At 37.3% G+C, this 72,089-nt stretch overlaps 3 protein-coding genes and 1 long non-coding RNA gene across 4 annotated transcripts; 2 read left to right on the top strand and 2 right to left on the bottom strand.

Moving 5' to 3' along the window:
- The first annotated feature begins 12,794 nt into the window (after nt 1-12,794).
- On the top strand, nt 12,795-13,522 carry LOC147524180 (uncharacterized). Its single transcript, XM_086573783.1, has 3 exons — nt 12,795-12,931; nt 13,082-13,343; nt 13,427-13,522. The coding sequence occupies exons 1-3, from the start codon at nt 12,795-12,797 to the stop codon at nt 13,520-13,522; spliced, it is 495 nt and encodes a 164-aa protein (XP_086429909.1).
- Nucleotides 13,523-22,137: 8,615 nt separating this feature from the next.
- LOC147524179 (uncharacterized) lies at nt 22,138-22,617 on the top strand. Its single transcript, XR_015196897.1, has 3 exons — nt 22,138-22,241; nt 22,328-22,433; nt 22,516-22,617. It is a non-coding gene; the product is annotated as an uncharacterized LOC147524179 (long non-coding RNA).
- Nucleotides 22,618-52,075: 29,458 nt separating this feature from the next.
- LOC147524177 (flavonoid 3'-monooxygenase CYP75B137-like) lies at nt 52,076-54,054 on the bottom strand. Its single transcript, XM_086563055.1, has 2 exons — nt 53,097-54,054; nt 52,076-52,811 (listed from the first exon to the last, which is right to left on the bottom strand). Exons 1-2 carry the CDS (start codon nt 53,280-53,282, stop codon nt 52,185-52,187), a joined length of 813 nt encoding a protein of 270 aa, XP_086419181.1. The 5' UTR covers nt 53,283-54,054; the 3' UTR covers nt 52,076-52,184.
- Nucleotides 53,341-54,000, bottom strand: LOC147524178 (ibogamine 10-hydroxylase-like). Its single transcript, XM_086573775.1, has one exon. The coding sequence runs from the start codon at nt 53,998-54,000 to the stop codon at nt 53,341-53,343; it is 660 nt and encodes a 219-aa protein (XP_086429901.1).
- Nucleotides 54,055-72,089: the final 18,035 nt, after the last annotated feature.

The raw sequence follows: 72,089 nt of genomic DNA, 5'->3' as shown, positions 1-72,089 counted from the left end.
TTCAGGACCTTACGTAATTTACTATTGCGTGCTATATTTTTTATCGAATTGGTATACGCTATCAGAGTAGCCATAGATAATATGATGCATGTGACATTTCTTACATTTTATGTTGATTGCCCATATATGTTCTAAATTCCAATTGAGGTAACTAAATATGTAGCAAAACATTATGACAGTTTAGTCATTTATGCGTGGCTCAGTTTGGGTTAAGGTGTTTGTGAGATATGTTAAGCACTGCTGCCGATATCTATAATGGTAACCAATACCATTTGTAAATGCTAACACACATTGAGGTTTTCATGGTAGTTTTCATATCTTGCAGTATGTTTAGTGTTGCGATACGTTTAGGTTTTCATGGTACTTTAATATATTTTTGAGTTGTACCACAAGACGTCGAAATAAAACTGAAGAACCAAAATGCATCCATCAGAAAGGGAACACAAGACGTCAAAATAAAACTGAAGAACCAAAATGCATCCATCAGAAATGGAAAGAAGTAAAAGTAATACAAAAATCAGATGTTGGCGTCTTTATTATACAGTTTGTAGAGGGTGTACAGTGTATAGTTCTCCAAAATAAAACTGTAGAACCAAAATGTAGCCATCAAAAAGGGAAAGAAGTAAAAGTAATACAAAAATAAGATGTTGGCGTCTTTATTATACAGTTTGTGGAGGGTGTACAGTGTACAGTTTCATTAACGGCGACTTCGATTTTGCACTCGGGTTTACTTGCTTTCTGCGGAAAATGGTTGCCTATTTTTTAGAATGTTTAAACTTGCCACAATTACTCTGTTTCGATCAGCTGGTCAGCTGGTCTTGTGTAATTCAGTTGGTTCAGTTAAAGAATTCACGGCTCGATTAGTTTAGCCCTGTTTTTTAGAATGTTTAAACTTGCCACAATTACTCTGTTTCGATCGGCTGGTCAGTTGGTCTTGGGTAATTCAGTTGGTTCAGTTAAAGAATTCAGGGATCGATTAGTTTAGCCCTGTCTCGAGTCTTGAACAGTAGCTAGCACTAAATTTCACCATTTTTTTTTTTTTTTTTTTTTTTTTTTTTGTATTCTAAAATGTTTTCCTCTTCTAATCTTAGCGTTACAGTATTAATATATTTCCAATCTTGGGTATTTGGGATTCGAGATTGGTCATTGGTTAAAGGAAAGAAGTAAAAGTAATACAAAAAATCAGATGTTGGCGTCTTTATTATACAGTTTGTAGAGGGTGTACAGTGTATAGTTCTCCAAAATAAAACTGAAGAACCAAAATGTAGCCATTAGAAAGGGAAAGAAGTAAAGGTAATACAAAAAATCAGATGTTGACGTCTTTATTATACAGTTTGTAGAGGGGTACACGATTAATGCGATTCGGAGGATACATCATTTGAGGTTTTGAACGTTGGAAAAATCTTTTCGTTAACGGCGACTTCAATTTCGCACTCGGGTTTACTTGCTTTCTGCGGAAAATGGTTGCCTATTTTTTAGAATGTTTAAACTTGCCATAATTACTCTGTTTCGATCCGCTGGTCAGTTGGTCTTGGGTAATTCAGTTGGTTCAGTTAAAGAATTCACGGCTCGATTAGTTTAGCCCTGTCTCGAGTCTTGAACAGAAGCTAGCACTAAATTTCACCATTTTTTTTTTATTCTAAAATGTTTTCCTCTTCTAATCTTAGCGTCACAGTATTAATATATTTCTAATCTTGGGTATTTGGGATTCGAGATTGGTCATTGGACATTTTTGCATGTGTTATTTGTTTTCTTCACTACGTTACCAAAAATATTATGCACCTTAGTAAAAAGAGTCGTGGTTTTTTGTTTGAATGTGGCAACCTAAACTTTTTTAATGCGGGTAGTCGAATCTTGAAATGCTAAATTCTGAATTCCAAATGAGGTAATTAAATATGTAGCAAAACATTTTGACATTTTAGGAGTTTATGTGTGGCTCAATTTGGGTTAAGGTGTTTGTGAGATATGTTAAGCGCTGCTGCCGATAGCTATAATGGTAACCAATACCATTTGTAAATGCTAACACACAGTGAGGTTTTCATGGTAGTTTTCATATCTTGAGGTATGTTTAGTGCTGCGATATGTTGAGGTTTTCATGGTAGTTTCATATATTTTTGAGTTGTATCACTAGGCGTCAAAATAAAACTGAAGAACCGAAATGCAGCCATCAGACAGAGAAAGAAGTATAAGTAATGCAAAAATCAGCTGCTGGCTTCTTTATTAACAGTTTGTAAAGGGTGTATAGTGTATAGTTCAGAGGATATACACCATTTGAGGTTTTGAACGTTGGAAAAACCAGTTACTACTATCTAATATTAAATTGTTAAGTAAGCGTGTTTTGCACATGCTGCCCCTGATCTAAAACGTATACCCCTACGTATGCACACTTAGTGATATTGGAATATTGGTGTCGCACCTGTTGCCCTGGTCTTTCTATGTGTCTTAGCCATTACGGTCTTTTTAGTGTTTCTTTCAATTTGCACGAGAGTGAATTAGGAGATACTCCTGGAGCATGGTCTAAAAACTAAATTGATCCAACACGTACTGAGCATGTTGTAAGACATAGCTGCTTAATTAATGTTTGGTATTTACGTTGTGACTCTTGACCATGTTTACGTCGTATGTATTTCATTTATGCTTGATCAATTTGCCAAATAGTTACGAGTTTTTTATTGTGCATTGTGCTAATCATTTATGAAGCCGAGACGGGTCTTTTTTCCTATTGCCTTTAAGGCATTTTGACATGTTTACCATTTTCCTGGTTTAACATATTTAATTTTCCAAATGATAGCTTTTGGAGAAAATGTCGAATTAGCAATTCACCGATCTCGACAAACTTCACACTCGAACGGACCGATGGAAGATTAGGGTTCGAGTCACCCGGATGTGGAAACCCATTAATTCGAAGAAGAATTGCGCTATTAGCATTGAATTTGTAATGCTCGATTCTAAGGTAATGATTATCCGTTAGATTTGGGTGGAAACAAAAAAGATTGTCAACCTACACGAGTCATTGTACAAAACGTTTTATCAAATAAAATATCTGTATAGTTTTGTCATATAGACTTAGTGGGATAGTGTAAGATATGATGTAATAGTCCAAAAACCACTATATCATATCCTCCATAATTGCCATAGTATGCTTTTTTCCAATGATAAATGGTATGTCCTTTAATGAGCATGTTGTATATACATTTTCCTAAATTTTTTTTTTCTTCTCATTATAACTATTTGAATGATGCCTATTATTTCAACTGATTGTTCTTATTATGTACCGGCCTTTGGTGTTTATTTTTCCATATCAATCCTACCCTGTTGGATCGCTATGATTTTTTAAATTTTATCCGTGTCCATTAGAATCATTCGTTCCATTTTTTTTTGGACTTTTTTTTTTTTTTTTACTTTATCTTATTCCTTTCTATGTCGTCATCGATTGCACTAATTAACATGGGAGGCTGTCGCCCATTGGTTTAGGCATGCTTGACACATATATGATTTGTGCGGGATTTGGGTTGTTGTCGAATAGAGTATTCAATGTGTTGTTAAATATATTAGTATATCCGTTTTGTTATTCATGCTGGTTACATGTCATAATGGGGAGATTGCACCTTGATTAATTTTCATCTTGCGGTCAGGGTTATCAAATCCATGCCGTTTTGTTCGAAAAGGATTTTCAGTATTTCGATAGCGTTGTCAAGGAAGACTTCGTCCAGGAGGGCATCATCTACACCTTGGAGAAGTTTGACGTTGTGTTTGCGAAGGACTACCGCCCCATCGAGAATGCTTACAAGATCCATTTCAAAGAGGGGGCATTGGTCAAGATCGCAACTGAAGAAGCTAATGACATCTCAAAGCACATGTTCAAGTTCATCGAATTTGACAATATTCCCACTAAAGCAAGCCAGCTAACTTTTCTCACAGACGTGATTGGTGTATTGACAAAGGTTGGCAAAGCTAGAAAAGCTGCTGGGAAATTTTAAAAGAAGTCGTTATCATGAATAAAAGGTAATGATCCCATTTTTTTTACCCCGTCGGCTTTATTTGTTCCCTCTCCCTGTATCATGTTAGCCTCTGGTGATGATTTTTCTGTTTTTCAGTGGGCTGGAGTTGCCAATTACTTTGTGGGAAGGTATGACAGCAATAATTCCTGAAGACACGATGAAACAACCCAACGTAGTGATCATTGCGACGTCCCTAAAGGCAGGCTACTACCGAGGTGATTTTGCTTTGGCATTTTCGTTATTTATTTCGTTTTGTTTTGTTTACCTACCTATGTTGTTATTTAAAATGATTGTCTGAATTTGAATTGAATAATTTTGTGTTATAGGCAAGCTTGGGCTGTCAACTCTTAGTGGCACCAAGATTTATATAAACATGGATATCCAGGATGTGAAGGACTTTAAAGTTTAAACAGAGGTAAAGAAATTGCGTATCTCATCCATGTAATGTAACGTTCCTTTTGTTTGTACCTAGCATTTACCTTAGCCAACTTATATAGATAAGTAAAGAGAAGGACCAGTAAATTAGAAACTGAACAGAAATACATGTACAACTATATACCCCCGCCAAACGTAAGTTACACAAAGCAGTTGGCTCTTCCCCTCAATCTTTGGATCAGACCAATTTCCTTTATCTTTTGCATCGTGTGAGTCACTACCATCTCAGCCACATCCAGCCCAAACTCCTCAGCTTTAAATACCCCCTTAAAAGTTCAATTGATATCTTCTCTGGAAAGCCTCATTTGCTTTAATAGCTGCTTAAACCTTAAACTTCTCTGGAAAGCCCCCCGAGTTTTAATGCTCACAGAAAGTATAGAAGCCTTATAAGACATCGAGTTCTCAGATCGTTGTCTTGTAAATTAGAAATTGAACAGAAATACATGTACAACTATATACCCCCTCCAAACCTAAGTTACCACAAAGCAGTTGGCTCTTCCCCTCAATCTTTGGATTAGACCAATTTCCTCTATTTCTTCCATTGTGAGTCACTACCATCTCAGCCACATCCAGCCCAAACTCCTCAGCTTTAAATACCCCCTTAAAAGTTCAACTGATATCTTCTCTGGAAAGCCTCCTTTGCTTTAATAGCTGCTTAAACCTTAAACTTCTCTGGAAATCCCCCTGAGTTTTAATGCTCACAGTAAGTATAGAAGCCTTATAAGACATCGAGTTCTCAGATCGTTGTTCATTCCTCCAATTTTCTCTACAACTAAGTATACTTATGGTCTATGAAAAATCAAGTTTATATCATCACATGAAGGAAAATTACTCTTACAGAATACTACAGACAAGAAGATAGTGTATGATAGCACAAAACTACATTATAAGGAGACGTGCAAGAACTTACAAGCATGTATGGTTACCATCTACACATCTTCTATTTGTATCAAAGATGGAGTAGGCGGTGTTAAAACGCTGTTGTTACCTCTCACAGAAGACTCTTCCATCACTATGGGTAATTGCATGTCAAGACTGTCATAGCCTTTTGAAAACCGGCTAGGACTGGGAGAGTTTATCATGCCTGGCTTCGATGGGCTAGAACCCGAGCGTTTAACACCAACAACAAAAAGCCACGCGGCACAATCGATCCACGGCCGGGCTACCACAAACAAAGGTTATTCGAGGTAAATTGTATCTCTTTCTCATACGGATCCTCCGTAAGCCCCCATAGAGTAAAACCAAAGACGATAGCACTACTCCTATCAATCCCGAGCCTCCCCGACAACCTCATTGTCGATATTGACAGCAGCCAAGTTGAAGATCCGTAAAAGGAGCCAAACAAAACTGAAGAAAAGTCGCAATGTGAACGTACATATTCCCAAAACCAAGTCTTTCCATATTCCAACCAATGACACATAAACTACAAAAAAGCGATAGATATGACAGACAAATATCATCCCATATATCAAACAACCCCCCCTTCCATCCGGGTCTCTCCTCAATGACTTTTTGATCATTTCGTAATGAAAACGAGAATCTCTTCTCTAGGGACCTCAGCTCCCTCTCTCAGCCATGTTTGTGTGATAGTGAAACCATAATTGTTTGTTTGCTTTTCTTTTTCCTTGCCATTTAATTGATTCCTAGGGAATACTCTATTTTTTTTTTGTCCTGCTGGTTGCGTCCCATCCTTAAGGGTGGAACAATCCTCAATGCAGTCCACTGCTCATTACAATAAGTTTAAAGCATGGTTCACAGTGGCGGAGCCAGGAATCACTGTCATGTAAGGAGCCAAAGAAAAAATCAGATTGAAAGCACAAAGAAAATTATAGTAATCAAGAAAACCTTGCAATATATGGTTCATTCAATGCAAAGAGAATTATGAGAGTTCAATCTTAAAAGCAACAGTCTTGTAGGAGTATCAATCTCAAAAGAAAGCAGAACTTGACTAAAAGCTCCATGCTAGAAATAATGCATTACAACATTTGCATTTTTTTTTCTTATGTATTTCTAAAGTCCGATATAAAGTGAGATGCTCATAAGGACCGTAGTAGGGTTCTAGCTACAACTGATCCCTGACTTTAAGGGAATTTGCCAGTAAGAGGTGGAGTCAAGTAGTCGTTACCCCCTGAATGCTTCTCTAAGCTGAGGCCAGTCGATTGAATTCAAAACTGCTTGCAAATCATCAATTCCTATGATGGGGTAGGTCATAGGAACTCCAAAGAACTCCAAGTCATATGAATATCATCAAGCTGGGAACTGTTTTTAATTGTATGAATGCAGAGCATAAGTTAAGGCATGACATATTACCTTTCCATTATAATCTCTAACCTATAAACCACACAAGGCGTGACATGATGCTGTAACGGACATTATACTCATTACAATTAAGTGTTCTCTTGAAACTGAACTTCTTTGATTTTTGCCATAGTATAACTACACATTTACTATCTAGATTCGCCCATGCTTTCACCAGGTACGACCCCTTCAACTACTTAATCACTTTTTAGTTTTCCATTTTACCTCCATTTCAAAAGCTAACTTGAACCTTTCCTTTCATTGCATCAGGTGTTGGATGCTTATTATTACCTCCTTCTCTATTACGTTCTTGCGGAATCATACCTTAATGCAAGCTCAATAAAATCAAGGTTAGTTCATTTCTATCGTCAGAAGGGATTATAGTCTTTTTAAGCATTCGGTAATCCAATTCTATTTCCAACTAATATTGTACTTTAAACTGTTAGTTTGAGATGTTGTCTCATAATTTTGCTTTTCATGAAGCTTATCATCACATTGTATCTGCGCCAACATTAATATTTCTTAAAAAAAAGGGGAGTAAGGCAGTAGAATAGATGCTGCAATTGAGGCTTTGGAGTTATGGGAGGAACTCACAATGATACACCATATCACAGTGGAGGAGCTAATTGAAAATTATATCGCATATCGGCATCAAAAAGATTAAGGAAATCAAAGGGGTATCTATGGAGTATTGAAAGCAAATAATATGTTCTACTTATGAAAAGCAACTAAACAGAAATAGAAAAAGTCTTCCAGGACACAAAATGCACTCTAACAAATAAGTTAATAGTGAGTCCTAATATCTGAATCATAAGATATCAAGATCTATACAGTTAGGTAAGTACATATCAATTTCATTTCAAACCACAGTGAAGACCATGATATGAAAAATATCAACGTATCATCCCATATTACATAACTAGCAATACATATGAGAAAGAGGTAAAGTACTCCTAAGGACCATGATTATCTTTGCTACTTAGCTGTTTCACCATATAGATAAAAGGAATGCTAGCAGGCAACTCAAGTTGGGAGTGGCATAGAAGGTGTGAAGTATATGTTAATATTGAAACATTAAAGACACAGAGTAAGACATAATCAAACCAAACTGATAAATAACTTGGATAAATAATTAACTAGACTGATATATATGTCATTTATGGACTCCATTAAAGAAAGTCATAGGGATGAGGTTGGTCATAGGAACTCCAAAGAACTCCAAGTCATAGGAATATCATCACGCTGGGAACTGATTTTAATGATAACATATTTTGTCGTTATTGATTTCCCTAATGGTACAATCTTTCTCAGAGGCACAAATTTTCATATTCTTACATCCAACACCCTATTCCTTTTTCTTTCTCCATATATACAGTTCGTAGGTACGTTACGTATGCACAAGCCATTGAAATGGGCTAAACTGCTCAAGTTAAAGGGAAGAACATACCAGAATATCCAAGTGTGGAAGTGTTTTTTCTTTGTTAAATCTAAACGACATTATCTAAAGTTGGTATTCACCTTTTTGTTTAATTCTACTACATCAACATACAAAATTCTATCAGATGAAGGTGAAGAATAAACAGGACTGGGTGCAGTAGAACCTCATTGAGTGGAATTATAAGGAAACTGCATGCATCTCATAACATCTCATAAAGCGTGACATGTATAAAAGCGTTGAGTGAAACTTACCTGACCGTTATAATCTCTAACCAATAAATCACATAAGGCGTGACATGATGTTGTAACTGACATTATACTTATTACAATTAAGTGTGCTCTTGAAATTGAACTTCTTTGCTTTTTGCCATAGTATAATTACACAGCTGCTATCCAGATTCGCCCATGTTTTCACCAGGTATGACCCCTTCAACTACTTAATCACTTTTTAATTTTCCATTTTACCTCCATTTCCAAAACTTACTTGAACCCTTACTTTCATTGCATCAGGTGTTGGATGCTAATCATTACGTCCTTCTCTATTACGTTCCAGCGGAATCATACCTTAATGCAAGGTCAATAAAATCAAGGTTAGTTCATTGCTATTTTCAGAAGGGATTATAGTCTTTTTAAGCATTCGGTAATCCAATGCTGGTTCCCATTATTACTATACTTTAAACTGTTAGTTTGAGATGTTGTCTCATAATTTGGCTTTTCGTGGAGCTTATCATCAAATTGTATATACGCTAACATTAGTATTTTGTGTACTTATTTACCTAATACCCCAATCTTATCAGGCTGTTTTATAGAAACCATGGACACCCAAGCATCATCATACATACACAATGAAACTGTACAAGAGTTCATTCATAACCAACGAGCAGCCCAACTTGAGGTTAGATGTCCTTTAAAACAATTTTTTCATGTTCTGGCTTTCTTACTTATTCCCACGTTATTGGTTTTCTAATCTATACTCATACTTTTAACTTGAATGAATCTGTCTAAGGCCCTACGGATAGCTGTTTTTGGCACTGCTCCACTACACCAACAACGTGCACTATCCTACACAATGGATTCTGATGTAACTATGGGAGACTCATAAACACAACACCGGTTATCTCATGAGGCTACAGTCCGCAGTGAATCAAATAGCCAGTCAACTGTCAATCAAGTAGCGCATTCTATGTCCACACGGAACATACATTCGCTCCTTCAGTTAGGACCCTCTCGGCATTCAATCGCTTAACGTGCACGTCAACAGCGGGAGGAAGCCCTAAGAGTTTCAGCCACCCAAAGGGATCGCATATATCCTCCTTCCCTAACTAACGACCTCACAGTGGAAACAACACTACATTCTATGGATGCAACAAGTTTCACTATAACCACCCAACGAGCAGATAAAGGAAAGCATATTGTAATTGCTGACAATCTTTCACCCCAGCCGTACATCAACTCAGAACATGCTGGACCGTCATATGCTGGATGTTCTTCTGGCGCAACTCAGCATGAGCACTTTCCACTACCAACACGTAACTTCAGCCCCGGTTTTCATCTTGGGTCATCTTCCTTGAGGAGCAACATGTAAGTACTATGTCCAAACTTAAATATTTCCATAATGAACAATTATAAATTACTAAACTAATTGAATACTAACTGTTTTTTCCCTAATGAAATTAGCCCCACAAACAATTTGCCTCCAAATAGTACTGAGCCGGATGTTCCCGCTCAGGTCGCTATTAGGCCCGAGGAAATTTCTGAAGAAGCATCCGAATATTCTGACGAAGAATACTATGACATTGACGAACTTGAAAATCCAACCGAAACAATGCCTTTTATCCCGGGCGAGCGTCATTACCTTGGGGTAGATGTTCAATGTCAGTCTTGCTTCGCTTTACATTGGAGCGCAGAGCAACTCTCCAGTTCAACTAAAAAAAAACATTTATTCGGATCATGCTGTCTCCAAGGAAAAATAAAATTGCCCTGACTTGATCCACTACCCCCTCCACTTGAATCACTCTTCGAAGGTAACGATTGGCTTGCACGTGATTTTCGAAAGAACATTCGGGGATATAATGCTTGCAATGCATTCACCAGCCTTGGCATTAAAGCAAATGACTGAATCCTGAAAGGACGTGGACCAAAGTCGTTCACTATACATGGAGAGCTTTACCATAAGATTGGATCACTTTTACCTGATGAACATGTCGACCCAAAATACACCCAGTTATACATTTATGATGCTGGCGCGGCTTTGGATTATCGACAACAACGCAATAAGCATTTACTCAGGGAGGTGCTAAGTATTATACAAGGTGTTTTGGTACAGGCAAACGCGTGGTCAAAGTTTTTCAAAAATGCAAATGAGGTCTTAAGTTCAAGTGCATCGGCGGACAACAATATACTAGCCTTCATACAATACACCCCAGGAACGGATCACCGCCGATATAATCTCCCGACCACTTCTGAAATCGCTGTGGTATTACCCGGTGATGAGACAAAGTATGATATGTTACGAGACATCGTTATTCACTACAAAGAAGGTGGACTAGAGAGGATAAGTGAATGCCATCCTGCTTATACACCTCTTCATTATGTACTTCTTTTCCCTAGAGGAGACCTTGGTTGGGCACCGGATTTGCGACAATGGGATGTCAAGATCAATTGCCCAAGTGATGCCAGACTAACGCAAGCACAATATTATTCATACCGTTTATTTGACCATCCAACTGAATACTCTTCCATACTCAGGGGAGGCTCCCTCTACTAACAATGGATAGTTGATGCTTGGGCTGCAACTGAATAGAATCGCCTCCGCTATATTCACCTGAATCAAGACAACATTCGTGTGGAAGTGTACAACGGTTTGACGGACATTGCAGCAGACGGCCTGCCTCTTGATCAAGTTGGCCAGCGTTACATTCTCCCATCGTCTCACACAGGTAGCCCGAGACATATGTATGAGATCTACCAAGACTAAATGGCCATTACGCGATACAACAAACACCCAGATGTATTCCTAATAGCAATAGCAAATCCGAATTGGCCAGAAATCATAAAAGCTCTCAAGCCACACCAAACTGCGTCTGACAGACCTGAGGTGGTTGCCCGTGTATTCGAAATGAAAAGGAAAGAAATAATGGAAGAGATAAAAAATAACGGCGTGTTTGGCAAACAAGTTGCATCCGTCTACACTATCGAGTTCCAAAAACGAGGACTGCCACATATGCACGCATTCATCTTCCTCAAGCAACCCAATAAGATCCGTAACGCCAATCAAGTCAATAAGATTGTTTCCGCGGAGTTCCCAAACCCTATCTCGGAACCTAATCTTTTCGAGACAGTGAAGAGGTGTATGGTACACGGGCCATGTGGACCTAAAAACCCAAAGGCCCCCTGCATGGAGAATGGTCGGTGTACAAAACATTACCCGCGTGCTTTTACAGATGAAACTACAATGGATCAAGTTGGATATCCAGTTTACCAACGACGCAATACTGGGAACGAGTATGAGGTGCGCGACTGCAAAGTTGATAACCGAGATGTCGTCCCCTACAACCCCCACTTATCAGAGATGTTCAACTGCCATATAAATGTTGAAGTTTGTGCATCGGTTCGTGCAGTTAAATACATTTACAAAGGGAATGATAGGGCAACTATGGTTATTGTTGGTACTGATTATGAGATCAAACAGTACATTGATGCACGGTATGTCGGGCCACCCGAAGCTGCATGGCGTCTTCTCGAGTTCCCTCTGCACAAAGAGTTACCACACGTTGAAAGGCTGGCAATTCATTTAGAAGGGATGCATCGAGTTGTTTACAATGCAAAGGAGTCAAGGGCTATAGTTCTCGCAAGAGCAAGAAATCAGAGATCAACTCTAACGGCTTTCTTCAAATGTTGTGCCGAAGATCCGAGTGCCCGTAGATATACTTACCAGGAGTTCCCACAGTATTATGTCTGGAAACGAGATAAAAAGATTTGGAAACTAAGGGACCACGGTTATTCTATTGGGAGAATGTACTTTGCAAATCCAAATGTCGGAGAGCTTCTACCTTCGGGCTTTGCCCATTTGTTGTTAGAGGACCAACATCATTTGAAGATCTTCATACGGTTGACGGCTTTGAGCATGACACGTTCAAAGCAGCATGCGTTGCACATGGCCTTCTCGAATCCGACGACGAGTGGAGAGAATGTCTACAAGAGGCGTCGGTGATGAAGACCGGCTACCAACTGCGCAGATTGTTTAGCACAATCCTTTTGGAATGTTCCCCAACCAGCCCTGCAACACTGTGGAATGAATTTTCTACGCATATTTGTGACGATCTGGCTCACATGATACGTACCAAGTTTAACAACCAGAGTCTGACTACAGAGGAAATAGCTGATTATGGTTTGTTCCTAATTAACAAGTTGTTTTTCGAAGCAGGTAAGACTTTATCTAATTTCCCAGACATGCCAAAACCAAAAAAAGATTGGGACCAACTAGGTGGGAACAGACTTATTTGGGAGCAAAGGGAATTGTAGTACGAAGGTCTTGAACAAGAGGCAAATGCAAATGTGGAACACCTAAATGCTGAACAACTTCATGCCCACACTGAGATAACAGATTCAGTGCAAAACAATATGGGAAAGACTTTCTTCCTAAATGGTGCAGTGGGGACAGGAAAAATGTTCGTCTACAACACAATTGCTGCTACTTGCCGCAGTCAAGGCCATATTGTCATCAATGTTGCATCGTCGGGAATAGCATCGTTGTTGCTGTCTGGTGGCAGGACCGCACACTCTACTTTTTGCCTCCCATTGGATATTATGGACAACACCTTCTGTGGGTTTTAAAAAAACTCCATACATGCTGAACTTTTCAAGGAAGTTAGCTTAATTATTTGGGATGAAGTCCCCATGCAGCACAGACACTGCGTCGAAGCTGTTGAAAGAACACTAAGGGATATTCGAGAAAATTCAAAGCCTTTCGGAGGAATTACTATGGTTCTAGGCGGAGATTTCAGGCAAACGTTGCCTATTGTACCAAAAGGCAGCAGAGAGCAATTCGTCGGAGCATCAGTAAGAAGATCCCAGCTATGGACACACGTACAAGTCTTGCACTTGGTACATAACATGAGATTGGAGATGTCAGAGCCTAATAATGCCAGCTTCGCAGATTACTTGATCAAGGTACTTTACAAATCAAAAACATCATAAAAATTAAAGATTAAAAAAGCATGTTACTGACTCAAATTTCTCTGAATTTTTTTTAGGTTGGCACGAATCCTTTATATACTGTTGAGTTGCCAAGAGGGATACGAAACTGTGCTGACATAGGGGATCTTATTTCAATTCGTCAGTTTATCTAGATTTGAATGTGAGTGGGATGGCAACACCAATTTACTTGACTGAAAGAACCATCCTAGCTGCTCGAAATGACGATGTCAGCGTCGTTAACCGAGCTGCCCTGAATTTGTTCCCCGGGTAAGAGATTTCTTACTTAGCTGTAGAGAAAGTTGTCGATGATATTACAAGCCTTCAAAACAACGGATCCACATACCCTAGCGAGTTTTTAAATTCCCTAGATCCCTCAAGCTTGCCACAGTTTAATCTCCAATTGAAAACAGGATGCCCTATAATGTTGCTTAGGAATATTGCCCCAAGAGATGGGCTTTGCAATGGAACCCGTTTGATTGTAATGATCATAACTGGACACAAGGCTGGAAATACTGTATTTATTCCGAGGATATCCCTAACGCCATCAACAACTGAAATGCTGTTTCAAATGTCGAGACGACAATTTCCCGTTAGACTGGCCTTTGCAATGACAATCAACAAGTCTCAAGGACAGTCAGTCAAGTATGTCGGCATCAATTTAAAGACCCCAGCATTTAGTCATGTCCAGCTCTATGTCGCACTATCTAGGTGCACGTCTTCAAAAAGAATTATTGTCCTACTACCACCCGATTCATCCAATTGCACCACCAACATTGTATACCCTGAAGTGCTTTTGTAGCATCATTAAAGGTAAGCCGGCTTATGTCTATGCCTTTCTTACATTGCCTATTATTAGATATACATAACTATACCCTCCTCTTGATTGTACTGTACATCTTGGATTCTTAGTCGTTGTGATGTATTACGTGGGTTTATAAGAGCACTTAGGCATTATCAGCAACTTAATAATGGCACTACTACTTTATTAAAACAAATGTTTATAATTGATGACTGTATTGTGGCACATTAATCACTCATGGACGGGTGAGTCAGATCAATTTTTGAACATGATCTTAGTATTATGGGTATTAAGCGGCATGCATTTATTTGCCGTCCTTCTGTTTTTCGTCTTATTCGCTAAGCACTTGGATTAGGGTGTTAGTTCTATTAGGGAGGAAATGTTAAATGCAAATAAAATATGGCACGATTGGAGAATTGTTTTTATTTTGCCTTTTTAGAGAGTGTTAGGTCATGATTTATAAAAATCTGAAGAACAACTTCCTCATGTTGAATGATTTCTTTAACTTCCACACCCAGAATATGTTGTACTTTTTTTCCCCTTTTTTTCTCATTTGTACATTTCTTTTTTCCATTGCTTTCTAACAAGGAGCCTAATTCTCAAGTGGTGCAGGCCAGTATCGGTAGGCTCAATATAGGTGGCAGCAGAAGCAACCAATTCTACTCCTATGCTACCATACCAGTTCAACCTAAGATTTGCTAAATACAATGTCCACGGCGAGCAGCAAAACATGACATTCAATTAGGTTGCATCATATTAATGTGAGTCACTTTGAAAAGAAGTCTATGCAGTTCACTATTTTGCTTCTTCTATGTTATGCGCCTGATGCGTGGTTTAAAAAATACCGTTTCCACTCATAATTTTTTACCCCTCTCAAGAAGTAATCTGATTTGGTCAGCCTGGTCATATAATAAAAAATAAGGTAACAAAATCCAAATAGCATGTCTTCATTTGGTCATATAATAAAAAGTAAGGTAATAGAATCCAATAACAGAGATATTAGGATCTGCTTCATGTACAAGTAGTCCATTCTATATTTGAGCATAATAACTTACCATATACATTTTATTTCTTTTCCCCATGGATGGTAGAATTACCAACGGCAAATATGGACATACAAAATTCACTCCCATAAAGAAATAATCTAAAGAAAAAATACTTACCCAACAAATACTTCAAATCTAGGTAACTTACTATATACATTAATTTTCTTTACATTGATAAACTTGGTAATTGATACAAATGGGGTCAGCAAATAGTTTTATTATGAATATATAGAAACTATACATATACATAAGCTTGGTATTTTTAGCATTAAACGATCACATTACCAAGCACCTCCTTTATAAAGACTAAGTAATCGTCTGTACAATGTTATTCACAATCAACTCCTTCCACTCAAAGGTTTGTTATTTATTTACAACGAATATACTTAGTTAAATAATGCATTCTTTCCTCTAATTGACATATAATGTTGTGTTTTTAGAATGGATAATCTTTGCAAAGTACCCAGTGACTCCAGCAAAAAAGTTCTTGCTACGGGCGAAGCAACACCTCCCAGGGGCTCCTCGGGTGGCCATGCAGCCTTAACAATGTACGACTACAATAACAAAGCACATCTAAAGCTCACTATCAAAATTAGAAATAACAATGGAAATAGTGTCTCGACAGAACCATAATGTTTGTGTGGTTTTCCTAATAGTTCACAATGCATGGAGAGTATTGATTAATTGACCTTTGAAATTTAACAGCTTACAAAGAGCTTAATAAAGGTTTAAACGAAATATATTTATTCACCGTTACATGTGTTAATGTATGTTGATTGCCATTTTTATGTATTGACCATTAAAAAAAAAAATCTCCTAATGGGCTTCGACGTGGGCTTAACGCGTTGCCCTTTCTCCCTCTCCCTTAAACACCCTTTTCGAACCGTTACTTAATAACAATCGCAATCAACATAATAACTCTATTTATCAGGCCTTCCTCTTTGTCCAAATTTTCTGCCCAATAAATTCATAACCATAAAAGTAGTCGGTTACAAAGTTATGGATTAAGTAACGTTCCCGATTTGTTCTCTCAACTCTACCAGTATAAAACCTGCGAGTTTGCAACCTTTTTCCTCAACACTTTGAAGAAAGCTACTTGGTGTAGACATCCACCAGATAACTGAGTGTTTGGCACCATTTTGGTTACTACCTCCTAAACTTCAAGACGACCTCAAGTTTTTTTAAGAGGTGAGTCATGGTTTATTCACTCTTCTCTCTCTTTACTAAACTTTGACTTTTTCCTTTATTTCCCTTCCCTTATTATTGTTGCTGTAAAATAAAACTTATGCTTCTGTAATAGAAAAACTAAATTGGTTTATTGTATATATTTTGGGAATTCATGTACCTGTTTCCAATTTAAAAAAAGAAACAACAACCTAACAATCAGAGCTTTTTGGCTTCAGTGGTGTGTTTTAAAATTATTACTCTCTCCCTCTCTCTCAGTGGTGTGTCTTTAGATTGTATTCAACACTAAAAAAGAGATTCACAGAAAGCAAGCAACACTTAATCCACAAGCTTTAAATTATGCTAAAATTTCTATACTAAAATTTTGTCTCCATTTCTATGCTAAAATACCTTCCCCATCCATTCTGATTGTTTTTTTTTGGCCTATTCAATTTTCCTGCTATTTCGTTTCTAAATCCCACAAAGGTTTAAACCAAATCTTTGATTTGGTACATCCCTATCATCTGCATACTGCTTTAGTGTCATTGACAAGAAATCGATTATGCTTGCGTTACTTGAACCTATCTATGCACCTATAGATGATTACCTAACAACTTTAATTCATTCTCCTTATGGTTATGAACATACATATTGTTTATCTTGCTTGGTTGCCCATTGGTAGTATTTTTCAATTCCATAGCACAACTAACAATTTTGCCTAATATGTAGGTCATGGAATCAGGTATGTCAGTTTACACCATTTCTTTCAAAACCTTACTCCACCACATGCTCAAGCATTTCAACATGCGCAACAATTCCTACGGATACACCCTAGACGAAAATTTATATGAGGCATGGGTAGAAGTTGAAATCTCCAGAATAAAAAAGCATAAGATATTCTTAGGAATACGTTCACATGACAAAAAACATCGAACGGGATCTTTGCAAAGAAAGCAATTGCTTTTTTTACAAGAAGCCCATGCTCTGCGAAATAGAAGACTTCAACTATAAGGACAAAAAAAGTACTATGTGCACTACCAAATTTAATAGAATTCGTGATTTGACAAACTACTTGAAGAACATCAAGCTATGCGGGCAAGTTATCAGCACTGATTGAAGAAAATAAAGTTTTGAAAAGAGCGTCTCACAATTGAAAAGAACGAGCATCTTTGAAAGTGAAGAGGAATATGATAGTCAATATGACCCATCCGAAGATGAGGATGTCAACCACAGTTCTTGACATTTTTAACCCCTTTGGAGAACAAATAGTACAATTTATCATTTTTTATGCTTTCAATTACAAGTTTTAATAAATATGAAGACAATCATCAAGATACGAAGAAAGCTAGGGTAACATATTATGAATTACGATTTACTCCAATTATTATATTATTGTTTGGGTTAAGGATTTTTAGCTTGCTTATTAGAGGATTTGTTCACACATTTTGAGAACCCCCGTGCCTACTACTTGCTCATCTATTTTAAGTGATTTATTTTTACTCTGTTTATGTGTGTTTAGTGATCCAAACATCCGGATTATAATTGTGCCCACTGGATTCTAAATTGATTGGTTAGGTTAGTTAGTTTGTCTATGATTTTTCAAAGTGCGAACATTGGCTAATACTATACTATTTTGGATTTCAGGTTTAATGGGTAAAGAAAACTTATATTTTCCCAGTTATGTTTGATGGTGATTACAAAAGGAATAGAGGTGATACTCCAAATGGTGAGACAACTTTTCACAAACTCATATCCTAGATTTATTCAATATTCACTGATATTACTTGATTGACATGTATAAAGATAGAATAAAGCTTTTACGATAGTCATTGAACTTTTTTAGCAACCCCTGCTCAATAAGTAGAACCTTAGTAGAACCTCCACTTGGGTCTCTCTCAAAACCCAAAAAAGTTAATTTAAAAGTAGGATTGCCTAGACAAATTTGGTAAAAGGATTGCAAAAGCAGTATAACTATTGTGTCATGATCGCTATCAAAAGTGCCAAATTACGTGGATGGTTTAGAAGGAGTCGGCCTATTCCTATGATGTCATGGTTTAAGCCTATTGACCATGGTCTTATTTTCTTTTCTTCGTGTGTTGGAATACAAAATGATGCTATCTTACAGGCTATGTCATGTTGACTTTCATGATAAAGTGAGTAAGTTAGAAGACTATGGAGATATCTTTGAAAACACAAATGTAATGCCTGTGTTCAGGCTCCATCTAGAACACCTAAGCCGTGTTGTACTATTACTAATACGGCTTGAGGACTATGAAACGCGCTTTCGTTAGCTTTATTTGGTATCATGAGCGCCCTTCCTAAACAACAATATCATATTATTGATAACGCTAGCTAGAATAAACTCACCCAAAAGTAAACAAACACAAGTAGATTAAAACAACTTTTCTTGCAGAAGAGATTACCTTCCTTAATTACTTCGCCTTTGAGACATTATAAAGTACTCATTGTGATTGAAGTGTACGGTAGTGTTCATATTAAGTCCTTTAATATGGTAACGCAGCCATAGGGGATAGACTGCAATGATTGTATCTTTTCTTTCGAATCCAACTGCAGCATGCAACATGTTTAAGTCCAATGGCCTCGACATATTTTACACGATAAATTGATTTTTTTAGTATTCCGTATTTTTAGTTGTTGCAAGGTTAGCTGAACTAGCCAGCTCTGCTGAATGCATATTTTCAGCTCTCTTGGCGGGTATCACAACTATTACTTGGAAGGTACTCACTACGATTCGATAATTTGTAGCTAAAGTAAGAAAAATCCCTCGACACCTTTTTAAACTCCAATATAGTTAAAGTTTAGAATCATTGCAAATTTTTCCCTACCAATAGTATCATTGCATCCCCTTACCACCTTTTTAAACTCCAATAGAGTACAAGTTTTGAATCATTGCAATTTGTTTCCTACCATTAGTGTCCAATATGTAGTTCATTGCATTAATACACTTTTTGCTATCTGAATTTGACTTTTGTTCAAGTTTATTGGATTAAAATTCATAACATATGCTGATTAGAGAATTAACTTATGTAGTTTGCTAAGCCTTGAAATTCTCATGATTTGGTGTTTGTTATCCTCTAATTATATACGTCAACCCATTTTAAGATGCTTAATAATATGTATGCGTCTTTGCTTTTAGGATTTCCTCCTTTGATTATTTACGTTGCCTATTACTGCATGATTCAGTTTAAGAGATAAAACGAAAAATGCTTATTGGACATAAAATCGTTTGAATGTGACCTTTTGGTCCATTGTGGTTATTGTGTTTAATAGGCAGATCTATACCTGCATTTCCATGCAACAAACAGATTTCTATTAGTCTTTATCTATAAAAGTTTGTTGTTGCCTAAGGTTAGATGGCGAGCTTACTGCAAAGTATTTAGGCCACTTCTACTACATTCAATATCTGACAAACCAACATTTCAACTCTACATATCTTGAATCATCATGTATGTGATATGCTTGGTTCTTATTGTTCACTGTTGTAGTTAAAAAAAAAATCTTAACCAGCTGGAACTTATTGGGTCAATATATATATTTTATAGATTTTGCTGTTTATATATATATTGCTATTAGATTTGGTTGAATTTCAAATTAGAAAACTACATTTCATGAGCCCTAATATACTTAGCATGATGGCCATTATCATATTCAAATTGATCATATTCAGCCATGCCATAGAATGTGATCGATGGTGGATAAACTATTGTTCCATTCACAACCTACTCTTTTATACAAAAAAAAAAAAACGGCATACTGATTTTTGTTTTCTCGCATTGGATCAATAATTTTGCTGATCATCATCTTGACGTGGCTACAAGCTATCCAATTGGCTTGACAAGAGCATTCTTTTATATATGTCCCCCACCAAAATCACAAATACCACAGATACGAGCGTAATGGCGTCAAGGTTTTCATATGGTGGCCAGTTAAATTCTATATGGTGGAGTTTCCGTTTACGCCATGCCTATTAGCTCCCCATGCAAGGAATGTTAACAACTTTATTTTTTATGTATGTCTCGCGCTCTCGCTGATTTTGGTTTTCCTTTGTTCATGTGTTATCTGTTCTTTTTTTAGGAACGACTATTTCTTTTTCCTTTAATTTTTTTTTGCGTGCATAATGTTTGTGTGTTTGTGTACTAGGTAGTGATGACTCAATTCACTTGCCGACCAGATGTTGCATTCATTTATACTTGAGCAACTCTTAATTGTGTCTTTACAAAAGAAATTCTATGAGCACAATTTTTATGTCTAACTTCTTATAAATTGTAATTTTGTATTGGCTTCCTCCAGCTATCCCTCTCAAGGCAAATTTGAGTGTATGGGGCTGTTATATTGTCGTCAGATTCAACATTGGCTCACATCACAGATTTACAGCTAAAAAAAAAGATAAAACTCTAGGATTACATACCAGGGACTCGACTGTGTACTGTTCTTCTTTTTTGTCCTTTTTGAGTTTTGATAGATTTTGTTGTGTTACTTTTGTACCAGCTCAATGTGTGTGTGTGTTTTTGTTACCAACATCGGATGAACAAATCATATTTTATGCTTCATGTTGAACTATCCTAAATACATTACACTGTTAAAAAAAAATGAGAAATTTCGTGATATAATCCCTGTTTGTGTTTGTACTGTAAGTGATGAAACTTGCAGAATGTAGATGAGGCCAAAATGATGATTGGACTAAAGGTTAATACTGTTGACCTACTTGGTGGACTCTATAATTTTCAAAAAGTGCTTCCACCTCCACTATATCAACAAGCTCAATAGCAGTCTTTTCCAATGCTTAACATATAATGACCTCTTCATTCATATACATTTTAGTCTACTATGTGCCAGGAGCTAATATTTGATGTGTTTTTTCCAGGCCAAAGTGGGATGGTGGTCATTAGGAAGGTGACGAAACTTCACGACTGGATGCACTTTGTTTAGCAATACAGCTTGGATCAGATTATGTTGACATCGAGCTCATGGTATCTATCTGTTTAATTGCCACTGATAACACATATTGTGAATGGAGTTGATATAAGTGACACGTGTTTTGTTTCTTTTAGTTCTTCGTTTTTCATAAATGTTTTCCAGTTCTACCAGGCAATGCGAAGGAACTTCCTGTTTTCATAGACTAATGTCTCAAATGTTTAAGAATTAACATACTGGACCCATTATAACTAAACTGCATCATGTTTTATAGGTAGTTAGATGGCCTTTGACATTAAAATGCTTCTACAAGCTATTTATATCATGAAAAGTAGCATATGCGATTATATTATCGCTTCCTTCTCTTTTTTTGAGTGTGGGTGACCTTTCTTTCCCTGAATTAGTTGCGCCCTTAGTCCCTTTTAAATTATTTTGTAGAGTACAACTCAGTAACAATGTTTCTTGCTTTACGAATCGTCTTTGCAAAAGAATGGCTAATGACCACAAATTTTTCGTCTAACTTCGTTTATATTATAATTTTGTATTGCCTTCCTCCACCAATCCCACTCACGGCAAATTCGGGTGTATGGGGATGTTATTTGGTAATCAGATTCAACCTTGGCTCACATCTCAGTTTTAAAGCTCAAAAAATGGGAAAGATTGAAGCTGGAGAAAGGTTTATTGTCTATGTTGTGGTACCAATGTGGCCATAAGGGATACCAGAGAGTGGATATGTTCAGGCAATCTTAGACTCGCAATAAGAGGACAATGGAGATGATGTACACTAACACTATTCAGGCTCTTGAGGCTAAGGGAATACAACCAAACCATACGGAATAATCATAGTCATTAGCTCCATTTTCGTCTCCTCAAATTTCGGCTAAGCACACAGGAACACAAGACTGTTGAAGCAATTGTAAAAGCAAGGTAGATTTATGGTTTGTCTTGGTTATTATTATTACTATTATTAATTTTTTGCGAACTCATGTCCTTGATGCTTCTTTTTTTTGCAGTGAATACCCATTGTCGATTATTTTAGTGGGAGTTGGGGATGGACCTTGGGATATGATGAAGGAATTTGATGACAATATTCCTGCTCGAGCTTTTGATAATTTCCAGGTAATCGCTAGCGGGCGACAATCACACCCCTTACTCTGTTTGATTGTACTGCACGTCACAACCTTATATCTCTCTTTTTCAGTTTGTGAATTTTACCGAAATTATGTCAAAGAATATGCCTATATCCAGAAAAGAGACGGAGTTTGCTCTTGCAGCTTTGATGGAATTTCCTTCCCAGTATAAAGCGACAGTGAACTTTAATATATTGGGGTAACAAGAGATGTCTTTCCTTTAAAGGTTTCGCTTTTAACCGTCTGATTTTTTAAAGCATATTCCACATAAACATAACAACAATGCACTTACTCTAGAGGCATTTTTTAAAGCAGTTCTCGGAATGGGAAATTTGTAGAAAAGGTGCCTCTTTCACCACCGCTTTACAATGCTGCTTCATTTAGCACAAAGAAACCCTCCTGGTCCAGCAGTTTCCAGCACAGTGTGCCACCATATAATCCCCAAACAACCTCTAGAGGCACAACTCCACCTGAAAGTTCAACATTCGATAACAAGGTCAGACTTTCATGTTGCCATCTTATCTCTTATAACTTCTAGAGTGATTTAAGGGCCTGTCATTGTAGGTTCACTTATTAATTTCGTTTGATACATTTTAGATGCAACATATTTTCCCAAACTTTGTGCACCAAACTATTGTTTTATATATATATATATATAAGAGCCTACAACCTACTGCTTAGCTATAATTTATGGACTTTTAAATGATTAAGTCTTAAGAAAAAACAATGTAGGTCTTCTATTTAGCCTTTTGTTATTCTTGTGTATGTTTTAATTATAAACATCAATGCATTTTCCTTTGATTTTTTTTTGCATGCATAATGTTTGTGTGCTGGGTGGTGATGACTCAATTCACTTTCCAACCAGATGTTGCATTCATTTATACTTAAGGAACTCTTAATTGTGTCTTTACAAAAGAAATTCTATGAACACAATTTTTACGATAGATTGTGTTCATAGAATCTTTTTTGTGTACTGTTAATCTTTTTTGTTCTTTTTGAGTTTTGATAGATTTTGTTGTGTTACTTTTGTACCAGCTCAATGTGTGTGTGTTTTTGTTACCAACATTGGATGAACAAATCATATTTTAGGCTTCGTGTTGGACTCTCCTAAATACATTACACTGTTAAAAAGAAAATGAGAAATTTCGTGATATAAAGCCCTGTTTGTGTTTGTACTATAAGTGACGAAACTTGCAGAATGTACATGATGCCAAAATGATAATTGGACTAAAGGTTAATACTCTGGACCTACTTGGTGGACTCTATAATTTTCAAGCAGTGCTTCCACCTCCACTATATTAAGAAGCTCAATAACAGTATTTTCCAATGCTTAACATATAATGACCTCTTCAGTCATATATAGTTTAGTCTACTATGTGCCCGGAGCTAATATTTGATGTGTTTTTCCAGGCCCAAGTGGTATGGTGGTCATTATGAAGGTGACGAATTTCACGACTGGATGCACTTTGTTTAGCAACACAGCTTGGATGAGATTATGTTGACGTCGAGCTCAAGGTATCTATCTGTTTAATTGCCACTCAAAACACATATTGTGAATGGAGTTGATATAAGTGACACGTGTTTTGTTTCTTTTAGTTCTTCGTTTTTCATAGATGTTTTCCAGTTCTACCGTGCAATCACGAAGGAACTTACTGTTTTCATAGACTAATGTTTCAAATGTTTAAGAATTAACATACTTGACCCATCATAACTAAACTGCATCATGTTTTATAGGTAGTTAGATGGTCTTTGACATTAAAAAGCTTCTACAAGTTATTTATATCATGAAAAATAGCATATGTGATTATATTCCCGCTTTCTTCTCTCTTTTTCGGATTGTGGGTGACCTTTCTTTCCCTGAATTAGTTGCGCCCTTAGACCCTTTTAACTTCTTTTGTAGAGTACAACTCAGTAACAATGTTTCTTGCTTTATGAATTGTCTTTGCAAAAGAATTGCTGATGACCACAAATTTTTCGTCTAACTACGTATATCCTATAATTTTGTATTGGCTTCCTCCACCAATCCAACTCGCGACAAATTTGGGTGTATGAGGCTGTTATTTGGTAGTCAGATTCAACCTTGGCTCACACCACAATTTTAAAGCTCAAAAAATGGGAATAATTGAAGCTGGAGAAAGGTTTATTGTCTATGTTGTGGTCCTAATGTGGCCAGAAGGGATACCAGGGAGTTAAAATTGTTCAGGGAATCTTAGACTGGCAGAAGAGGACAATGGAGACGGTGTACACTGACATTATTCAGGCTCTTGAAGCTAAGGGAATACAAGCAAAGCCTAAGGAATATTTGACATTCTTCTGTCTGGGGAATCAGGATTTGAAGAAGAGTGGTGAGTATGTACCCACGGAGCAACCAGAACCTGATACAGATTACAGCAGAGATCAAGCAGCTCGGCGTTTCATGATATATGTTCATGCAAAGATGATGATAGGTAAGTGAAGGTTTATTGATTACCCATAAATTCATTTTTAACTCCTGCTAACTTTTATAATCGAAATTAATCATGAAAACTCCAAATCAGTTAACTTGAAGCTCATTTGTAAAGAGAGTTCTTTTGTCAAGTCTTTGTACAACACTATTAAGTTTTAGTGCTTTCATTTTTGATAACAAGTGGTGTTAATTTCTTTATTGGTAATATCTTCTTGCAGTTGATGATGAATACATAATCATTGGATTTGCCAACATAAATTGAGGCTTACGCATTAAATGACATATCGTGTATTGTTCTTCTTTTTTGTTCATTTTGAATTTTGAAAGATTATGTTGTGCTACTTTTGTACCAGCTCAATGTGTGTGGGTGTGTTTTTGTATTAGCCTGCTATCAATAGTGAGTTAAATGTTAGTGATTCAAATTACCAGATCCGAACCTTTTATCCACTTTGTCGCTTCTTATTCCGTTCTTGCTTGCGAAAGTACTATCAAACATGAAATTTGATTTTTTCGGTATATGTTCTCACTAATTACTCAAGTGATTTCCTTGAATAAATTGAGTGCCAAGTTTTAGTCAGTCAATTCTGGCTTTCAATTAATACATACTAAGCAAATGCAATCACTATAATTAACGCCGAATAACAAACCGTGCCGTACGGTACGGGTTATACCTAGTCTATTATAATAAAACAAAATGGGAGGACAAGGAGTGGTGGGGATCGTCTTGGGATCTTAGTTTGATGTACGTGGGGATTTGTGTTGATCTCTTATCAACCTTTAATGCAAAATTAAATCAATAATATATAATGCAAAAATTAATCAATAAAACATTTCCATTTGGGTTAATGCAATTTGATCATTTTTAAACGTTTCCATTTGGGTTAGCGCAAAATTAAATCAATTATCTTCAATGCAAAAATTAATCAATAAAACGTTTCCATTTTGATTAATGCAAATTTAATCATTTTTAAACGTTTCTATTTGGGTTAGTGCAAAATTAAATCAATTATCTTTAATGCAAAAATTAATCAATAATACGTTTCCATTTGGGTTAATGCAAATTTAATCATCTTTAAACGTTTCCATTTGGGTTAGTGCAAAATTAAATCAATTATCTTTAATGCAAAAATTAATCAATAAAACGTTTCCATTTGGATTAATACAAATTTAATCATCTTTAAACTTTTCAATTTGGGTTAGTGCAAAATTAAATCAATTATCTTTAATGCAAAAAGTAATCAATAATACGTTTCCATTTGGGTTAATGCAAATTTAATCATCTTTAAACATTTTCATTTTGGTTAGTGCAAAATTAAATCAATTATTTTTAATGCAAAAATTAATCAATAAAACGTTTTCATTTGGGTTAATGCAAATTTAATCATCTTTAAATATTTCCATTTGGGTTAGTGCAAAATTAAATCAATTATCTTTAATACAAAAATTAATCAATAAAATATTTCCATTTGGGTTAAGACAAATTTAATCATCTTTAAACGCTTCCATTTGGGTTAGTGCAAAATTAAATCAATTATCTTTAATGCAAAAATTAATCAATAAAATGTTTCCATTTGGATTAAGGCAAATTTAATCATCTTTAAGGCAAAAATTAATTAAGGTAAATTGGCATCAAAGGTTACTCCCTTCCATTAGTTGGGCTTCAAAAGTGGAGTTAAATAAATAAATGTCATTTAGTTCAATAGCGATTAAGCATTTAAGCTAATAACGGTTGTTTTAAATTATAATAATTGGTATGTGTTAATGAGTTGGGCTTAAGACGTGGGCGTCCAATGGTAATGTCAATACGTTTTCTCATCTAGCTTCTTCTCCAAAAATTAGTTGTAGTGCAAATTATCTATCTCCATCAATAAATTTCTTAGTAACTCCTTAACTGAACTTTAATAAACCTCATGAGATTCTTCTCACATTATTCCTCATATGGCGGTGTTTATTTCCCATCAATTGGTGTATTACCAACTTGCTCCTATTCATCACCAGAGCATTGCAAAATGTTTACTTCCTTTCAGTCGTTGTTTCACCTTTTCTTCTTATTCACCTCCTCCTTTCTCTCTGGTGTCGATTTCCACGATTTATTAGCAAAGTTTCAGCTACAAGCACATCATGGTTTTCTTAGAACAATCTTACCAGGTATTGAACACATTTTACTTCATTTATCTCCATTTCTTTTCTTATGAATGTATGGATGATAGTAACACTGGGGACTAGGAAATTTTTAATGGTATTACAGAGTTAAACATGGTAAAACTTAGAACATGAGATAACTAGACTGATTGGTAATACATTGTTTCATAAAAAAACTGGTAATTTTATTAAGAATTTAACTATTATATTTGGACTCATATATGGTCGTTTTTTGTCTCGACAGTTTCTGCATTTTTTTTTCTTTTTTCCCGGTTGCACCTACCATCTCTACATCAAATCAAGGTATACTCCTTGTAGCTCTACAGTTCCAATTTTTTTTATGAGATACTTGAATGTGGTCTACTATGTATTTGAGAATTGTTACAGTTACTCTATTTTGATGTATTGCGACTTCTTTTTAATCGCCATGAACATATACGCCCTTTTTTTACAATTATTTTTTACTTATATAAATTTGATATATTAACTGAATTTTTGTTACTTTTATATTTGAGTGCATTTAAATTGATGATAGTTTTTTTTTTTTTTATTATTATTTTTATTTATTTTCCAGTTTTATGGGCTGTTGCACATCAGGGGCCAATTGTGTTGTTGTCCATTACATCTGTTTGAGGTACCTACAAAAATAATGACACATGCTTGCTATATTTTCTTAGTTTTTTAACTTTTGGTTGCTTCATCACATTTTGTTTCATCTCTAACCTTAATTTTGGTTGTATTATAAAAGTAATCCTATTTTATTACCTTCACCAGAATGATATTGTTTGATTAAGCAAAATAGCTATTCCAACAGTAGCTTATAAATTGGATTTATGTAATATAGGGTAATAAAACGTGTAATATAGTGTTATTTTATCTAATTAATTGTAAAACTAGGGAAATTATGGGTCGTAAGGGAAATTGGATTATTTGGAATCGTTCCATTCTTCCTCTCACAGTCCTGGTCAGACTTTGCCTAGCAAATTCTCTGATACCTCTAACATGAAGCTTGAAGACCAATCATGTATCTTTTTTTCTCTACATTCCAGTATTTTTCTTTTTCGTTCCTAGAAAAAGATTTTGAGAGATTTTTGTATTCGGGGTTTGGTTTTCAGGTTTATAATTCTCTTAAAAATGTGTTTCGGTTCCAAGGTACACCAAAGTCTGAAGTTCTTTAGAACCCCGCAACCAATATCTGGCGACTTCATATGAAATTATGATTTTCGTAAGATTCCTTTGTAATTTAGAAATATTACTAAGTAGGTATACACAAGGGAAAAGACAAAGGGTGGTTAGGATTTCATAAGGATATGAGTTTGATGGGGGGTAGGTGTGCATTCAGGATCATTTTGAAACATCTTTGAGTAATTTTAATGTAATTTTTAATGTGCTAATTAGTGCAAAGGGTCGTAATTAAGTGCATAAAAGGATTTAGCAGAAAGAATACTTAATCGTCTCATTCGGTCTCTCAGGTGACCAGGCTCCCTACTCCTCGCTTAGTTAGTCACTCTCGCCATTCTCTGGTAAGCTTGGTATTATTGTATTAGCCCACACTTCATTTTTGGTTTTTATCCCTCTCTTTTTATTACGATTTTTCTGCTCTTATCCCTGTTTTAAACGTCAACGTTTCGATTCTACACTTATTTATGTTTTAGTTAATTACCTTTTTTATAATTTTTTTCTTCGTTTCTTGCATTTTTAGGTGTTAGTTTGGAGACAGGCTAGAATAAAAGCTCAACTAAATTTTGCCAAAGAGTTTGGTGAGTTGCTTTTGCATGTCCATGACATGTCCAATTGAAGAAGTTGTTTTTCTATGTCCATATTACAGTGCTGAACCAATCTTTAGGTCAATAGGATGCTTTTAGCAGCGCAAACATCATGTTGAGCACAAGAAAAGATCCTAATCTCGCTCTATGTTGACACTCTTGATTCTTGAATCAAATTGGTAAGTCCTACTACTATTTTATCCTACTTGATTGTGTTATTATCTGTTATATTCCTGTATACATAAGTTTGTTGATTATGTTGACTGGGAAAATAATTAGTTACTATTTATATATATGGTTAATTTTTGCAATAAACCTTTATAGTGTACAGTGTTTGACAAAATATCATCTACTCTCATGAAGAACATTTTGTGGCATATGTTTAATGATTATGTCACCACACATTGTATTTTCTTTCTCCACTTTTAAAATATTGCACCTTGCAACCTATGGTGAAGCAACTTTCACACGTGCATGTTTGCTCTTCGAAGTTAACGTTTCTATATGGCACATCACCACGAAGTAGATCTGGTTCTCCCAGTCGCTCTCTATCTCTCTTTAATTTGTTAGTATCTTAATATGTGTTTATTTATATATTTTTTTTATAAGATTTTTTGCTTATTTGGTTCATGGCAGTATAATGTATGGATTATGGATTCAACATGCAAATATATAAGAGCTTGGATATATTATGGAAAGGACCGACAATATGTCATTTGTTGTGGTGCAAGATAATAGTGACGTGCTACGAAAACAAACGAGCAATTAAGTCCATCAACGAGAGGAGAATTGGTGGCACTACCCTTCAACCAATATGTATTCCTAGAAGTCGATGTAAGGTTGGTGTATCCACTTTTGGCATTTAGGGAAGATAGTTTAGGCGGACTTACAAGTAAGCTTATAGTTAAAGTCTGCAATATTTGATTTTACAAGAAATTAGCCCCAAGGCCCAATTTCATTTCAAAGCAACTCTAGAGGACATGGTTTTTTTATAATCACTCACAAACCCAATTCCCACGTTTAAATAGCTCACGAACCCAATTTTTAAATTTTAATAACCCTTAAGGACAAAATAAGTTGGCCGGACCCTTTTTATTTTTTTTAAATCCCATTTTTACCCTTTTTTGTTAATAAATAAAATTACGGATGAGAAAACCCAAAACCCCTTTCTTCTCCAACCCAAAATTACGTATGAGAAAACCAACAGACGACATGTTTGCAGACGGACTTAGCCTTCTCGAGGTGAATAACCAAAGTCCAGGAAAAACTTTTCCATGGAGCTGATTCCGTAACCATCCACCTACAAAAGTCAGCAGGAAAAATCAGTTTGTAGTGTGATTATTCAATTACGGGACAATGTCATAACTATTGATCTTTTGTTTGTGTTTGATGTCATAACAATGTCATCATGGTAGTTGTCATCTTTGTGTTTTGAACAGAGTTGTAATTTTTCTTGTTGGCATCTCTTGGGGTTCTCCATTTGTTAATCATGAATTCATGATGATGGTGATGTGTTCATCATTATTCATTATACGAGGCATAATTTGCGCTGTTTGTACTGGGGTTCAGATGCCTGGTAATTTTTGTTGCACTATATACCTCAGTTGAGTCCTCATCCTTCAAATTTTGTCACTTCAATCCGTTAATCTTGTCTATAAGAAACTGAGTTTATTGCTGTTAATGTTTCTTTTCCAATGAGGCTTAGGAACACGAGCCACTCCTTCACTATGACTGAATATGAGTGACGAGGTACACTAAACTAAGCTTTAGTGTTTGTTTGATATATTGTTTCCTCTTTTATCCCTCTATTAGACTATGAACAGTGATTGTTCATAGTTTGGTAGCTATGAACACTCATTGTTCATAACTGTGAGCAATGAACAATGAGTGTTCATAGTCCATACTGTACTATGAACAATCAATGTTCATAGTCATGAGCTATGAATATTCTTTGTTCATACCACAATTAGACTATGAATAATGATTGTTCATAGTCATGAGCTATGAACATTCTTTGTTCATATCACAATTGGACTATGAATAATGATTGTTCATAGTCATGAGCTATGAACATCCATTATTCATATCATAATTAGACTATGAACAGTGATTGTTCATAGTTCGGTAGCTATGAACACTCATTGTTCATAGCTCATAGTTATGAACAATGAGTGTTCATAGTCTATATTGTACTATGAACAGTCAATGTTCATAGTCATGAGCTATGAATATTCTTTGTTCATACCACAATTGGACTATGAACAGTGATTGTTCATAGTCATGAGCTATGAACATTTTTTGTTCATATCACAATTGGACTATGAACAGTGATTGTTCATAGTCATGAGCTATGAACACTCATTGTTCATATCACAATTGGATTATGAACAGTGATTGTTCATAGTTCGGTAGCTATGAACAATTAGTGTTCATAGTCCATACTGTACTATGAACAATCAATGTTCATAGTCATGAGCTATGAATATTCTTTGTTCATACCACAATTGGACTATGAACAATGATTGTTCATAGCTCCAATAGGGATGAACACACTTTGTTCATACTCTACAATAGGTATGAACAATGAATGTTCATACTCAAATAGGTATGAACAATGAGCTCGCATGTTTTGTATATGAACAATGATTGTTCATACTATATACACTGGGTTAGGGGTATACTTAACCTTTCATCTACCCACCCGTTTTTTATTTCGCATCAAGGGTATACTTGACCTTTCATTTACCCGGTCCTTGAGAGTGATTATGAATAAATCTTGGGTTTGGGAGTGATTATTTTACTCGCTTTGTCCTTGAGAGTCACTCTCTATTGATTTTATGCAAGTAAAGTGACTATGATTTGAGTTAAACCAACATCCCTTGCTACTGTCGATTGTATGCATAATTTTTGTTTTAAGTATTATTTAGTCTAAAACAAAGAAACATATGAAGATGTTAGAGTAGAATTGACCATACATAAATCGGGTGTTGTCCTTGGCATAACATAGTAACATTATAGTTAGTATGATTCGTAGGTCTTTTTTCGTATGAATTTTATAATGTCATTTATATGTACATATGCATGCATTATTGTAATGAGCATTGACCCTGGACTACAAAACCATGTATTAAGTTTGGAAATAGTGTTGTGTTTAGAGAATGACCGGGAATAGAACTATCGGAAGGATTGAATATGTGAAATTTTTGTGGCTACTTTTTGGGAATTATGAATCAAGAGATATAAATACCCTATTTGGCTTTAGAAGTCGCAATTAGTGCATGGTTAATTTGAATATATACATTGGTGTTTTCAATTCACAAACCTTAGCCTAAAATTTGTTCTTAGCTGACAACAATGTGAACGGATTGGATTTAGGCTTCACATTGATAATTCAAAAGAATCATGTTAAATATATTGCCACCTGTTTTTCCCGTGCCTGCATTCACCTTTGATGATTTGCACTGTACATAAAAGAATATGCCATCAGGGGAGACAGGCACACACACAGATATCCAAGGGCCAAATTCACGATTCTGTCCCAAAAATAAAATAAAGAAAAGAACAGAAGGAATGGAATAAAGTCTGATGATGTGAAGATTCCACCCCATCGTGTTTACAACGGTCAAAAGGGAAGGGGAAAAAACACAAACACAAACACAAACAAATTTACAATTCTTTTAACAAAAGAAAATAAACAAAACGGAAAATATAAACAAATTAAAAGGTAAATCATAAACCAGTTTAGTCACTAGCTAGTAGTTTAAGAAAAGATAAATCAAACATACAATTTTGTCTAAACCAAAATGTGATAAACCTTGATGTCTGACAGGGCAACGCAGATGAGGAAATCCACCCAAAACTGTGAATCCACAGTATACTTCCATCCTAAATTTTAGAACATTATGCTTCTATGGCCAATGCAATGACAAAACAAATGAGAAGTCTTAACGATCAATCAGATTCTTCACTGGAAAAGTATTTTGACGCTTGAAGAAGCTTTGGGTCGAGAGTGTAATTTCTCACCGAATGTTGTAAGCTCTTTCTCTTCATCCCGTGAAACTATCTTTGGGAAGGTGATTGTAACATTTTCTAATACCACAATCTGATTCATTATAAATTGAAGTAGCTTAAGTACTAAATTCACACAACTATTGAGACTTTGGACCTTAATGCATTTGAGGTGATAAAACGTGTCTTCCAACGATAGCTCCTCTTCCTAGTCATTCTTCCCGTATGTTGTGTAGACTTACAAGTAAGCATTTTGTAAGCATATGTCACAGTCATCTTACCTTTTTTTTTTTTTTTTTTTTTTTTTTTTATCATCCCTTTAAATGATTTTATCAATGAAATCAGGTTTAAATTCCCTAGATTAGTGGTGTCGGCTACAAGGGTAGTAAACAATTCTCCTAATATATTATTATTATTATTATTATTTTGAAATGGTTATGGGGTTGAGGCAGACCCCTACCTATTGATTAAATTTCAAAGAGTTACATACCTCCCAAGAGTATGATCATTAGAGGGAGAATCCTTAGTACAATAATACTAGGCTCGAAGCCTTACAATCATGAAAAACTCATGAAGATAACCCACTCGGGTACATACATAAAGACTTAACAACATAAAAACATCTAATGTCTACCGCCAAACAAAAGTTTATCCTTTAAGACCAAGTGATCATCCCTTAGGTGTTTCTGTGCGTGTTCGAAGTCTTAGAAAAAGGTCTCACATTCACCGCAAGGTATGTAGGACTAATTTCACCAGCTAAGCGCCCCCTGACCACACAAGGAGAGGGTTTCATGCTAGTTTTCTTTGACTTAACCGTAGTCCATTCCTTATCAGCTCAAGTTTCCCTATGTACTCTCGACCTTGCATTGTGCCAGGTGGAGAGATATGTTGTGCTTTATATCTCATCTGCTATTCCATTGGAGCACAAGACTGCTCACTAATCAAGAAGTTTTGGGAATCATTTGTACCTATAGCAGCATCCACCTATACTGTAGCAGTATCCACTTGAACCGCAACATCCAAGTCTACACTACAAATTTTAGAATTTATGTGTACAAGAGCAACATCTTGATGAGGTGGGGCTCATTCTCATTCTACTCAACTTGTACTGTTCCAAATTGTTGGATATCTGCGATGACAATTGGAGTCACCTCACAATCCCCATCTCCATGATTGATTTCCCGAGTACAACTTGTACCGTTCCTAATCTATTATGATTCCACTCAACAGTATCTGGAAGGGCAAGTTGACTAACTTTATGATTATTCAGGTTTCACAACAAGTTATGGTCTTTGAGGAATACATGCTTATGTTAAAAAAGTTGTCCAAGTGTATAGGTCATATTCATGACATGAGAGGTTATTGGTGGCAAGTGGGCCGGATGCGGAATAGTAAAGGGAAGACATGTTGCAGTGTATCGGGGCCGCGGAACCCTAACCGCAAGAGACTCAAGCAACACGTGAAGAGGTAGAGATCACAGGATGAAAGAGATCAAGGAACCGCAAGAGAGGGAAGTTAGAAAAGAGAAAGAAGTTATAAAGACAAGGAGAGAAAAAAAAAAAAAAAAAAAGAGAGAGAGAGAAGAGAAAGGAGGAGAAAAAACTAAAGAATAATTGTGATCTTAAAGGTTGTAATATTTGAGTATACATTTGGCACCGTCTGTGGTGACCAGAGAGAAAATGGCCACCGTAGCGAAAAGAGGAGTGGGAAGACCTAAGAAGGCAGCAGTTAGAGAGGTTGCAGAGGAAACAGGGAGTGTCGAAATTGAAGAGGTTTTAGATGTGGCAGCAGACGCCACCAGGCTTCTTCAAGAGGAGATAGTTAGGTTGAGAAATGAGAATAACGAGTTAAGAGAGGAAAGGGAGACCACACAAGGGGAAACAGAAAAAGCAAATCCTCGAGGTAGTGAAATGGAAGGGGAGACTGAGGAATACCCACCGCTGGGCACGGAACAAATGGCAGGCATCACACTAGAGGTGGTACAGGCGATGATCGAGAAAGATAGGGAAGTGAACCGCGTCTCAAAAAGAGTGAACCAAAGTGCAGCGTAGAAAGTGGTAGCGAATCTAAATCAGAATCCGCTGGTAGATGCGATATGGAATTCGGAGGTACCTAAGAGGTTCACCCAACCAAGGTTTGAGAGGTATGATGGGAAAGGAGACCCAACGGATCATTTGCGTCACTTCCGGTAGCAGATGCCATTGTGTAGGGGTGTAATATGGGGCGGGGCGGGTCAACTGCAGGTCAAATAGTGAAGGGTTGGGTCGGGGTGGGTCTAGGGGATACAAATCCAGTGGTCCCCGACGGGGCGCATGTCTTAGTACCATCACTCGGCCTGTTGGGTCAGCTTACGGGGTGGATTTTGAGCGGGTCATCCGGGTCAGGTGAAAATTATCATTTTAACCCAATTTCACCCAAAAAAAACTTTCTAATTCTACAAGTAATAAATTTCCAATTCACAACATAGAGAAAAAAAATTGAATCAATCAATAAAAAATAAACAAAAATAAAAAAAACTTGAACTTGAACCCAAAACCATATCTGTAAATTTGAAACTTCTTTATCGTGATTTACCATTTGTAAATTGATTATTTTCCATAGTATGATAAAATAAAGATGAGAGCAAGAATCTATAGTACACAACAATAAAATATAAACAAAAAAAATTCGAAATTAATACAAGGATGAATGATTCATCTTCTCAAAAATTCGAAAGTTGAATTTGAACTTTTGATATTTGCCCAATGTTCAAACTTGAATATTTGAAATTGATGTTGAACTCATAAGTTTGTGTTCATATCTCCCAAATTCCTACAAAAGTTAAAAGAAAATATAAACAAAATACAAAAATATTAGAGTTAGAGTCTTAAAATTGTGCGGGTCAACAAGGTTGGGTCAATGGCTTTTGACACGGTGCGGGTCGGGCGGCTTGACGGGTCGGGTTTGAGCATAGAACCTACACCCATAGCCTGCCCGCGTGAAAACAGTGGCGGGGCGGGGCGGGTCTGTTTTCAGGTCGGTGCAGGTTTGGGTGGCGGGTGAAAACCGGGTACCCTACCGGATGATGGGTCAACGGTTTTTTTTACACTCCTACTATTGTGGTAGGAAAGTAAGTATGATGGACTCCGCTGCATGATGTTCCATGCTAGTCTTAAGGGGGGAGCCTCGGATTGGTATTACAGGTTGACCTCGCGGAGCATCAATAGATTTGGAGAGTTGGAGAGTGCTTTTGTCGACCATTTCATACACCAGAAAAGGAGGTGGTCGATATAGCGGCTCTCTTCAACATCAAGCAGAGGTCAGCGGAGTCGCTAAGGGAGTTTTTGTGTAGATTCAAGAAAGAGACACTGAGAGTGGAAAATTTGGAGGAACATACAGCGGTCATAGCTTTCCAGACACAACTTGAGGCTGGGAACTAGAGTTCACGAGTCGGTCTCCAAAATTGAGATCACTACTTTGCATGCCTTGTACCCGAAGGTAGAAAAATACATAAGGTATGAGGACATAATCCAGAGGAATGCGAAGGAACAGAAGAAATCGGGGAAGGCAGTGCAGGCTGTAGACAGAGATGATTGAAAGGATAAAGGTAGGACAGATGAAAGACAAAGGGGATCATACAGAGGGGAGAACCGAGGACCAGAAAGAACTGGGGATCAAGGCAGAAGGGACATTCGAGAGCATAAGCCATACCGCGAAATAACACAAACTCCTCTTAATAGGCCGTTGGAAGAAATATTGCCACTAATTAAGGGGCAGTAGTATTATGAGGGTCCGCGAAGTACACCAGGGGAGCTGGAGGGGATACCCTTTTGTGCGTATCATCAAATCAGGAACCATGCAACTAATGGATGTTATGCCTTGAAGTGGCTAGTGAAAAGGATAATAGAGAAGGGGATGCTTAGGGAGTTTGTCACTGAGGTTCATCAAGCCGAGAGAGTGCCAGCTCCAACTAGAATTCTAGGAACTATCAATGTCATTTTTAGTGGAGAATCACTGGGAAGAAATGCACACAGAGACAAGATAAGGAAGATAGCAAGTTTACAGCAGGTCAATGAGGTGGTGAGTATACCACGACTAGTCATTGGAACCGCGATGGGAGAGGAAAATATAATGTTCACCCCAAAAGATCTAGCGTCAGTCATTACACCGCATGAAGATCACTATAGCAATGGGTAACTACTTGGTTAAGAAGGTTTTGATAAACTGCGGAAGTTCAGTGGATTTGCTATTGAAAGGGGCCATGGAGGAAATGAACATAGACAAAAATCAGATGAAAGCCCCTCAAACAAATTTGTTCGGATTTAATGGCAGTATGACAGAGCCCATGGGGGAGTTTGTGTTACCCGTTACAGCGGGTCCGGCGACCGTATTCACAAGATTTATGGTGGTGGATACTAATTCCCAATATAATGCAATCCTGGGGAGAAGATGGATCCATGAGATGAAGGCAATCCCATCGACGTATTACCAGGTGATCCGCTTCCCCACAAATGGGGAAATGTATGAAATAAGAGGGGATCAAGTTGCCGCACAGAGCATCCATTAGGTGACCATGAAGAGTATGGTCCGAGGAACAAAAGGGGAGGGTTCGGTTCGTGAACAAGGATCAACATAGCAATTACAGGAGGTGGCCACGACGGTAGTACAAGAGTGGGAGATGATGAGATTTAGATAATGAACTTGGGAGTGGATTTACATCGGTGGGGTCGGACTTGCCAGATGAATGGAAGAGCAAGCTAGTGCAGTTTTTGGCAGAGAATAAGGACATATTTACGTGGGTAATCGAGGATATCACGGGGTTAGACCCAGAGTTTGCCTGCCATCACTTACATATGAATGCAGATGCGAAGCTGGTAAGGCAAAAATGAGAAGTGTGAGACCAAAGTATGCTGAAGGGATTCACGAAGAGGTGATAAGGTTGAAAGGTGTTGGGATAATAAGGGACGTAGAGTTCACATAATGGCTGTCCAATGTGGTCGCAGTTTCGAAAAAGAGCGGCAAAGTTAGGATGTGTGTCGACTTTACAGACGTAAACAAAGAGTGTCCGAAAGATTGTTACCATATGGACGAGTTAGTAGACAGGACTGTTGGTTTCAAAGTACTTTATTTCATGGATGCGTCCATGGGATACAATCAGGTCGCGATGTTCGGTCCAGATCAGGAGAAGGCAACCTTTGTAGTGGAGGGTGGTACCTATTGCTACCACGAGAATTCCCTTTGGTTTAAAAAATGCTGGGGCCACATTTCAGCGGTTAGGAGAAAAGATGTTCGAAGGCAAGATTCGGAAAGAGATTGAAATATATATTGACGACATGGTGGAAAAAAGCATGTCGGAAGAGGAACACTTAGAAGGTCTCCACGATACTTTTGGCATACTGCGAAGACATAAGCTGAAACTCAATCCTGAGAAGTGCACGTTTGGGGTAACTTCAGGAAAGTTTCTGGGTTACATAGTCACTTACCACGGAATAGAGGCGAATCTCAAGCAAATTCGATCACTGATAGAAATGTCGTCCCCTCAGAATGTGAAAGAGGTACAAAGGTTGGCTGGAAGAGTCACTGCTCTCAATAGATTCATTTCCAAGTCATCGGACAAATGCCAACCTCTATATCGTTTGTTGAGAAAAACACCTGATTTCCATTGGACTGCAGAAGGTGAGGGGGCCTTCCAAGAGTTGAAGAGTTATTTAGGCAAGGCACCTTTACTATCATGACCAGAGAAGGAGAGAAGTTGTATTTATATCTGGGAGTTACTGAGTACGCGGTAAGCTCAGTTCTTGTGCGAGTGGTCGACAAGATAGAAAGGCCAGTTTACTTTCAGAGTAAAACCCTACTGGATGCAAAGACCCGGTATAGTAGGATCGAAAAATATGCTTTGGCCTTGATATTTTCAGCTCTTAAGTTGAAGCCTTACTTCGAGGCACATTCAGTGGTGGTAGTAACAAATTTGCCCCTCAAGCAAGCGTTGAAGGCCGATAAGTCAGGCAGAATGCTAAAGTGGGCGGTAATGCTCAGTTCTTATGAGATTCAGTACCAGATCAGAACGGCAGAAAAGGCGCAAGCTATGGCGGAGTTTATGGCCAAATTTCTGGCTGAGGACCCCACTAGGGGAGAGGAGATGGTCATGGAACCGGAAGGGGAGCTTAGTAGCGACCCTTTGGATCCTTAGGATGTTCGGAACGGGTGGAGAGTTTTCGCGGATGGTTCTACTACCGATACAGGGAACGGAATTGGGGTCGTTCTAGTGACTCCTGAGAACACTCATCTAGAGCTATCTATGAAACTGGGATTTGCGGCTTATAATAATGAGTATGAATATGAAGCAGTGATAGCAGGATTGGATTTGGCAAAAGATTTGGGGGTGAGCGAATTGTCTGTTTACTCTGATTCTAATTTGGTAATTTGTTAGGTGAATGGAGGTTTTGTGGCTCGCTACCCAAGGATGGCAAGATACCTTGAGGTCCTACAGTGAAAGGCAAGCCAGTTCAATAAGACCAAGTTTGCCCACTTAGGCCGCGGAGAGAATAGACACGCCGATGCGTTGGCTTATGTGGCGGCAGTGCTTCCTGGGACAGAGGGCCGATCTATTGAAGTGAGGGTATTGAGCAAGCCAAGTACATCAGAGGAGGAAGGTGTTTGGCTCATCACTGAGAGTGATTAGGGTTGGATGGAACCAATAAAGACTTTCCTGATGGGAGTAGAAATAGAAAACAAGCAGGAGAGGCAAAAAATGGAGCAGTTGAGTCAAATGTACACATTAACATGCTCAAGAAGTTTTAGCTGAGGTACATGAGGGTGATTGCAGAAGTCATTCCACCGGGCGAACAACAACCCACAGGCTGCTATCACAGGGGTATTTATGGCCCCATATGAAGAGAGATGCCATAGAGTATGCCAAGAGGTGTGAGAAATGCCAAAGATTTGCACCGTTCATACATTCACCAGCTGAGCCATTGCATAATGTGTTCAGCCCTTGGCCAATGTGGGGACTGGATATTATGGGGCCTCTGCCCATGGCGAGCGGCAAAAGGAGATTTATGTTGGCCGCTACCGATTATTTTACCAAGTGGATGGAAGGCGTGGCATTACAACAAATCAAGGAAGAACATGTGAAGAAGTTCCTGTGGGAGAATATCATATGTAGGTTCGGGCTGCCACATACGGTCATCGCGGATAATGGAACTCAGTTTACAGGGGGAAAAGTGCGAGAGTTTCTTCAGGCGTTCAGGGTGAAGCAGGGGTTCTCAGCCCCCTACAATCCTGAAGGAAATGGGCAGGCAGAGGCATCAAACAAAATCATAATGGATAACCTAAAGAGAAAATTGGAGGAGCGGAAAGGTGCGTGGGCGGACGAACTAAATCACGTGCTATGGGCTTATCGCACCACACCGCGAACATCTACTAATGAATCACCGTTCGCAATGACATATGGAGTAGAGGCCGTCATACCAATGGAGATTATAGTGTCCACGATCATAACTCAAGCTGTGGAAGGGGGAATGAATGAGAGGATATTAGCCACGGATTTGAATCTCATCGAAGAAAGAAGAGAAATAGCCCGCATTCGGTTGGAGGAGTACCATCGGACGCTACAGAGATAGTATGATAACCGAGTGAAGTCGCGTACATTCAAGGTGGGTGACTTCATGCTAGGACGAGTTACCCCTGCCACCAAGAAGGAAAATGAAGGAAAATTAGGTCCCAACTGGGAGGGACCATATGTCATCAGGGAGAAGGGTACTTTTGGAACTTATCGATTGCAAACTTCAGCCGGGGAAAAGATAGAGAAACCATGGAACATTAGAATGTTGAAAAAATTCCATGGATAGAGAATTTGTTTAGTCTTCTAATTGAGAGAGTCTTTTAGATAAGTGCTATGTGAGCAGAGGAATGATATTTTGTGTTAAATGTTGTGTCGATGAAATAAAGAATGCCCTTATTTCAATTGTGTCATGAGAAGGGATATGAGCGAAAAGAACTTGGGGGCAAAATGAGTTGCCCCAACCAGGCTTCACAACTGACTAAAAACATTGGGGGTGGATGAGCCATTCGGCGGGACGGCTTGTCCAAATCAATTTTTGAGGCAAATTGAGTTGTCCCAATCAGTTTCCACAGCCAATCAGAGACAACGGGGGGGATGAGCCATTCGCGGACTACTGGTACGAATCAAACTTGGGGGCAAAGTGAGTTGCCCCACCAAGCTTTATAGCTGACCAAAACAGTGGGGGGTATGAGCTCTTCGTGGACTGCCTGTCTGAATCAAACTTTGGGGTAAATTGAGCCGCCCCTATAGGCTTCACAGCCGCCCAAAGACAGCGGGGGGAATGAGCCCTTCGCAGACTACAGGTCCGAATCGAACTTGGGGGCAAAGTGAGTTGCCCCACCAAGCTTCACAGTTGACCAAAACAACAAGGGGGGGGGGGGGGGGGGGATGAGCCCTTCGCGGACTGCTTGTCCGAATCAAACTTTGGGGCAAATTAAGCTGCCCCTATAGGCTTCACAACCGCCCAAAGACAGCGGGGGGATGAGCCCTTCGCGGACTACTAATCCGAATCAAACTTGGGGGCAAAGTGAGTTGCCCCACCAAGCTTCACAGCTGACCAGAGAGACAAGGGGAATAAACCCTTCACAGACTATATGTCTAAATCAAACATTGGGGCAAATTGGGCTGCCCCCAAAGCTTCGCCCCTGACAGTTATGATTATCACGGTACATCAAGTAAATCCTTGGGTATATATGTCCACGGGACAATACAAAGAAGTCTTGATATACAAGACAATTGAGACCCAAATTATGATATGCTTGGAGATGGAAGACATTGGAGTGAGGAAAACGAGCTTACTTAGTAACCTGCTGGGAACACCCAGAAATCTAGGCTTAAAGATGTCAACACAAATACAAAACGTACAAATATCATAACTGTATGAATATACAAAGAAAGCAAAGTACAAAATTCGCTTCGGTCCCTCAGCCACATCCACCTAGGAGGGATCCTCAACCCCATCCACCTGAGAAAGACCCTCTTCCACATCCACTGAGGTAGTCTGATCCTCGACCAGCTCGATAGGAGAGGTGTCCGAGTTGGGGGTGACAAGAGGCATAACAGGGGCAGTGGCATCGGGATTAACAGATTGAAATGTTGAAGCAGCTGTGTCAAGAACTAGAGGCGGAACGGGAAGTAAACGGGAGGCCGCACTAAGCTCTTTGAGCTGTTGCTTTAGTTCGCGGGTAATCTTCTTTGCAGCCAGGCTTCGAAAACGGTCCGCGGCTTCCTTCAAAGCATTGTCCACCACAGCCTGACAGGCGACTTTCTCAGCCTCCTTTTGGCTTTCTAGCTTGGAGGCGACTCCCGCTATAGTCGCGATGTTTGTCCTCTGCCCGCTGAAGTTCCTTTTGGGCCTTGACTGCCACAGTGCGCAGATCGTCCCGATCCTTTTCCAGCCTTGCATATTTGCCTTTCCAGCCATCAGGACCGTGAATCTCCTGCTTCACAACATCCAGGGACTCTAGCGTGTTGGTCAATCCGCTCACCATGTAGCCTATGTCAAGACTCAGCTGAATACAAACACTGGTTAGCAAGAGGTGTAAGAAGTAAAAATATAGAGAATAGAAAAGGAGAACACCTTTTCCCAGCCGGTGTAAATGGAAGCTCTATGAGAGGCGAACGAGCCAGAATCGCCATACACTTGATCCCATGGAAGATGGGAGTTGAAGAACAAGGAAACGACCACAGCTGGATTTTCCAATGCTGAATCGTGGGTAGTTACCTCGCGATCTCTAGCCTTGAATTGTGGATGTCATGCTTCGATTGGACCAGAGGAAAGGGGGGCAGATGAGACAGGGTCCTTGTTTTGACAATGCGGTGGGGCCAGGGACCGCGTTGGGTTCACTTGACCTCCAGATGGGACAGGAGGCACGGTCCTTGCGTTTTTGGCTGGGGGGTTGTTGGCTGCAATTTCAATGGGTGTATCACCATCTGAGTCACTATCCCAAAGTTTGAGTTTGTTGGCAACCATGGCAGTGGGAGGGGTAGGGTGGACAAAATCGTCTTCCCAGTCCACTAAAGAGGAATAGGAAGAGGGGGCGGGGTCAGGAGTAGTAGTGTGGGATTGGGCGGCAGCACGTTGGGCAACGACTTGAGAGTGATAGATCTTGGTGGTGTATCTGAATGACTTGTGGGTCTTGCGTTTTCCTTTTTTGGGAGGGGAGGGTTTTGGTTTTCTTTTTTTTGGCGGCGGAAGGCGATAGAGGGGGCCTTGGTACTTACCTAAGTCTTTTAGGGAAGGATCAAGCAATAGAGGGTTGCCTTTATCGGGGTCTATGTCGAGAACCTCACACTGGGCACTCCCCAAATCACGGAGCTTTTGGAAAATTTCTGAGGAGATGCCGGTGTAAATTTGAGATCGCGAATCAGGTTTCCAGCTTGGATCACAAAAAGAAGGACAAGTTAAAAACAAGGTTAAACATAAACAATGCGGATCAAAAGGTTTTACTTACCACTTTTAAGGAAACTGAGGTGCCTTAGAGAAACTTCCGAAGGAAGGTCCGCGGAAATAAAACTTCCGAACACATACAACGGATAGTAATGCCACACCTTGTCATAAGTGGTGATGCGGAGGACCAAAAACTTCTTCCGCAGACGAGTACAGAAGGACTGATACCCTACACTACCGAATTTGGTGCATTTCTTTATATAATAATGAGCAATTACATCGCGGAGTTGGATTTTAGGAGTATGGGTTTTGTTGTAGTGGTTAGCGGCATACATGAGACGCCATAAGTTACCTATGCCCTGACATGGCGGAATATTGAAATGATTGCATACCTCGACATCAAGCAGAGTCAAGAGAAAATGTAAGCCAACCGCTATCTGTCCTACAGTAGCAACGAGACAACCTGGCCGTGGTTTTACCAAATGAGGGAAACGGGTGATGCCAGGCACGTGCTCTAAGACCACGTCACCAGGGATGCCATAAGTGGCTTTGATAGCATCTAAGTTAGGTCTACGATAGTAAGAGGGTGGGGGAGGAAGAGTAGCCTTCCTCCTTGAAGTAGAGGGTACAGCGGCAGGACTGACCGAGCCAGAGACCGGGGATTCAGATCTATCAGCGGTATGATCGCTAGATCTGGGCGTAGAGGACTCCGATCCATCGGATCTGGTGGCTGAGGTATTCACCGATTCCGATTCCGACATGATAAACTCAATAAATGTGGAAACTGAAGCAACAGTGGAGAGTACAAGTTATGAAATGGGAAAGATTGTGGAATAGGGTCGAAAAATGATTATCGCAGGAAAACAAAACAAAAGTACCGAGAAAGGGAAGAGACAAACTTGAGTTGCAAGGCAACAAAAGGCAATGGAGTGAGTAAAGAAGGAACTCGAACGGTGCTGGTGCTGGAAGGATCCCACGAAGGTGAAGAACAGTAAGGGGGAAGTTGAAGAGAATAGAAGATGAAATGAAAAGTGAAATGCTAGAGTGTTGGGTTTTGAGAGAAGAGAGGCCCTTGTGCGGGATTCGAAACGACAGGGGTAAAAAGGTAATCACCGAGAAAGGGACCAGGTGGAAGGTGACGCGTGGGGCCTCAAAAATCGAAAAGACAGTCTATACGCACGTGCGCCATTCCCACGTGGCAATAAAGACGAAACACGTGCCAAGAAATAAAAAGGGGGGTGACAACATAAAAGAAAGGTGATATACTGCGAAAGGAAAAAGGGAAGGGGGAAAGTTGGTTCTCGGACCCATTATTGGCTGTTCGCGAACCATCAATGAGACCGAGAGAGGGCATCTGTATGGGTCATATTCATGACATGAGAGGTTATTGGTGGCAAGTGGGCTGGATGCGGAATAGTAAAGGGAAGACATGTTGTAGTATATTGGGGCCGCGGAACCCTAACCGCAAGAGACTGAAGCGACATGTGAAGAGGTAGAGACCGCAGGATGAAAGAGATCAAGGAACCGCAAGAACGAAGGGAGAGAGAAGAGAAAGGAGGAGAAAAAACTAAAGAATACTTGTGATCTTAGAGGTTGTAATATTTGAGTATACACCAAGGATCAAAGAGTAGAGAAACATGAGAACCATCCCCCACCTTCTAACTCATACCACCTTTAAGCCCCTCCATTGATTTTTTCACCCCTCACCAAAAATATGAACAAGGATTTTTATCTTTCTGAGTATGACTTTAAATAGCACTACATTAATATCTACTTTTGAAAGTCTTGGACCATATTGACTCATTATCACTTATTAGTTTCCAATAGTGTAAACCCAAACCCTCCATGAGCTTTAGTCTTACATGATTTGCCCCAGCTTAAGGTACATTGCTTTTTAAAAATCTTCAACACCATGCCACCAAAACTTCCTATTAATTTGATACATTTTATCACTGATCCTTCTAGGTAGCAAATAAGTTCCGATGGCAAAAACAAGAACTACTTTTCCAACTGATTTAACAATTGTTGTTCTAGCTGCTTGTGATAGCACTTTAGACTTCCACCCTGTAATTTTCCTTGGTAAATTGTCCAGTAAGTAGTGAAAGCTTTCACTCTTTTTGATGTAGGATAAAATACCTATGTTCTAGATAATTCTAGAATACTATTATTAGTAGTTAAGTTATTTCTTAATTTGTGTCAAATTAGAATTAGTATTAGTTTCCATTTTGTATTGCTTAGAGTCCAAGAAACCATATCTATAAATAGACTTCTCTAGTATTTTGTTAACCAACCCATTATGATTATTATTCAAGAAGTCTCTTAATTGAGTTATCTTTGTTATTATCTATCTTTCTACTCTAAAACTTCATCTTCTTCTTGCTTATTGTTCTAATTCGTCTATATTTCTTATCTTTCTTCTTCACTTCTCTACTAATTGAGATTTCCATATCTCTTTCTTCTAAATCTCTACCTTGTTCCACATTACTTTTTCTTGCTAATCAACACTGGAACCACCAAGTATTGTTCCCTCGCATTATACTTCATAAATTTCCAAATCTTCATAAGCATCTTCTGGTGTCTATGGTGAACATTTGCACTGAAATAAACACTCGATTTCTCTAGACTTGCCTTTTTACCGGAGGCATTAAAGTACTTATCCAAAATCAGACTAAGATTATCAGCTTCTCCCAGTGTTGCTTTACTGGAAACTAAAAGAACGTTAGCATATAAAAAATGTGAAATGGGTGGAGACCTTCTGATCTTAATACCATTAGCAATCTTATCTTTTTCTGCTTTACATATAATTCTTAACAACGCTTCTGAAACTAAAATGAATAGATATGGAAATAGAGGGTCCCCTTGCCTTAATTCTCTGAGGCAGGAACTTAGCCAAAGGAGATCCATCTAAAAGAACTCGGAAAGACACAATTTCAAGATATTCCTTTATCATTCCCACTCAAGTACTGTTAAAACCAAGTCTATTCATAATTCTATACAAGAAAGTCCACTAAACCCTATTATAAGCCTTCATCATGTCCAACTTAACAACCCCGCTCCTTCTTCTTAATCTTTTGGGGGAATTAGGGATACCCCCCACATTTAAATATCTTTTTTGCGATACCCCCACATTTGAAGATCATTTGCGATACCCCCACCATTTTCAACTTTCGTCAGTCAACAGTTAGTTGACCGAGTTAAACCGTAAGAAAAAAAAAAAAAAAAAAAAAAATTGACCTAATTAAATAGTGGAGGTTACCAAAATACCCCTCCACTTCGATACAATGGTATGCTACATAGTATGTATCATCCTTCCTTTGGCAGACCAAAACTTTCAGTAAAAATGGTGAGAACCAAGTGATAATGAGGCTTAACAGGATGTTATATAGTATGTATCATCCAGAAAATTGTATGCTACATAGTATGTATCATCCTTACTTTGCAAGATTCATCAACTTTTCAAAAACTGAATCCAAAAACTATTAAAATGAATCCAAAAACTCTACATAATCAATATTCTCTACATAAACTGAATCTATAATCCATATTCTCTAAAGACAAAAAAAAACACAAAAATCAATACACAAAAACAGTCGAGTTGCTTGCTTCAATTACTCAATCTACTTGAAAAGTTGATGAATCTTGCAAAGTAAGGATGATACATACTATGTAGCATACCATTTTCTGAATGATACATACTATATAACATCCTGTTGAGCCCCATTATCACTTGGTTCTCACCATTCTTATTGGAAGTTTAGTCTGCCAAAGTAAGAATGATATATACTATGTAGCATACTGTTGTGTTAAAGTGGAAAGGTATTTAGGTAACTTCCACTACTTAATTAAGGTCGACTTTTTTTTTTTTTTTTTTTTTTTTTGGGTTTTTTTCTTACGGAAGTTTCAAATGTAGGGGATATCGCAAATGATCTTCAAATGTGGGGCATCGCAAAAGAGATCTTTAAATGTGGAGGGTATCACTAATTCCCTGTAATCTTTTTCATATTAGGAAAGAATTGACTCGCGAGTCCTATATTGTCACCAAGTAATCTCCCTTAAACAAATCCCCCTTGAAAAGGTCAAATAAATTTGTGAAGGTGGGATTTGGATCTTTTGGCAAGGGTTTAAAAATCATTTCATTAGGTGAAGTTGCAAAGGCTAATAGGCGTGAATTTGGTTATATTATCTGGGATAATTTTTAAAAAAAATAAGGTTATAAAAGTTTCATTAAAAGGCTCTGGAAAATTTCCACTACAAAAGAACCACTTCACAATACTGCTGACATCCTTCCCAAATGTATCCCAACATTCACGATAAACACACCATGAAAGATATCAGGCCAAGGGGCTTTTAGACCCTGCATTTATTTTTATTTTTTACTAAACTCTAGGTTTCAGAGTCACTTGGAATCATGATAACTCATTTCACTGCTTGCCTCTTCAAACTATTCTCTTCTGTTCTTTTTTCTAATCCAGCAACTCATTTGGGAGGCCATACTCCCAATGTCTATTATTTTTCAACTTTTTTCTTTTCCAACGGTCACTAGCTTCTTGATGCAGCTTGTGTCCAGTTGGAAATGGGCATATAAGATCCTCTGTTTCCCTTCTACGGTTCACCACTTCTTCTCTTCCTTACTCTGATACCACTAGTTTCTTCTTCTTCTACTACTTATTCTACTTGAATCTCACTTTCTACCAATTCCATATTTTCTTGAACTGTCCTGTGATGTAGGCGATATCGGTACAATAACTTTGAAGTCAGTTTCTCAATATCAATAAAAAATAAAACTCAACCAAAACTAACAATGAGACTTCTAAGCCCTTTTATAACAAAACCTTATTTCTGATCCTACTATTATTCCTAATTCTAACTGAAAAGGCGTAAGAGTACGTTCTCCAACCAAACGTTTCCAATAATCCAAACATCTTTTAGGTTAATTGTTCAACAGATAGATACTCATTTCCTGGTCTCTTGGTTTTTAAGCTCCTCTTGGTCTATTTACTTAGACATTACCCCAACCCGCCTAGTTGGCCAACCGACATATTCACTGACATGTAAAATGGAAAAAGATTGTGGTTTTGATCAGGGATTTCAAGATAAAATAATTCACTCATAATACTAAATTTCTGATGTTTAAGCAAGGAAGTCGGTTTAAATGTAACTGTCTACTATCACCTGGTAAACTCCCTCACCAATGCAGTCCTTAAACAAGAAATCTGATGCCCCTTAACTTTTTACCTTGATCAGTCTGATCTCCATGAATAACATGAAGAAGGGCTAACTCTGGCCAAACAGAAGCAATATGTTCTCTAAGGAGGAAACCGTTGCACACTTGTTGACGCAATGTGGTAAGTGAAGCAGATATGGAGCTGGTTCCTGGTTTTGTTCAGGTGTCGGACAGTATTTTTGTGTGGTATCGCTGAATTTCTAAGCTGTTTGTCATGTACAAATTCTTTTGCTGATAAGCAGGCTGTTTGGAAGCTCCAATTTCTTGCTATTCAAAGACAAATACTACACCTTTGACCAAGTAATATGATGATGACTTGGGTGGGTTTGTCTATCGAGATGTTAACTGTTTGCGGTCATACAATTTATGATCTCATAATAAACGGGATGCTTTAATGTACCTAAGGTAAACAGATTGTACTTTAGAGTTGTTGCATTAACCAGATATAACACTACCTTATACTAATGAAGTTCTTATTCTACCATGTTAGGACACATACTAATGAAGTTCTTATTCTACCATGTTAGGACACCCATGGGGTTTTATCCTAAAAGGCCTCGGTACTAGTTAGTGAGCTTCCCACTTTATCAACCCATGATGAACTCATTTCTTGTTCAATGTGGGACTATTTTTTTTTTTTTCCGGTCCACACACTCTAACAATCGAACTCCAAGGGAGTACATTCGTTCATCGTCGAGCACGATCCAATGCCAGAGCTCTGGTGTGTCTGGGCCTCTGAGGGAGGGGGCTTTTTCTCAACCCAACTCCACCTGAGTTGCGGCCTTTCTGCATGATCAGTGCCTTTTGTCCCTGCCGAACCATCGGCTCTGATACCAGTTGTTAGGACCTGGGCACACCCTCCAGGCCTGGGCCTCTGCGCTCATGGGATAACTAGTACCGATATTGTCCCCCACTTAACCACCCATTGGGCTTGGGCCACATCTTAGCCATGGGTGTGGGGTTTTATCCTAAAAGGTCTCGATACTAGTTAGTGAGCTTCCCACTTTATATGAACTCATTTCTTGTTCAATGTGAGACTATTTCTTTTTTTTTTCCGGTCCACACACTCTAACATACCATTCTAAGAAAAACAAAAAAAAAACTAAATAAAAAGGAGCGGGGGGACCATCTCTTCATACAATTTGAGAGAACAAACTTTTTAAAATTGAAATATTCAAGTGCATTATGCCTGCCATTCCCACGAACAGACAGACAGACAAACAAGAAGACAGAGGAAGAGATGGAGAAACGTATACCTTTCTCCAGGAAGAATAAATTTCAAGATTTGCCATGCTATAAAGACTTCTAAGAACTGTAATCAACCTTGGCGCATTATCTCCTTTAATCCAAGAAGTCACTAGAGGAGAATGGTTCTCAGGAGAATAATCCTGGTAGCAAGCACCATTAAACTTTAGTAGTATGAGGTTTGGAGCACATATCATGATCTTACAAGAACCAAAACTTTCCTGTGTTGTCCCCCAATGATCTTCAACTTTCAACTACTTTAGCTGAGGAGAGGATATATTCAGAATATTGAGATGTCGATGGTCACAGTTGTTTAAAAATAAGTTTTCCAAAACAGAGCATCTCAAAACAAGGGCCCCATTGGAATCACCTTTAGGAAGTTGAGTCGATACCAATTTTAAAGTTCTCAGTGCACGAGCAGAACACATTGAAACTGGGGTTTGGAGACGCAACATACTACCCGAATGCAACTCAAACACTTCAACCTCTGATGTGAATAGCGAGGTAATGTAGGAAAAGATATATCAAGATAAACCTCTTTAACATGCCGTTTTAATGTGTAAATCAACCATGTATCAATTCTACCCGAATCAACACAACGGTAGCCAGACAGACGTAATTGTAGTACACTATCAAAAGCATCACGAAGAAAGAGAACCCGATCTCCAAAATGCATGTTCTCGTCTTCATGAAACACTTTCTTCCCAGATAAAAGGCTAACTTGTTTCCCCTTTTTCTTCCCAGTTTCTTTGCATGAAAAATGATAATGAAAATTCAAATGCGGAACAGATTTCCACAGATATCTCCATCTTTTTGCAACTAAGCTTATTTGAATTGCTTCCTTCGTGTACATAAATGAAAGGATGTGATGCAAAATTGGCTCAGGTAAATCACTAATTATATCTACTCCTGCACCATCACTTTTCTTCTTTTTCAAAAGTCTTTCCATGGCAATACCAACTCAAAATTCACTTATCGAACACCAAACCAAGACCAACTGCAATTGTCCGACGCAATCACTACCCTACTAGCATACTGAAAAATGCGGACACACCACAACTTCAGAACCTGCGCCACCAAACACCCAAGTTACTACTGCCCATATAAGCATACAAGAATAAAATAAAACAACGAGAACATAAAACACTTATTAGATATAGTATAACTAAAATCATTTTCTTAATTGCTGTTTAACTTAGTTCAAAATTATTACTCGGTCATTTACTTCAAGATACTCTATTTATTCCTAAGACAGTTTATCTGAGTCTTCCTTGTGCCACCTCAGATTCTAAGCAAAATTCTATCTCTACTACAAACCTACATGGATTCATCTCCACTAACAAACTGCATGACAGTAATATAAGGACCCAACCGGAACTTTAAAACTTGCCGCACCAAACACCCCAGTTAAAAGTGGCATATACTCATGCAACAATAAGGTCTTGTACAAATTTCTAGGACAAGGTTCTATAAAATGTAAGTGCAAATAATGTTAATGAAGTATGTACAGAACAGGAAATGAGACAAGCCCATACCTAGAAACTTCATTGATTACTGCTTCTTCGGTGATTTTTCTGTCTCACATTTTCGTTTTGTTTTGTCAAACCCTAGAAACTCAAGAAATGAGGTTGTTCCATATTAAAAAGAGCATGTCTTCGCCTATTAAAAAGGCATTTGGGAATCTGAAACCATGTTTGGCGCCAGCAATAATGTTTATAGCTGCACCCCACAAGTACCCTTTTTTTAAGCACACCCATGCCCTGTCATATGGGCCACACTGCTTACGTTGAGTACTGGGCTTTAGCTGAGTTTCTCCTCTGTCTTCTAACACAATTACAAACTCACGCCTGAACAACTCCATACTACTAGGTTTCTGTTTCTACTTCTGATTTCCCCTCTATAACTTTACTTAAGAATGAACTTGTCAATCCATAGTCTCTAACGGGCTTAGTATTAGCTCCCAAATGAAATTTGGTTCCCTGAAGACTGTATCTGCTAGAATTGAAACTTGCAGGACCCAGACTGCAAGTCTGCAACATGTAGTCATATAGATGACAGTTTTGACTTTGGAGTGCAAGTGCAACATCACAAAATGGCATAAGAGACTAGTTTGACTCAGATATATCACATATACCCAGACTTTTCTGAACCTGTACCAATAGTTTCGACATAAGGATACGTATCTAGCTATCCACTGCTTCACTCTAGGCGTGAAACTAAGCCCAACATAGAGTAAAGCTAAAGTAGCTAGTGAAATTGCAAATATAATAGGATTAGTCAGTACTCAGTAGTCCTGAACTCCTGATCAACTAAAGTGCAGCCATGCAGGCCTTACTCAAGACTTTAAAAACAAAAAAACTACACAAATGCCTTGAAATATAAAGATGAATAATATGGCCATATCCATGGTGAAGTTTTAAGCACAAGTATGAAGTATCCTTGTTACAAGTACCATGTTTACTATAAAACCGTAAGTTCAATTGTACAGCTCAGGTTCCAATAACCTTGGAGTTGGAATGACCATAAGGGGTATGGTTTTCCTTAAATCTAATCCAAATGTCTCGGATAAGTCAAGCTCGGTCTCTTCCGGCAATTTCCAGTTGAATGAATGCAACAATGATGCTAATAAGTAAGGTATCATTCTCTCTGCCATGGAAATTCCAATACATATTCTTCTCCCCGACCCGAAAGGAATGTAACCAAAATTTGTACCACTGTAATCACCATCACTACCTGAAGTCAAGAACCTTTCCGGTCTGAATTCCAAGGGGTTGTCCCAAACCTCCGGATCTCTTTGTATTGCCCATGCATTCACCATGACTTTGGAACCTTTGGGGATCATATAACCACCCACCACACATGATTCACTTGGACTTCTAGGGATTAAGAGAGGAACTACTGGATGTAAACGCAAGGCTTCTTTCACTACTGCACTCAAGTAGCCCAATTGTCGTAAATGTGACTCTTCTACTATGTTGTTTTCCCCAACAACTTCTTCAAGTTCCTCCTGGATTTTTTTCATTATGTGGGGTTGTTTCATTAATTCTGCCATAACCCATTCTATAGTTGTGGATGATGATTTAGTCCCTCCTACCATCAGGTCCTGTAAGAAAACTAATCAGTTAGTGCTCGAGTCAAAGCCTCATTGGTTGGGAACGCGATATTGAAATGTCGCTCCCAATAATTGATTTGATACCGAATTAGCTAAATCATTCTTTAAATGGTAGGAATCAAAAGAAATCATATTAAGTTGCTGCTAAATGTAATTCTATCTACAGCTTTCCTAATGTTTTAAATCAGTTGTAGTCAGTAGTAATGATTGCTGCTAAACATGTCGCCGTTTAAAATACAAGGAATAAGTACTGAATAAAACAGATGAAGAAATTACCAGGAACAAGGCCTTGATGTGGGTTATGGTGAATGGTGTCTTGTGTTCCTCCTTCTTCCCAATATCAAAGTTGACCTTTCCTCCTCTCTCAATTTTCAGCCTTTGATCAATGACAGAATCAAAAGTCCGATCAAACCATAAATGGGCCTTTTTCATTTTACGTACCATACCCTGAATATCAAACATGGCAAGAGCTGGAAATAGATCTGAAATATTAGGTTCCCCTACAAGCTTAACAAGTTCCTTAATAACTTGTTGAAATTTGTCTATCTTCCTTCTCAAGCGTACCTCCCCATAACATACTTGTAATGAGATGAAACATAGTATCAAGAACTTTTTCACCAATATCAATAGGGCATCCTACAATATTTGAGTTAATCTGATTCACCATATCTCGAACTTCTCTTCGTCGTAATCCATATAATACCTCAAGTCTCACATTGCTTAGTAACTCGCGTACACAGATTTTACGTAGCATTCGCCAATGGTCACCATAAGGAGACCAAAGCATGTCCACACCACCATATGTACCAGCAAAACCCACAGCTGGTACATCACGGTTAGCGAAAATGATGTCGTGGTCTTTCAGTACTTCCTTGGCAACTAAGGGTGAACTCAATACAATACAAATCCTGCTCCCTAGTTGGACCTTCATGATTGGACTATAAGTTGTAGCTAATTTGGCAAAGCAAGTATGGAGATTTGGATCAAGAAATGGTAAGTTTCCAACAATTGGTAGGCCTTGAGGGCCTGGGGGCAATGGCACCTTACCGTTTCTTGATTTCTTGATAACGAAGTTGTTCGAATTGAGTAGAACTAGTGCAATTGGAAGAATGAATACTGGTATAGTGTACTCATAGTTTTCATTTATACAAATCCACCACCTTGATACTGGTATAGCCATCATCGAGGTATCTTTTTATTTGTGATGTTTTTTTTAAAAAGAGAAGACTACATTTGGAATGAGTCACTCATATATAGTTGGGATAATGACCAAAAAATACAGCAAACTTTGCTTGTGGTATTAAAAATATACAGCATACTATATTTTTTTTAGAAAAAATACCACCAACACTTGGTAGTGCCGGCACGGCATGTATTTGATGTTATTTTCTTTGTTTTGACTTCATCAGAAAAATATTTGTTATATAAATTCAATCAAAATCGAACGGGGTTTTAGATGTTTATACGGGGTTTTGATAGTTACCAAGAAAGAGAAAGAAATAAACAAAGGAAAAGAAAACTAAGTGCCCAGCTCAGTTGAAAATGAGGTAAAATATCGGATTGGTTGATTTCCGATATTTATACTAGATACCTAGAATGACTCGGAATTTCAACCTAAGTGTAATTTGATCATTTTACATGTTGTTTCAGCGCTGCTATAGGAAATTACATGTGGACTGTATTTATTTTGTTGTATAAAATAGTATTGGACTATCTCATTAAAACAAAGCTAGGGATTTTGACCGTGTTAAATTAGTTTAGCAACGAATGGAGTTAATTTTCGCTATTTGTGTTGATTAATGAAATTTTGCTATTTAAATAATGTTGTTAGATCTCATCTTCCTACTATTTAAATATATATAATGGCCTTTATCTCACTCTACAATTTTACTTACGACTTGGTTCTCATCTTCATACTATAGAGAACATCCTTGTAAAAATTGGGCTCATTTGGAAATTTCTAAAGATACCAAAAGAGGGTTGTTAAATTTTAAATTGTGATCTTTAAAATAAATTACATTTTCAAATCAAGTTATGAAAGAGTTAGAGATTTTGGAATGAAATGAAATTTTGTGGATATAATCTCTATAGTGGTAAGATCGTACCCACAAAGTATTAGAGCTTAGTTCAACTTGTAAAAAGGTGTTTGATATGTTCTTCAATTTTCATTTATGACACTATATGTCACACGAGTGACGAGTGTAGGCATACAAGTATTTCCTTAAGTTGTTTCTTGTATTATTGTTTTGGACTTTTGGTTACCATGGCCCGACCATGCCTTAAGTTATGTGTGTATGTCTATTATGTGTCCGGTTTTGCTATCCCAAAAGAAGCTATCCCGACTGTCTAACCAGTAGGAATTAAGTAATTTATGACTTACTAGCCACGCTGCCCGCCCTATGGTCGGGCCTGTTAATTTTAGGCATGTTAATTTGACTTGTGAGGTTTAATATCTAATGAAATAAAGAGCAAGTATTTTCCTGTTAGACAACAATTCGTTACGCAAGGCTAATATGCAGCTCTTGAACTTGAACAAATATACCCACAACAATCATTCTCTAAGAAATTCTAAATACTAACTGATATGTACAATTCAATATATATTGCCACGTCTTCAAGTTACTACCTCCAAAGTTCAATGAAGTCCAACCATATGCGAGCACAAATCCGAGTCCCTCAATGAAGTCACAGTAAATACTGTTTTCTATTTCACTTTACTAATAGAGCATGTTTGTGTCCATCTAGCTCCAGGATTGAGAGGTCCTCGTACATGTATCATTCGTCCTCCACAAATCAATCCTTCCCACCACTTAGTCAAGCTCCAGTAGTACAATTCATCTAAAATTTTTGCCTTATCAAGTAAGATTTCAGTTATATCCCTTTCAAAATCATTACTTACAGCAACTGTCAGGACGCTCCTATCGTAAACTTTCATAATCGTCGTCAGAGAATGAAATTGTATCGTCCAAACCCAAATCCTATCCATGCTCACATCTCGAAAGTCGCTGGTAATTAGATTGACATGCTTCCTGAGACACCTGAAATAAAAAAGAACATTTTTCATTATTAGATTAATACTCAAAACACTTAGGATCCTAAATTGAAACTGAGTGGGTAGCTTATGTTCAATGATAACGTGCTAACCCATTATTATTTTGTTGGGCTTAGTCTTATAGAATGATATGTTTCTCAACTTGGCACCATCAAAATCATTGGTTAAGCACTGATATTTGTTCTTAGGTATAGTAGGTTCTAATACTAAAATCAATTCTCAAATAAGCTTTTCTTTTCATCAAACAATACATTATAAACATTACCTCGAATTCAGCCAACTGGTACCTACTCAGGATTCTATAGGGCAGTTAAGGATCATATTGCCAATATAGAGATACTGAAACAAACTATGACACATACCACACACACCATAAACACTTGGAAGTATTAATCATAATATCCTTTCATTTCAAGTCAAATAAATTTAAGATATAGCAAGCTCCACTCCAGCAATATAACCCAAACAATGGCAAAAAAGAATGACTCTGAATAACGGGTTTCCCTTGTAGCAAGGAGTGATGCTGGTATAGGCATGGCAAGTATGAGTGTATGACCCTCAAGACACAAATGTATAATACCAACACACTTTCTCTCTTCTCATTACAAAATGTGATTATGTGATTATGTGATCATGATTAATAACTAATCATGAATCATACTACAAATGGGACTTTTTATTATATACCGAAGAAGTGTTTAATATAAGTTTCAAGCAAAAATAGTTTTATGTAGTTAAACTAATTTGGAGGATACTCTCAAACCTGCCTAACAGCATCTGAGTTCGTTTAACTGCTAAATGGCTTCATATATTGCAGTGACCTCTCAAAAACTCTCCAGAGAGGAATTAAATTCAAGTTAAGCTCGCAAGGTTGTTCAAATAGTAAGCTAAATATGAGAGAGAGCTTACTGAGAAACTTGATTCATGGGATCATCAAACATCTGGTGAAGTTGTTCGAACTTACGATCAAGGATAAAAGTCACTTCCCAATTCATTAAGCATTTTACCCTAAGAAATTCTAAAAGAAATATCAAATTGGTAAAATAAAACTCAACGCATCCAAATCAATTCAACATTTAGAAACTATATATATATATCAACTAACCTCAAAGTTAGTGCAACTCAACTTCAAGGAACCTCTAAGGCCTGCTTCGCTTGGTTTTAGTTCTTCGGGTGAAAGCCAGAAACACTTGTCCTCCATAGTCCTTAATAATTCCCCCAAAACCATCACTACTACGTGTTATCAAGCCACCTGAATTTAGCTTTTATAGGCTTGATCCATTCTGATTATATGTATACAGTCCAAGCTTCGTTATGTAGCAAGCCTTTACTACTTACTCAATCTGGAACTTCTTTGAGCTGCCTTTGAAGGCACTCCACCATATATATCATCGGTACAAAGAAAGGAAATCGAGAAATAGACATCACCTTGAAGAATTATGGCTTGCCAAGTAGGCTTATATCTGTATAACGCATGTAGCAACATCGAGCATACATAAGAGAAAATTTTGTCACACTACTACATCATCGAATCAAAAGTCAAATAAAAGGATCATATAAATGAAATAGAGTGAAAAGGCAATAAAAGAAAGATAACATGATAGTAGTTGTATACAACACCTTGAAGGCAGCAATATAAACAACATGGTCATAAAACGATCCTGGAGCTATAGACAACAACTTTAATGTTATAGTGTTTCTTCTTCCCCTGCTGCAATGTCACATTGTTGTATAACTTCAAAGTCACATTTTACCTTCATGTATGATACTCTATCTAGATTATCATTGACCACTAAGACACTAATCCTTAAACCATTTCGATGCTTTGGTATGTCACTTTCCTAAACCTGTACATGATTAAACTCTGACTCATACTGAATAGTACATATTGTAACATGACTAAATTTTTTCAAAAATATCAAAACAAACACCTACATTACAACAAATTAAGTAATAATGATCAATATAAATTTGTCTTAAATCCAATATTCAAACAAAATTATAGCTTCTCTAGAATTCCAACAAAAGAACTCAATCCCTTTATGCCATTGCTGATTCCAAACAGTTCATGTAATACAACCACATGCAAATTAAAACTGAAATTGAAGATTGTGAATAAAAAATAAAAAATAAAAATAAAAATTGTTAATTGTTTGAACTGCATAGAAGGACATTGGTGCCTTTTTCTTCGTTGTATTATAACGGAAACCACAATTGTTTTCAGAGCATTGTGTCCAACATCCCATCGAAATGCAAACATTTACAATATAACTTGCAAAGTAAAATGCCAATATGCTTTGATTGTTGATTTTTTTTTTTTTCTTTCCAGTTAGAGGAATTAATTAAGCAACTCGAGATGTAAATTGAACATCCAATCGAAACCATTAGAAAACGCTAATCAAAATTATTGTGATTACAAATAAATGCCAAATTACAACTAAGTCATAAATGATAAACAACTCAGAGATATAAAATCATACCTTTCTTCTTCTTCCAAGAAGTAACTTGGTAGAGTATATTGCACATGCCCTTAGCATGTCTGGCTGTTACTGATTGTGAGAGTAAAATTCACGTTGGAACAGTTGAGAACAATTTGAATAGGTAGGAAACACTCACGCTTACACCACAATAATTGGTTCCTTTTTTTGACAGTGGGTCGCTCTTAATTTCTTCATTCATTTTTTGGAATTTTTTTTTCCTTTGATGTGAGAAAGGATTGAAGAACTTTTGATGAAGTTGAGTGAAACTTAACGACACAGAAGATATGAGAATAGAATATATAGGCTGTAACTGGAACTTTATGATGAGTAACAGTTTAAGTTGTAGAAAGTATATAGTATATATGATTGCCTACAAATCTCATAGTTTGAACTAACACAAATTAGCGAATAACAGAATCAACTGTTGAGTACCATTTTCATATTAAGTCTTCATAAGCTTCTTCATCGGATAGCTCATCAAAACACTGCAAATCAAGTTGGTAGCGGAGGATACTTCCAATTCCACCAAATCCTCTGCAAAACTGGGAACCCTCTTGAGTTTTTAGTAATTGAGTTTTGGGTTTGATGAAAGATTAGGTTTTGTTTTTTCTTTTTTGGGTTCTTAATTACTAAATTAACCCCGGGGGTACAGCTCAAATAATGGCGTAGATTTGTTTTTTTTTTTTTTCCAAAACACATAAAAAGACAAATTTGATTTATATTAAATTTGAGAGCAGCCCAAATTCAGGGGTATTTTGGTAAGAAGGCGAGTAATTATTTTTCAAGTAGGGACTATTTTAAAAACTTCGCTGACGTGGGTCACTATGAGCATCCTGAGAGAATGGATATTAATGTAGGTAGGATTTCCAAATTAGAATTCTATTAGTTTATCTATATTCAACAAAATCCCCTCCCTCTGAACCCAAATCTTGCGAGATTTCCCTCAGTGGTTACCAAAAACGGAACACTATGAAAAGAAACAAATCATCACTAATGAGTGCCATGAAGATATGGCTGATCTAATTTTTCTTCTTCCATGAATCAAAACAATAGTGTTCTCGAACACCATCTATCTTCTCTGCATCTTTTACATGCATTAAAAGAATATTCAAACCACTTTATTTTATTTTAGCTCACTTGCCATATTCAAACACATAATTAAGGACGACACCTAACCCATCAGTTACTAATCATATAAGCCTTTATCCCGGCCCCAAAGCTTTTTCAAGTTATGAAAAACGTCAGAAAAGAGGTAGGAGTTAGACATAATATCACCTCTTCAAGGATTCACACACACACACACACATATATATATATATATATATATATATATATATATATATATATATATATATATATATATATATATATATATATATGTTCATAGTAGAAATACAAGTAAATGAAATACCATGTCAAGAAGTTATGGAGACTAAGCTCCTTTCTCGATTTTTTTCCCCCATAGTAGAAATTTAAAAGAGAGATGTATGTTATTCAGAAAAAGAATAACAACCATATATCATCTTCGTGATGGTGAAGACGTAGAGTGCTAGAGTTATTTCCTTTTTCATGGGTTATTTATTTTGTTGAGTGTCCCGTTTATAGTAACCACCAAGAAGAAATACGCAAAATTTCGGATAATAGGGAGGGGTTTTTGCTGAAAATAGATTAAATTTGCAAAGACATCCTAAATTATTTAATTCCTATTAGTTGGACAACTGGGATAGCTTCCCTTTGGGCCAACAAAACCAGACTTGTCTATTATTATATTAAGTTTGCCTGCTTGACTTACATACACTACTACCTAAACAATTCAACAAGACACATGCTAGCTAGTTGTTGACTAAGCAAGAGCTGGTGTGGTCCACCATCTTAAATATGTTGTGGATTAATTAGCTCATATTAGTAATAAGGACAAGAAAAAGGAATTACTACCCTTGTAGGAGTTGTTAAGGGGGGGGAAAAAAAACTCAAGAACCCACTATGGAGGTTAATATATATTTTTTTCCTTAATTATCTTGAAGAGGGAGGAGGAAAAAGAAAATGAGGGGACTCTACTTGTGATTCCATTTTTTTTCCTTTTATTCTTGTTCTCCATATCTCTTGAGTTATATTGTCCCATTTACTATATAATCTTAGAGCGAGCATCTCTAGGTGGTACTATAACTTGCCTTTTTCTTCATATTTGAAGAAAAAGTTTGGAATTTCTCGAAATTCCATCTCTAGGTGGCCTCATTCATGGTCGCATTACCTGTTTGTTCGCAAATTTGGCAATTTGGATGCGGATGCGGAGCGACAATAGTAATGTCGCGCGCCAGTACAAATGTTGCCCCACTTTTTTGACTTTGACCACAACTCCTGAGCGCCATTACCACTGTCGCGTGCCACTACTACTGGCGTGCGCTACTCATAATGTCGCGTGCTCCAACGGGAAAAAAACGGACAAAAAACGGCCGGATTTCTACATCCATATATCTACACTCATCTCCTTCTTCATTTTCACACACAACATTCTCAACCATTTCACACACAACACTCTCAATGTCACAACCAAAATAAGGAAGGGGTCCAAGTTGGACAAATGAAGAAAATATTGCTCTTACTAGAGTGTGGATTGATATTGGAGAAAATCCTATAGTATGTAATGATCAATCGGGACAAGTTTATTGGGAACGAATTACGGCTAGGATGAATCAAATTCAAGGTTTTGACCGCAACCGTAGGTGGAAGGGAGTCTCACAACGTTGGTCGATTATTTTACCGTTCTTCAACAAATATCATGCTATACTAAGAAAGCTTGAAGAACAACCTCCAAGCGGGTGGGGATGTGAAGACATTGTAAGATTCGTTTATACATCATTTAATTCATAAACGTAGCTTTCAGATGCAGCAACAACTTATGAGGCTATGATAAACGTAAAAAGATAGTTTTACTCACAAATAAAGCGATGAAACTTTAAATGCAAGTAAAACTATAAACTGGATTGTTACTAGACTTATCAAAGATATTTGTTTTCTACTCTCGAATCTATTGACGTAGAGTTGGAATAAAAGATTAGTTCCACTCTTAGTCCTTTAGTATTCAAGTTTTCTATAATTGATGGTCTATCCAAAGTCAATGAGAGATTTACGAGGGAATTTATACTACGATGTAAATTCAAATAACAAGATACGAATAACAAAATGACAGGATGCTAAGGGTTTGAATCTAGATAAAGAATTAAAGGGAATTGAATCCACCTTAACTCGACTTAATCAACTAACAAAGACTCGTCGTGATCCAAATTGCAATGCTTCACATATCAAAATGGTAATTCTAATCCCTAATTATACATGTCATCTCTACCAATTAATAACTAGCATGTGAGGTCGTCCACCCATTCTCATGGCGAATCAACGACCTTCTAGAGTGGAATAAACTCTCACGACGATTTCTAAGTTAACAAAGATCAAGTTTCATCAAGGCTTCTTCAACTCCTATAATGGAGGTTTAGCCTTGATTCATCAAGCTATCATTTCCCATTGAATTAACATTAGACATAATATAAAGATTTGAACTTTACTAATTTTGATTAAACAATACTTCAAATCTAATTAATAGCTAAGAATTGAATAACAACAAGAATTGAAATTAGATCGACAAATTTAACTGACAAAATCGAAATGAACAAAAATAAACTATTTTATTTATCTAATCAATGAAGAACAATGATTCTAAGAATTAATCTAAAACAAGGAATGAAACTAATTAATTTAACTAATTGAATTCAAAAACTAGATCTACAAGCTATTTTAATGGCTACTTTTTATTCTAAGCTATCTAACTATCTCTTTCTTAAGAGCTAAGTCTTGTTTTATGTAAAGCAGGAGACCAGATCTACAATTTCGTGCATGGGCTGAGGAGCCATGTTTTGGGCCGGAAAATCGAGCCCAAATCCCAATTTCTTCAGTCCACAGAGCCCGTTTCAACTAGCTATGACTTCAGTAGACTTTTCATCCACTTATGCTCCTCTGATTGGGTCAAGGCTTAAACTATTGGAAAGCTCTTTCCGAGTCGGTCATTTTGACATAAGGTAGGCCCAAATCCGAGGCCTGAGTCCAAATATATGGTATTCGGAAGTTCTGCTGACTTGTGCCTTGTTTCAGCCCGTGTTGACTTTTCAGCTTTTGACCGGGCTTTATAAAGACTTTGTCTCCTTAAATCTTGGCCTTTATCACAGAACTTCTTAGCAACCAACCTTTTGCTCCTTTATATCGCCAAAGTGGCACATTTCTGCACATAATTGAGTTTCATGCCTAAAATACATAAAAGCACGTAATTAGCATTAACTCTTATTTATTACTCGCATAATTGGTCTAAAAGTAGTATTATTAAGGGGTTAAAACTATAGTTTTGGACTCTTATCAAACCACCCCCAAACAGCATTTTGCTTGTCCTCAAGCAAATATGTGAAATTAGCATAAGTGACCAAAAATGGAGTTCTAACTAATCTCGTTTCGCTGAGTGCGATTGCATTGACCATATGTAACAAGGCCTTAAACCACTAGGAATTCCCTAGTAGACGAGTTATAGCCTCGTGAGAGTTTTCCAGTGAAGGTACTCACAAACATCATCTATACTACTGATAAGTGCTCAAAAGTAATGATTTATAACCCCAATTATGTGTATGTTAGTCTCCATTTTATATTTAAATATTCTAATATGATGCAATTTGAGTTTTTGCAGGTCAAAGAACCTAAATGTGAAATATGGAGGAAAAGAAGTCAAACAAGTCAAAAAAGGAGTCACTGGGAATTACAGCTAAAGGCCTAGGGCAAAAATGTCATATTTGTCTCCATAAGTGCCAAGCCTAATGGGACTCTAAAAGAGGATAATAATTGAGTTAGAAGAGTCTTCAATCTGATCTCAAAGCCTTAATTTCGACTTCATAGGAAGATGAGATTAACATGGAAAAGAAGTCAGAGTTTCACAAGAATTAGGAAACCGAAGCTATCGAATCGAAGGCTACTTTTAAATAGCTCCTGAGAACAAAGTGGGCCACGTCCAACTTTGGCCCAACCGAATCCAACTTTATAAGGATTGCTTCTAGAAAGATTACAGAGAGTTTGACACCAAATAAACATGGGATTCGGATCTTTATCCAGACGAGCATGTAAGCCAATATATAAGGCACAAAAACCTCAGTTTAGAATCATCTAGGAAATTTAGTTTTTGCATCTTAGATCTAGAATTAAGAGAGAAGAAAGTTCAGACCTTTTCACCATTAATAGCTATAAAGATTATTCCTTTTCATATTGTGTTAATAGCATAGTATGAGGAGCTAATCTCCCTTCTCTTGGGAGGGGAGATGAAGCCTTTTTCGTATGTTTTAGTTTAGTTCTTCTTCTATCATGTTTTAGTTTAAATCCCTCATTGAGTTTCTTCTTATTCGATCCATTGATCTAACGCTCCTGTGGAGGTTAGGAGGTCTTAGGGTAATCCAAGATTGTGTAGAGCCAAATACCACAAACCCTAGATTCTTTTCTTCTAGTTTTAGTGTTCTAGTGTGATGATTGGATTCTTTATGGCACCTCAATTAGTTGTATGGTTAATGCCACATGTGGATTTTCCATGGCACCTAGAGTTGTATATTGAATGCCACTTAAAGCACAATTTGGTTAGATAGAAGATATCATTGGAGATTGAAGAAGTATTTAATGGAAAGATAGAAAGCACGTTGAAATCCACATATTATCATCATGGTTATGAGCATCAGGTTTGTAGGTATGGTGAGTTTCTATTGGTGATTTATATTAAGCATGATAGGTAGATCTATTAAACTAATTCTATGATTTTGGTGGATTCATCTCTCCCAAGATATTCTCTCTCTTGATTCATATTCATATATTTAATTTAGTTTATTTTATACATAGTTTAAATCTCAAATCAAATCAACCATATATTACTTATTACTTAGCCACATCTTTTACTTGCATCCATTAGAGTAATTTAGATTAGGAATTTCTATTACTATCAACTAGTTATTTAGAGTAGGATTGATACCTTGCTAGCCACTATACTAATCAATATATATAATAGGCTAAGTAAGATTTGCAAAAGATACGTAACACAAACAACGACACAAATAATTACATGTTGCGTACTTTTTCAACTACAACGACTCAGAAATAACTATTGTTTTCTTATCTATTTTTCAATTATCTATACATCTCACTAGCAATGAATACAGAATAATCAAGTCAAAACCTAAGCTAATATATGCATAATAATCTATCATCTACGAATAAACATTTATATAATGAGTAATACTATGAGATGAACTAGTAGGTCCGTTTATGAAAACTCGGAATAATGTCCTGAAGTAGGTCCTACATAAATGTCAAGACAAAAACCACTCTGATTTTTCTGCTCAAGTTTCGCTACTCCAGTGTGCAGTGGGCACACTTTACCTTATAATCTCTATGACACACAAGAAAGCTGGAGTCGATCAAACACATCTGCCACTTACTATCATACTAACCTATTCCTAATTGAGATAGAGGTCTTTATTAGGTGTTGCAAGGATTAGGAGATGGTTTTAAGAAGGAAGGAAATGGATATTTAAAAAGGACAAGTCTGAGATAATAGAGGCTTCATATTATGTAACTAGAGAAACCCTTGTTCTTTACTTTTGCTTCTACACTTTGTTTCCATCCTTAGCTATATTTTTCTTTTTTTTCTTTGGCTTTTGACTCCTTTGATTCTATTTTTTTTTTTTTTTTTTTTTTTTTTGGAGTTCTAACTCTTTATTTTCTTTTATTTATTTATTTATTTTTTATTTGGATGGAAACTTCATTTTCTTATCTGAAGCAACTAACAAATTCTTGATTTCAAAGGTTCTTCTCTTTTCTATTCTTCATCTCTATTCTCAGACTTATTCAAAGAATTGGGTAGGTTGATTTTTTTTTTTTTTTTTTTTTTTTTTTTTTTTTTTTTTTTTTTTTGTAATAGGGTAAAAGGATTTGTGGTTTATGAAAGGCTAAAGAAAGGCTAAGAGGGGCTTACTATGAGAAAATAATTCATAGGTTTGAATTTCTGGCTATATCGATCCAAAGAGGGCCTAAATTCTCGCTTAGGATATGATATAGTAATCAAGCAAGTGGACGTGTGATTTCTCTATCCGGATTTTACTTCTCCCTTCCCTTGTGTCATTGCTCAAATGTTTCACTCATATAAGGCTTTAGGCTATATTCTCACAGGATTTGTAGAATAAGTACTCTAGCCTAGGTTTCAGAAACTTACTGCCAACAATCATAGATACTCATGTAACATATTTATAGATAGATGCAAGGATTATTACCTACATATTAGCCTAAGTTTCTAAAACTATTATAATGCAAAAGCTACGTGAGACTTCTAGATTATTGAGAGCATAGAGAAAGAAAACAATACCAATATTCCAAAGTGTATAACATACTTTTTATTTATATTTTTAAAATTTTTGAATTTTTTTAGCTAGAAAACAAGTGCATATTATACGTATCTATATCATAACAGATGTCTTAATTACATGTGTTTCTATGCCCAAAAAAAAAACAAGAAGCATGCTTTGTCCTCAAAGTATTTTAAATAAAGAGAGTAGGAAAATACCATTGAAACGCGTGAAATTCTGGAACATCTGCAAAACAAGGTTATAACATACTAATATAGAAAAGAAAACTGACGCAACTCTATAAGAGTTCCACCCGTTATGGGGTTAATGAGAAATAGATTGCTTGGGACATAAGCAGACACTAATTGAAACTAACACTTACCTGCACTCCCGTTTAAACATTTTCCTCCTCATTTCCCTCTTCAAAGAGATGAGGTTCCTTCAAGATCCTACCATGCCATGATAACTTGCCAAGCACGCCCCGTGTCATCAACTTGTGCTAACTTTGTCTAGTGTTACTATGTCGATGGGGTGTAAGGAGCAACCAAAATGAGGTTGCACCTGCCATCTCGACCAAGTCATTACTCGAAATGAGCGAACCACCCAATTGGTGGGTCTCATGACTTCAACCCTTTTCCAATCCGTGAACTGGGTACATAATTCAGGTAGACAACTGAGCATAATGCGGCAAACCAAAACAGGCATAAGAAGATACTTATGCCACATGCTTTGGGCTCTCTTAAGACTAGCCACTAATACTCGGGGAATGTCATATCGGTGACGTCCCTCAGCTAAAGCAAGGAAAACGTCACCAGCGGTACTATTTACAGAAGTAAACTGCCACTCCCCTAGAATATTCATGAGGATGAATAGCATGGTGGTGCCTACATTTAGGGACAGGCTACCAATGGCTATGTTGTAACGCCCTTGGTCCATTATACGAAATACCCTTCCCCCATAATACTCATGGAAATATGTATAGTCATAGAGGTATGAATTATCGGTCATATATCCCCGTGTGAATAGGATCATGTATTGGTATTCGAAACTATCGCTACCACATACTTATTGAATTCTAGGGGTGTGTCATCAACCGTGACGGAGAATTCTTGTTCTCCATCCTGATTACAATAGAACTTAATATTATTGTAGAAAAATTCAGTAAGCTTAGGTGAATACGAGTCGTCTTCACTTACTAGAAGATTCCTCTATCCGAACTGCATGATCCTCTCGCGGAACCAATGTCCATAAGACTCGCTCCCCAACAAGTGTTCGAAAGACTGCTCCGGTATTACTATATGAGAAGTCATCACAAAACTACTCTCTAGAACATCTACAACTATCCTGGAACAACCCTCGGAAAACTGGAAATTTTTGGTGCCCACAGGAGTCACGGCGCAGGTTGACACTGCCTCCTTTGTGGTGTGTGGATGGTATATGGGTGATGTAGATAGATGATGGTCATTGAACAAATAAGGCGTATCAAAACCTAATTATCCCTCAATAAGTAAAGAATGAGTAGGGTATCGTTCCACTTTCAAGTGTATGTTTATATGAAGGACAGGATTTGGAAAGGGGTTTGAGGGATTAAAACTATAATTGTAGAGATTTTAGATTCTAATGCTAAACTAAACTAAACTAACTAAACTTATCTTGAAGCTAAGAATTGGAAATATGGATAGAATATGAGAGAGATAGATTCAAGAGATTCAAATCCACCAATGCTTTTGATTCAATGACTTTTGCTTCATGTTGTTCTCCAAGTAGAGACAATCAGGCAATCGGCGAAGTCTGCCGATGCCTTTCATGGGTGAAACATCGTTAAACAATTAACTCTACTTAAGGTTGTTCCTATGTTCATGTTACTAGTATCTTCTTTCCTTTTATGTGAGCTTGGGCAACTATTCAATGAATCACCATCTAAGGCAAACACAAGGAATACTTCCCTTACTCTAAAACACTACACAATTAGAAGAAAAGTAGAGAATAATAGTATAATATTCAATTACAATAAATAAAACTCTATTCTAGCATTATATTCAATTGCAATAAATAAATAAAAGTATGTTACTAGCAAATATTCAATTGTAATAAATAAAACCCTAAACTAGCATGATATTCAATTGTAATAAATAAAACCTTAATCTATACTTCCATCCCTAGTGTGGGCAATGGAACTAATAACTAAAACATAAAGAACTAACTTTGATTGAAGAACATCATGAACCAGAAGAATCATTAAACCTTAAGATCGGGCTTCATCTCCTCCCTTGAAGGAGAAGATTAGCCTTCCATATAGAAGGAAGAACACGAAGAGCGAGAAGAAGAAGAGTCGAAGAACATAAGACTAGAAAGACTAATTTATTAAGACTCGACTAGTTAAAACCCGATCTTTTATTATTAATCTCTCTCGCCTCAAGTTAGGAGACAAGAATATAAGTGAATTGGCCTATTACATGAGGCACTTAGGTCCTCTATTTATAGGGGTTACAATGAGCTCTAGAAGCATTCCAAACCATCATTTGTTTCCTAATACAAATAGACTTCTTCCAGAGTCCAACTTCATCTCTAAAACTGAGAAGGAATTGGCTACAGTGTCGATTCATGCGTCTGGACGCACTATTCATGCGTCCCAGACTTAATCAATGCGTCTGTACACTCGATCTATGCGTCCCAAATGCATGGGTCGCGTTTGGATGCACGATAATCGCGTCTCAAACGCGAGACTCTATTTTTCCACCTTTGGTCTATTTTTCTTTCCTCTTTTGCGGGTTTTGGTCTAAGAAATGAATCTTTTTGCCTTGGGCTTCCAAATAGGCTTTAAAATAGGTCCAAGTCACATCTTTAATAGCTTCAATTCCTTGGCCTTCTCCATGATTGTCCACAGGCTTCCCATGTGATCCTTAATGCTCCGAATTGCTCCATTTTATTTCTTTTTCTCTAATATTCTACAAAGCTCTCTTTTTCACCTGTAGAATCTTAAAACATAACTTACAAATACTATTAGTCCACTAAGATGGCTAAACAAGAGGCATAATCGAGGGTTAAAGTGCACTTTTTGAGCACTTATCACAGGTGCTAAAGGTATGCAGGATGGCGAATGGTGCTTCTGTTGAATTTTCAATTCCAAGCACTTGGCTGGAGGGTTAAGCTCACTTTTAAATGAGATGGGCGCCGTGATGGGATGGCGGAAGTCTAGTGTTTTGGGTGCAGGTGGTGCTAAGGTTTGGGCTAGAGAGGGCGCAGGTCACGCTCAGGGTAGAATTTCTCGACTTGATCTTGTGGCATGGTGGCATTTCCAGGGGGTATGAGGTGCTCGAGGGGGGAGTTAGGTAGCCGGTCTTGAGAAGGAAAAATAAGGTAAAGTGGGAATGAAACGTGAGAGATGAATGTGAGATGTAGTTGGGGTTGTGAGTGTAGAATGAATGCAGTTTTTATAGGATTTAAATTGCTAAAATGAATCGGGAAGTTACCAAAAAGTTTTAAGGCAATTGCGGAAATAATAAAATTTTCAAAACCGAAAACGGAAACAACCCATATTCTCTATTCCAAAACAAACCTAATATCTTTTAGGTTGAATTTAGGTTAGATAATGCCTAATTTATCGAGATTTCATCCTAACACAATATCTATTTATAGCGATGCCCATATCGGCAATATTCTCAACCCTCACTCCAAAACAACTTCTTAAAATAGATTATCATATAACGAATTATGCTAGGCTAAATAATACCACCCCCAAACAATTCGAAAAGGTGAGATTAACAATAAAACAACGCACAATTTGAAAAGAGCCACATTATATTAAAATTAAAATTCAAACAACATTTAACTACCAAATTCAAATTTAACTACTGAATTTAACAACTTAACATCCAATCTACTAAAAAAAATAATAAAAAATAAAAACAACATCAAAACAACAAACAACAAGAAATCTAGCTACGAGATGAGGAAGGGATAAGAATAGGAAGTTGAGTGATTAAGAATGGAAAAACCAAACACCCCACCCCAAAACAAATTTTATAGAACAGAGTTTAGAAAATTTGTTTTAAACATGGGTTTTTTAAAGTCAGATTCCCCTAGACTGTGCACACCCCTAAACAAGCAAGAAACTAGGGTGGCACAAAATAGATGATGCGTGGTCAACTATAAACTAGTAGTCGAAAGAGTTTGGGGTCTAGCCATAAAAACATGATACTAAATGCACCCTCAAACAGAATGAAGTTGTATAATTGGAAGCAATCATGTAGAAGAATAAAAGAAAACTTATGCAACCCATCAAAAAACATATGCAAACCAGCATGTTGTAGTTGCGTTAAAAAGTTAGAATGACCCAAAAGATGAATCAGCGATACTTTAGTTGAGAAAGTAATGAAGTATGGATCCTGATGTCTTTCATGAGGCTCAGATGAGGAAAAATAAGACAAAGTAGGTTTCTCACTACACTCGGTCAAAGCTTGGCTCTCAACTACAGGAATTGTGTGCTAGGCAAACACTCTTCACCGTGAGGGTTGAAAAAATTATAGAGTGTCTCTGAGGCAATAGGCTCAAGTACAAATTCGAGGTTCCTCTGAAATGGTGGGTGAATTGATGGTTTAGTTGTGATAGATGGTTGGATTTTAGGAGGTGGTAACTCAGGTGGATGGTGGGTGGTGGGTGGTTGGTGGTTCCTCACACGCTCTTAAGAAATCATTAAAGTCTTCATCTAGCTTAGTTGAATCCATGAAGTTGTGGTTCGTGGCTTTATCTGTAAGAATTTCATCTATGTTTTCCATTGTTATTTCCTCATCTGCCAAACTAAATTTAGATTCACATTGCTCTAAAGATGTTACTTCCTTTAATTCCTGCACATTACCTTGATCATGCCTTAGATTGGAATTGTTGATTTCTATTTCCTCACTCTCGTCCTCTAAAACAATATAAGTTTCCTCAATGGCATTATGGTCATCCGAAACAAGTCCTACAGAGTCGTCTTCAAGAATTTTCTTATCCAGGTTATGTGTGGAGTTAATATAATGGTTAATGGGAGGGTCATGGGAAGGTAATGGTTCATCTTGTGTGTCGATCTCTGGCAAGGTTGAAAGTTCTGTGTTAGGTGAGGGGATCATGGAAATCATTTTGGCTAGATTCTGAAGCATAGTTTGGGTTTACGCATTTTGTTCTCTAAACGTTTTCCATTGTTGGCTATTTGTTGGGAAATTTGGTGCGGGAAGGGTGGTGAGCTTGATGGGTGGGTGATTTCTGCCATGGTGGAAAGGTCTCGTGTATGTGAGGTTAGCATCAATCTTGTCTGTTCTAGGTTCTGAAGTATTATTTTGTTTTGGGCCATTATTTTATCAAATGTTGTTAGCGGAGGGGAAACTTGGTGGTGTGGTTCTGGTTGGTACAGTGTTTGATAGTCATAGTTATTGGCGTTTAAATAACTTTGGTTGATTTCATACTGTGCTGGGTTAGGTTGACTCCATGTATAGTTTGGATGACTAGAAAACTCTTGATTGTATTGGTTACTATGAAAATTTGAAAATTGAGGCTCATAATTATTATTATATTCTATAGTAGGTCCAAACTCTTGGTATGATGGGCAATGAGAAACCCAATGGTCAGGACTACCACAGCATGAACATGGTGAAGGGTTTGCATAATAATCATATGATTGTTGGTCTACATATTGATATGCCATATTGGTTTTACAAATATATTATAGGACAATTAATATGCAAACAAAACTCTAACTATAAATTTCTAGATAGGCATGTACGATGACGTTTACGATAAACAAGCCTGATTATACTAGAATTGAAACTCCTCTGACAGAAGAGGCGAGGTGTGGAAGAAAGGAGTACCTGAATGCCTCCTTGCTTCGCTTATGAATAGCGTCTTGTTTACGCGTGCTCAGTGTATATAACAAGTTAGAACACTGAAAATCTTGAAGAAATGGAAGTTTGAATCAAACCCGTGGAAATCGGGCGGTTTCATTGAGAGGGCAATCGGCCTCGACAAGCTTCTTTTGTGTATGTAGATGGTGTATGGTCGTTGAACAAAACGAAGTGTATCAAAACCTAATTATCCCTCAATAAGTAAAGGATGAGTAGGGTATCGTTTCACTTTTAAGTGTATGTTATGTGAAGGACGAATTTGGAAAGGGGTTTAAGGGATTAAAACTATGATTGTAGAGATTTTAGATTCTAATGCTAAACTAAACTAAATTAACTAAACTATTGAGAATTTATAAGAGAGGGAATTCAAGAAATTAGAATCCACCAATACTTTTAATCTATGACCTTCTGTTTCATGGTTGTTCTTACAAGTATACTACAATTAG

Source organism: Coptis chinensis, chromosome 1 (genome assembly GCF_015680905.1).
Source record: "Coptis chinensis isolate HL-2020 chromosome 1, ASM1568090v1, whole genome shotgun sequence".
Lineage (NCBI taxonomy): Eukaryota > Viridiplantae > Streptophyta > Magnoliopsida > Ranunculales > Ranunculaceae > Coptis > Coptis chinensis.
This window is presented reverse-complemented; position numbering and strand designations above follow the sequence as displayed.

Excerpts from the sequence above, each read along its gene's own strand:
- LOC147524177 (XM_086563055.1), bottom strand. The coding sequence starts at position 53,282 with ATGTTTGATATTCAGGGTATGGTACGTAAAATGAAAAAGGCCCATTTA. Across the intron at positions 52,812-53,096 it reads ACATCAAGGCCTTGTTCCTG|GACCTGATGGTAGGAGGGAC; the intron begins GTAATTTCTTCA and ends GTTTTCTTACAG.
- LOC147524180 (XM_086573783.1), top strand. The coding sequence starts at position 12,795 with ATGGGAAAGACTTTCTTCCTAAATGGTGCAGTGGGGACAGGAAAAATG. Across the intron at positions 12,932-13,081 it reads GGAATAGCATCGTTGTTGCT|ACACTGCGTCGAAGCTGTTG; the intron begins GTCTGGTGGCAG and ends CATGCAGCACAG. Across the intron at positions 13,344-13,426 it reads TCGCAGATTACTTGATCAAG|GTTGGCACGAATCCTTTATA; the intron begins GTACTTTACAAA and ends AATTTTTTTTAG.
- LOC147524178 (XM_086573775.1), bottom strand. The coding sequence starts at position 54,000 with ATGGCTATACCAGTATCAAGGTGGTGGATTTGTATAAATGAAAACTAT.